The 72,089-nt window shown below is 44.8% G+C and overlaps 1 long non-coding RNA gene across 1 annotated transcript; it reads right to left on the bottom strand.

The window, feature by feature from the left end:
* Positions 1-22,085: 22,085 nt before the first annotated feature.
* On the bottom strand, positions 22,086-57,795 carry LOC308594672. Its single transcript, XR_014011547.1, has 3 exons — positions 57,671-57,795; positions 55,610-55,645; positions 22,086-22,261 (listed from the first exon to the last, which is right to left on the bottom strand). It is a non-coding gene; the product is annotated as an uncharacterized lncRNA (long non-coding RNA).
* Between the last annotated feature and the right edge of the window lie 14,294 nt (positions 57,796-72,089).

The raw sequence follows: 72,089 nt of genomic DNA, 5'->3' as shown, positions 1-72,089 counted from the left end.
GCGCCATGTCCCACTGCTGTCCCTTATTGATAATGTCCCTTAAATTTCCCGGGTTTCAAAGGAAGCAGCTCCTCTCCCTCCCTCCCTGCCGACCAGGGAGGAGGGAGGCTCCAACGGTGTTGCTTGACTGTGTTGCTCATCCAATAAGGAGTCTAAGAACGACTGGGGGGTGGAGCTTGCCAGCCTTGTGCCGATCAAATGGGCCGCGTTGCCTGGGGACTCGCCTTTGCTCTGCGCTTCCCGGCAGAGAGGTGACAGTGGTTTTCCTTGCTGCATCCCCTTTGCCAGGTTGCTGCACTGTGGGAACCACCACTTGAGGCTTCGTTTGGCTGCTGGTTGACTAAAATCCCTTATTTTGGTTGCTGATCCCTTATTTTCGAGGCTGCTGGTCCCTTATTTTCAAATCTGTAAGTTGACAGCTATGTATCCTGGGTTTAAAATAATCTAACACAGAGAGGTGACCCTATTTTCCTTGGTGGCATGTTGGATACAAATGATGTCAACATGCTACCTTGCTCTCAATAGCCAAATAGGGTGCCATTTTAGCAGGTGAAACTTCAGTTATGCAGATTTATTCAGTGAGTGGTCTTTAAAATACATTTTTTGAGGGATATGAGAAATTCAAATCTACTATGATTATTGCGATTGGCCAACATCTTGCTTGGGGTGTCTATGTTTGATGAAGAAGCGCATAAACTGCTTTTGGAAAAGCAAAGAATTTAATTTTTTTTCCTTCAGAAAATGTCCGGTAATGCTAAATAATAACAACAATAGATATTAATATCAATATATAACATAACAGCAAGTACTTTGCAATCATTTTTAATTATTTATGTGCCATTTTACACACATTTTACTTACCAAGCAAAACTAAATTATATTAACTTAACCAAAATACCTTTTGAATCCCCAAGTCATGTTACAACTTTAGAGCACCCCACATTTTGCGAATTTGAAAGTTGGAAAATTTTAACATGCTCTAATATCCAAATGCTTAGAACAAGTGTAGATGTTGCCTCAACCACAGTCTACTTAGATGAAGATCATGCAAAACTTCTTACACATTCAGATGCCCTCATGGGGAACATTAACTTTAACAGCTTCTGAACATGTGTGCATCACTTCCAATGCGCACATTGGTTGCAAACCAGCACCAGTGCTGTCACGAACACATAATATTGCACGCATATTTGCTTCAAAGTTGGGAAGGGCTGAGCAAGTGGGTGGGGCCCCAAGGTGCTATTAAACATTGCATATAATCTCAGCATGAGTAAAGGAATGGTGGGAGCCTTGACTAAAGTGGGACAGGATGGGTCCTAGTTTGTCTGTTTTCTTGAAAGGAGAAGCAGACACGAAAGCCAGCTCCTAGTTTCTTTCCTAATTAACGGGGCAGATTCTTTGGTAAGGTAAAGGTAAAGGTAAAGGGACCCCTGACCATTAGGTCCAGTCGTGGCCGACTCTGGGGTTGCGGCACTCATCTCGCTTTATTGGCCGAGGGAGCCGGCATACAGCTTCCGGGTCATGTGGCCAGCATGACTAAGCCGCTTCTGGTGAACCAGAGCAGCGCACAGAAACACCGTTTACCTTCCCGCCGGAGCGGTACCTATTTGTCTACTTGCACTTTGACGTGCTTTTGAACTGCTAGGTTGGCAGGAGCAGGGACCGAGCAACGGAAGCTCACCCCATTGCAGGGATTCGAACCGCCAACCTTCTGATCAGCAAGTCCTAGGCTCTGTGGTTTAACCCACAGCACCCCCGGGGCCCTAGATTCTTTGGTACTGCTAGTTTAAAAGGGGACAGATATGCTTATATTGACCTTTCGGCTGCAGGGAGTGGCTAGTAGAAAGCTGGCTACTCATTTCAAAACTGGAAGCAATGCACAAGTCAGGTCCTTGCACCTGAATGGAGAATCATGTGCAATTTTGCCTTGTTTTGGCAGCTTTTTAATACTGGATTGCCTGATGAAAACTCGCATTTGGCTATCGTCCTGTAGATGTCATTTCCAATCCCCCATCATAAAACAGACATCTTGGCTCATTCTGTTCATTCCGTTCACGCTGTTGACATTGCAAGGATTTACTCCAGCTTATAGATTTATTCCATTTATTTATTTATTTATTTATTTATTTATTTATTTATTTAGGACATTTATCTAGCCTCACTCACCATTACGTCTGGGCATATGTACTTTAAATGATAAGCAAAACAAGTAAAGGACAGATGCCAAAAACTCCTCAGACCATTAAGGAGGGAGAAGCTTTTGCTTATAGGTTGAGTATTATTATAATTATGTAGCTAAACCCTAAATAGAATGGATTTTACAATGATGAGGTTTCTATTTGGAAAAATCAATGTTGTTTATTAGCCTTCAACAGTTTTCCTCTCACTAAAGTGTATTATTTTTCGGAACTGTAACCTGAATGCATGTGTAGTATGCAACTGGGGTTGCTGTGTTGCGTTAACATCTGGCAAGAAGAACTGATACAGCTGTGAGGGTGGAAACATTCAAAGCAGGGGTGCTCAATTTGTCTCGTACCCATTTGCACCTACCTGCCACCTCCCCAAACCACCTTCCCATTGCTGAGGGAGGAAAAACTTACCCTGGGGAAGGAAAAGGAGGTAGAAGCACCATAATTTCTGGTGAGCTCTGATGCTCTGATCTTCAGTTCCAGTAAACCCTGATTCACTTCCAGCTTTTCATTGGTTGGAACTGAATCTCAGAATATCAAAGTTCCCAATAAGGAATGTGTGTGTTGTACACTGGCTTCATCATGCCCTGTGGGAAAAGGAGCAGCAGTTCCCACTGGAGGAGAGGCCCTCTGCCACCACAAAAGAGCTCTTCTACATTCTACACATTTCCCCTACACTTTTCTTGGGGAGGATGGTGGGCATTGTAGTTTGACTTGGAGGTTCAAAGAACTCCTCCAGGTTCCTGCATTTACTGAAGAAGTCTCCACTGTTTTTGTGCCAGTTTGGTAGTGTTTAGCTTCAGCTTTCCATTTCAGGCTGCATCTTCTGGGAACACAGGAAAATGCATCATGGTCCAGACCAGGCATAGGCAATCTCCGGCCCTCCAGATGTTTGGGACTACAGTTCCCATCATCCCTGACCACTGGTCCTGTTAGCTAGGGATGATGGGAATTGTAGTTCCAAACATCTGGAGGGCCGGAGTTTGCCTATGCCTGGTCCAGACCATTGCTCCATCTAGCCCAGCATTTTCTACCACCACCACCAGAGGCTCTCCAGTGTCTTGGGCAAGCGCATCTCCCACCAGTGCTGCCTGACATCCTTTCAGCTGGAAACTCCCTGCACATAAAACCAAGCATGTCAAGGAGAGAGCGAGACTAGAATCCTTCTCCCAAAATGATATTTTTGTATGCACAGTTATTTGGGAAGCATGCAATCCCCCACCTGCAGTTTGAAGTGGTACAGCCCAGCAAGAGATAATATCATGTGAGGCTGCTGATTACATTGTAAAAACAGCATTGTAAGAGCAGCAAAACACTCTGAGACACTTCTGTGATAAGCCAATGAGAACTGGATGTTGCAATTAAAACCCTGCTCAGGCATTTTCTTCCATATGTTCTCTGAAGCCCTACCCACGGCCCCCTTGAATGGTACATTTCCAAGCACAACTCAGAGTGTTGGTTCTGACCTTTAAAGCCCTAAATGGCCTCGGCCCAGTATACCTGAAGGAGCGTCTCCATCCCCATCATTCAACCCAGACACTGAGGTCCTCCTCTGAGGGCCTTCTGGCGGTTCCCTCACCGTGAGAAGTGAAGTTACAGGGAACCAAGCAGAGGGCCTTCTCAGCAGTGGCACCCACCCTGTGGAACGCCCTCCCATATAAATAATAAATTATTATTAATAATAATAACTGGGAAACTCTGAAGGAATTGTCACATCTTTGGTTGAATATGATTAGAAGCTTCCACCATACAGTGGTACCTCAGGTTACATATGCTTCAGGTTACAGACATTTCAGGTTACAGACGCTTCAGGTTGCAGACTCCGCTAACCCAGAAATAGAACCTCGGGTTAAGAACTTTGCTTCAGGATGAGAACAGAAATCGTGCTCCAGTGGTGCGGCAGCAGCAGGAGGCCCCATTAGCTAAAGTGGTGCTTCAGGTGAAGAACAGTTTCAGGTTAAGTACAGACCTCCGGAACGAAGGGAAGAGACACAGTGCCTCCTGGCATAAGCTCGCTGCCCTCACTCGCCTCCGCCATGCTGCACCGAAGCAGCACCGCACCTGGAGCCTCTGCCTGCCATGGCCACTGTGGCACAAGCGCCAGGGAAGAGGCAGAGGCTGGGTGCAGTGCCTCCCAGCATCAGCTCACCACCCTCACCCGCCTCGCTGAAGCAGCACTGCGCTGGAGCTGTCACCTCTTCCCCGCCAGAGGAGCCGCCCTCCAGCAGCTGTGCGCCCCTTCCAGCCCCGCAAAGCTGCCAGAAGCGCCGTTAAAAGGTCGAAAACTCTGGGAAACGGGGGAGGGGGGCACCAGAGGGATCTTTGCACCATGGCACTGGATATACTTTAAGACGGCCCTGCAAATAACATTTCTGGTGGTTGCCTGCAACTGTGATAACTTGTAGATCCAGTCAGAGAGCAGGATGATATTTTTTTTCTCAGTACAGTTCCTAAAGATATTGAGTCTCCATCATGTTTCCCCTTAGTTGTTTTTGGTGGTTAAACTGAAACAATGTAAATCCTTTTCAGAAGGGACTGTTTTCATCGTAGCAATATGACCTCAGGGCATGTGAATGCAGGGACATGCGTTCTCTAAAGCGAGCTTTCGGTAGCTGCTGGCATTTGGGGGTTGTGTAGGGCATTTGTTTAATACCTCTCCTTGTAACAGTAACAGATTAAACGAGCTCCTACGAAAGAGGCATGTTTCAGCACTTAAGTTAATTGAAGTGTTACAAACTAAATATGATTCTCAATTGCTTCTGTATTCCAGATCACTTCATGCATGCAGATAAAAACGACAAAAATTACCAAATGGCTTTGGAAATGTGCAAATCGGGCGTACAATAGTGACATTTAGATCTGTGACCTGATTGCCATCTTTGCAAGAGTACTTTGAAAAACTTTGGGCTTCCTTAAAGCTGTCATGCCAAACCTTTGAACTGTAGATTAATGCAGGTCAAGACAGGAAAGTCAAGCTCCATTCAAATGGTAGAAGCTATTTGAATGCATCAAGAGTCTCACACCAAAATTATTTCCCCCCTGATTATTTTCATGGAGAGCATAAGAAGGTACTTGCTTTTATTTATACAGTGGTACCTTGCTTTAAGAACAGCTTAGTTTATGAACAACTTGGATTAAGAACGCTGCAAACCTGGAAGTGGGTGTTTTGGTTTGTGAACTTTGCCTTTGAATAAGAACATGTTTCGCTTCCTGTTGAGTGTGTTCCATTTGTAAATTGAGTCCCCTGCTGCTATGGGAAAGCACACCTTGATTTAAGTACACTTTGGTTTAAGAACGGACTTCTGGAACAGATTAAGTTCGTAAACCAAGTTACCACTCTACTTGCTATTGAATAGGTTTTAAAGTTTCATAACCCGCTTCACAATACTAATAGAATTTCAGTAATAATTAAACAAAATTCCCTCCTCTTGGATGTTATGCAGCCATCTTCCCAGTTGTGTTCTTGGCACCCAAGGAAGACCTTCTTCTTTAAAATAGACTTTTAAGATGAGATCTTGCACTGTCTGCATTTCTAATTAATTAATAATAGTGTGGTGGGAAAAGGAAAGTGTTATGTACTGAGTTGAATAGGATCCAAAATGCAACAGTCTGATTGGTCCTAGAACAATAGGATTCAGAATGCAGCAGTATGATTGGTCTGCAGGAGCCACCCAATCCGGCTCCAGATGGAAGTGAATCCACAACCTGATTGGCCTACAGGAGAATTCCAAAATTAGCCAATCACGTGCAGCCCATTGTGTAAATAATGAATATAAAGCAGATACTTTGAGGGGACGTTCATTCCTCCTCACCACTATGAGCTGAATAAAGAGCATGAAATCCACTCTTGACGGAGTATATTTCAGAAAGGATGCTGGGAGTTAATAGGCAAGGAAACCGGGGTGGGGATGGGGCTTTGGCACCCAGTTCCTGCTCACCATCAAGAGGTAGGCATTTTTCTAGCTCTGTTTTCACCCGTCATAACAAAGGGTACAAAAATATTTTCACTTTTGTTGACATGTCTTTGGCTATTTCCAGTCCTAAGTATTCAGTCATTATTTGTCATCTCGAATAAAAGGCCTGTGAGGAATTAGTCCCTATAAGAATCAATTCTGATTTATTTTTTCCCCAATTTGCAGAATATCCAGAAAACTGTCAAAATTATTTGATCAAAGCAGGTAGCGATTGATCAGGTTAATCAAAGAATAGGAGGGTATCACCTGCATACATACCCATTGTATGCAACACAAGGCTTCCTTTGCGGATGGCAGGGAATTAGTTTGAGTTCATTATTGGCCTAACTAAAATGAGCAGTTCATTTCTCAGTGAATAGCAGCCTGTGTTGTTCAACCATCTTGTACAATTACATAGAATTGGCTGCCTCTCTGTAAAAGAAGTAGAAGTCCAATTTAGCATGGGCGCTAATCACTTCTCTCAGCTATAAAGAAAGATAGCCCTTCTTGGGGCTGGATGACAAATAATAAACATAGTTTATTTTCAGCAAGTCCCTGGGACAAGGTAAATAAGAAATGGCAAAATGCATATTCTCTCATAACATAAAAGCCAGATGGCACCTCTAGCTTGCAATTATTTCTTTTGATTAAGAAGCTACCAAGAACCATAACAGGCAGACAGTATTTCTCTGTAGAAATTACAAAAAATGGAAACTGTGGGGCACTGGCAGAACAAATCTCATTTTTTCAGAACAAGCCAGTTGCATATCCCTGGTTTACAACCTTTCTAACGCCCAGCAAGTTTCACTCTCACCGCCATTCTCTGTTTGTCTCTCAGCATGGATGTACTGACATTTGAGGAGCACTGGCCGCAGCAGACAGTGAATTAAAAAGAGCAATAATGTTAATGGACCCCATAACTGAGGGATGGGTAAGCTGGAGGTGGTGAGACATGAAAAGCCAAAGGTGACTTCTTTCAGGCAAAAAGAGGGGATGGATTTGAGAGGCATCGCCAAACCAGTGCAGAACTCTGTTGCTAGGCCTGGTCATACAATATTTATAAATGACTTAGTGTATGGAGCAAGAAAATGGACATTTGACCCATGAACTGTTTGCCGTGGGGAATAGGTCATACATTCCCCTGAAGTGGTCCTTATTGCAGATACTAATATTATGCAGCTTGAAGCAACTGGGTGCATAAAGCTGACTCTTCTTCTAATAAAAATTCTCCAGAACCATCAATATGATCCAAAGCTTTACTAACCAGAGCTTCTTCAAAAGAGGTACAAAAATAAATCAATGATACATCCAAATAGTTCCATAAGACATGTGCTTGCCAAAGCAGAGACACAGCATCTTCTTAGAAATACTATAATTCTAAACAGAACAAGAATCAAAGGTCTCTCTCTCTCCCTACGCAAACTCCATTAGCCTGCATTCCAACCTGAGGCAGTCAATAGCACACCCGTCTCTGAATGTGCCTGGGAACAAAAGACCAAAAGGCAACTCCCTTCAAAATGACCGTTTGCAACTGAATACCCTAATGACATGATGTAAGGTTAAACACTCATGTGGAAGAGCAGAGAACATCAACACTTAATTATTAACCCAGCTAGAAGTTCAGGAAGTTCTCTTCTAGTTTTCGTATACCACATTTTCCAATGTTAAGCCTTTCAGCAATACACATGCCGGCATTCTCAATTCCAGAGTACAATTAAACAATTATAGTTACCGGTAACAGTCTCTTTACAGGCATGGTGGGAAAGTGTCAACACTCAAGTCCTCCTGCCACACTTACAACATAATGTGTAATGTAGCTATACCCACTGACAATTATCCACCGCCCCCTCCAAAAAGGTTGGGATATTATGTGAATCTGCACCTACAGCCCTTGCAGACATTATTTATATTGTAGGCATGCTTGCAACGTGTTTAGGGTGACAGCTTCTTCCTGCGTCTTCATCTTGGGAAGAGTAGAGGGCTCTAGCGCTCCCTGGAAGAGGATTTTTGAGGTAGGAAGGAAAAGGAATGGAATCTGAACTGCAGTGGATCGCTAAAAGGTAAAGGTAAAGGAACCCTGACAGTTACATCCAATCGCAGACAACTATGGGGTTGCGGTGCTCATCTTGCTTTACAGGTGGAGGAAGCCGGCATTTGTCTGCAGACAGGTTTTCCGGGTCATGTGGCCAGCATGACTAAGCTGCTTCTGGCGAACCAGAGCAGTGCACAGAAACACCATTTACCTTCCCGCCGGAGCGGTACCTATTTATCTACTTGCACTTTTGGGCATGCTTTCGAACCGCTAGGTTGGCAGGAGCTGGGACCGAGCAACAGGAGTTCACCCCATCGTGGGGATTCGAACCGCCGACCTTCTGATCAGCAAGCCCAAGAGGCTCAGTGGTTTAGACCACAGCGCCATCGCTAGGAGTGGTTGAAAGTGAAAACCTATTTTCAGTGCTTGAAAAGATCCTGAGGAAAGAAGAGACAGTAAGTCTACAGATGCAATTGTCTGCATGCTCGCTCAGGTATAAGTCCTCTTTATTTAAACTTGGCTTACGCCCAAATCAACATGCGTCAATATTCAGTGTGCCAGATGCAAGGAACCTATATCAGTGAAATGAAGCAAGTATGAGATTGCAGGGACATTGTTGCCATTTGACTCAGGGTAGTCCAGGATAGGATGTTCCTCATTGAGAAAATGTCCCTCAAGATGCACCTTCCAGGGGTACGTTTGATTCACAGTTTCTTCCAGTGAATCAAAGAGATCAATAGCAGACTGTAACTTCCCAGAGCCTTGCTCAATATACAGTGGTATCTCGGGTTACAGGTGCTTCAGGTTACAAACTCCGCTAACCCAGAAATAGTGCTTCAGGATAAGAACTTTGCTTCAAGATGAGAACAGAAATCGTGCTCTGGTGGCAGTGGGAGGCCCCATTAGCTAAAGTGGTGCTTCAGGTTAAGAACAGTTTCAGGTTAAGAACGGACCTCCAGAACAAATTAAGTTCTTAACCCGAGGTGCCACTGTATCAGTATTTGGACTCAGTTCAGATGGAGGCAAAGCCCTTATATCCCGGGGTCAGCTTCTCCCTTTTGTGACCCCAGCCAGGGATAGGATAGAATAATAATATAATAATAATTTATTATTTATTTCCGGCTGGGTTTCCCCAGCCATTCTGGGCGGCTCCCAAAAGATTAAAAACAGAATAAAACATCAAACATTAAAAACTTCCCTAAACAGGGCAGCCTTCAGATGTCTTCTAAAAGTCAGATAGTTGTTTATTTCCTTGACATCTGATGGAAGGGCATTCCATAGGGCGGGCGCCACCACTGAGAAGGCACATAGTGTGCTAACCAAAACACAGCTTTCCTTTGAACTCTTCCCTTCTCCAAATTTTGTGATACAGTTCTCCAACTAAAATAAAAACGGCCTACCAAAGCATGTATGTTAGGGGGAAAGTCAAAGTAATATATTTGGATTTTTTATACAAAGGAAAATAGTTTGTGTGTGTGTCTTTGTGTCTGTGATTGTTTGGTCCTGAGAGCTATTTTGCCATTCAAATTTACCTGTCCACCCACAAACTCCTTTCACACCCGTGGTGAAAAGAGAGACCGTAATTCAGGGGTCACCAGCCTATGGCCTGGGGGCCGGATAAGGCTCGAGGGACTCGTTTATCCAGCCTGTGGTGACCCCCACTGCTGCCCATTCTTACTGGTGCGGTGCGGTGCAGGGACCCACTTCCGGGTCGGAGGAGCACAGGAAATAGCTTGTGTGCATGCGCATGGGCCTCCTCTGACCCTGAAGTGTGCCGGAAATAACATGTTCACACGCATATGGTCACACGCTCCCCCACCCTCCAGCCCACGGTGCAATCATCGCTTGAGACACCAGCCTAAGGCAAGGAAAGCTTGGAGACCCCTGCCCTAATTCCATGCAGTGGCGTAGCGTGGGTTGTCAGCACCCGGGGCAAGGCAAGTAATTTGCACCCCCTAACCCGTGGATTTTAGTAGGGGCAGAGAGCTGCGAGTGCGAGCGCGCCCCCCCCAGATGTTGCGCCCGGTGCGGCCGGCCCCCCTGCACCCCCACGCTACGCCACTGATTCCATGTACATTCCATGTACATTTCCCCACGTGGGGGAAAAAGAATATTTAGAAGACTGTTTTTTAGCAGGCAAGTGACACTTTCCCCTGAACCTTCTGTGACACTGATTTTTATTTTATTTAAAAACACCCACTACATCTGGAGACACTTCACATGATTCCTGCACCATGTCTTGTTTGCACCTGAAAATATCCTAAGTGTTCAGTTCCACATTAACATCCTGAAGGGGACTAAAAAAATTAAATTAAACAAACCGGAGAGGAATATTCTCTTTTTTTAATGGTCAACCACACTTCCCTTTTTTCTTTTTTGCAGTCACTCCAGAAAATGTCAAATGTGTGGCAGGGGAGGCACAGAAATAAAAAAAGAGAGGTGAAATTAGATTTAAATTACTCATTTAGAATTGCTAGTTTCAATCAATGACAATTTTAAGACATTAAATACATTCCAGAGCAACTTGTCAAAAAAAGGAGGGAAAAAAATATTGCAGTAGCTGGCATTCCTTGAGGTTTTTTAATAAGATCAGGGTCAGCGATGGGAAATAAGCAGGAAGATGAATAGGATGTCAGAATTAAATTGAGTTCCAGAAGAGTTATCTCAAGTTCCGTAACAAAAAGATCTCACAGAACTTTGCCTCAGACGGGATGGTTAGCACATGATTCAGCGTTGCAGGCAGCTGGAAGGCTGGCAATCCTCCCCAGAAGAATTTGCCAGCTGATTTTTATTTTTTTTATCAGCTTGAAAAACACCTTGTTCCTTTGAATTCTGAGGAAAGGGAAGGTGCTTCTCGTTTGCAGTCTTAATGATTTCTGACGCACCAAGTGCTTTCCTTTTTTTTTAATACAAGGAACCAGATTAATTGTCTGAGCCATCTGACTAACCATTACTATCTTGCTCAAGTTTTAGAATTGTGGTGGAAAACAAAGTTTTAACAAACCATATGTCTCTTTGTTTCCCTTTTTTGTTCTAAAATATTCAAATGTGTTTATCTCCTACAGTAAGAACTGAAATGTATTAAACACACTGTTCTTTCTATGACTAATGACCACAATCCAAAACTTCATGGGATCTAGGGCTATGTGTGAACAGCGTTACTGACATTTTGCTAGTCTTTGCCATTTTGGCTCTACCTAAGATGTTACCTCCACATTTGCTTCAGGAAAAACCTTGGTGTGTCCCTACCTGTTCCAAGAAATTTTGTTCTTATCTACCATCTGTGGTGATCACACAGGGTCCCCGGACGTTTCACTGTCTTGATCCCTGTGCCACCACTTGATTTCTCGCTGCCGCCACCCAGGCCCTACCTGGTACAATACTGAGTCCAGTCAGGTTTAAACTGGAACATAAACCTCTGTTTATTTATTGCAGTTTAACAAGCGTGTGGTTTCATAAACGGTATCGGTCAATTACAATCATAGGGTGCCTATCCAGACCTATAACTTCCGCTACCTGCTCTCACTGGGAGCCAGTGTGGTGTAGTAGTTAAGAGCGGTGGAGTCATAATCTGGTGAACCAGGTTCGCGTCTCTGCTCCTCCACATGCAGCTGCTGGGTGACCTTGGGCTAGTCACACTTCTCTGAAGTCTCTCAGCCCCACTCACCTCACAGAGTGTTTGTTGTGGGGGAGGAAGGGAAAGGAGAATGTTAGCCGCTTTGAAACTCCTTCGGGTAGTGATAAAGCGGGATATCAAATCCAAACTACTACTACTACTACTACTACTACTACTACTACTACTACTCCTACTCTTCTTCTTCTTCTTCTTCTTCTTCTTCTTCTTCTTCTTCTTCTTCTTCTTCTTCTTCTTCTTCTTCACCACTCACTAAACCACCTCTCAGATATTTACTTGTCTTCCTAGCTCCTAACCAGTGGCGTAGCGTGGGGGGATGCAGGGGGGGGGCCCAGCCGCACCGGGCGCAACATCTGGGGGTTAGGGTTAGGGGGCGCAAACATCTGGGGGTTAGGGTTAGGGGGTGCAAATCCATGGGTTAGGGGGCGCAAATCCACGGGTTAGGGGGCACAAATTACTTGCCTTGCCCCGGGTGCTGACAACCCACGCTACGCCACTGCTCCTAACTGTTCCTGACTCAACTTATTTCACTACACTAACTCAACCTACCCCCAGACTCTATCCCAATTCACTCCCACTCCAACCAACAACCCAACTCCCAATGAACTCGCCTCCCCCCCCCCCGAGCTGGTTTTATAGTCCCTCTGACTCCACCCCCCTGGGTTCTGATTGGGTAACTTGTTTAACTAATTCACCTCCAGCACTCTCACCATCTTCCAGCCAAATTCAATTCAACTTGACTTTAGGCCAAATTTTGACAGCAACTCCTACAAATGCTCCAATGCGAGTAGGAAGTTTTGTGCAGGCAGAGGGTGCTGCACCGAGTTCAGAGCTGGGGCTGGATGATGTTCCCCAACAGTGAAAAATTGAGTCTGCATACTGGACAATTTACACATGGCTCAGTCGCCTGGGCCATGAGACCAATAATTTTTTCATTGCTATGAAAAATGGCTCAAGAAAAGGCCACAATGAATGACTTCCAAATAGCTGGGGTTGCCTCTGGCTTCTGCCCCAGATGCCCAGGCATCCACACAGGCACTTGGGCTGGTATAATTACTGGTGCAACAAAGCACCATGCCAGACGCTGCAAAGGACCCTGGGTGTACCTCTCGGGTACCTCCTGGATGCAATCAGAATTTGTAAAAAAGCAATTCTGGAAGCCATGAAAGATTCAAAGATCTTACAGGGATGAAAATGCACTTCTGACCAGAAAACAGGAAAAGAAGCATGAATCACATTTTGTGGTTCTTCAAAATATTCCCTTCCCTTTCTTTTCTTTTGAGACTGGCACTTGAAGGTGGGAAATAGTTGCCTGATTAATGACTTTTGATGGCAGGTGGATATTCCAATCCACTATAATTTGCATCGTGCTCGACCTGCAAGAATGGGAGCTTTAGGAACAGCTTTTGTGTTCTTAAATTTGGACAGAGGGAGGGAACGAATTTGAGATTTGGAGCTGGCTGCGAAAGGGTCTGAGGCTGCAGTCCTAAGGGATGCTTGTGTGTTTGTGTGTGGTCCTTTCTGATATATCCTGTGGTCTCTGGGAAGGCGTCCCAGGGACTACTGAATAGCCCCTGAGAGCTCTTAGAATACGATAGCGCTGGACATGTTGCCTGCAGACTAGTACTACATGTATGTGCTATGAATTGCTAACTAGTCAACCTCTCAGTGTTGTTGTTGTTGTTTAGTCATTTTGTCATGTCCAACTCTTGGTGGCCCCATGGACCAGAGCACGCCAGGCACTTCCATCTTCCACTGCCTCCCGCAGTTTGGTCAAACTCATGTTAGTAGCTTCGAGAACACTGTCCAACCATCTCTTCCTCTGCTGTCCCCTTCTCCTTGTGCCCTCCATCTTTCCCAACATCAGGGTCTTTTCCAGGGAGTCTTCTCTTCTCATGAGGTGGCCAAAGTATTGGAGCCTCAGCTTCACGATCTGTCCTTCCAGTGAGCACTCAGGGCTGATTTCCTTCAGAATGGAGAGGTTTGATCTTCTTGCAGTCCATGGGACTCTCAAGAGTTTCCTCCAGCACCATAATTCCAAAACATCAATTCTTCGATGATCAGCCTTCTTTATGGTCCAACCTCTCAATAAATAGCTTATTTTAGGGTTACCAGACATCCCTGTTTCCCAGGGACAGTCCCCGGATTTGCGAATAAGTCACCGGACAAATTCCATCCCTGGAATGTCCCCAGATTTCATCTAATGTCCCCGGGAAATGCAACAGCGGCAGTCTCAGCAGCCCGGAGTAGTTGGCTCTGGCTGGCTTCAGGAGCTGTTTGGAAGTCCCCGTATGATGGTGGTGCAGGGGCTCCAAGATGCAGCTTCCGGGCTGCCTCCACCTTCCCCGACCCCAGCAACTAAGCTGTGAAGGGAGGCTTCATGCTGCCTGTCAGAGCAGCCTCCCAACTCCTACTTGCGTGCAAGCAGGAGCGGGGTGGGGATCTCTCAGTTAGGCAATGGGGTGCCTCCCTTCCCAGCTGAGGGATCCCTGTCCCCTCCTGCTTGCACACAGGTAGGAATGGGATTGGGGCTGCTCTGATGGGAAGGGAGGCATTGTGCTACCTGAGCCTCGCCACTGCTCTCGGCCCTCCTTCTCCACCTTCCATGCCTGACCCACTGCACACCACTTCTCCACCACTACCACCAAAGAACCAACAACTCAGGGGCTGCCCAGGCTCATGGAGAAAGGAGATAGAAGCCTTGGAGGAAGGGGAAACGTGGAGGTTGAGGTCAAGGCGGCGGCTGCCCTCTGCCACCGCCATCGCCATAGCTGTCAAGTGTCCCTTATTTGAAGGGACAGTCCCTTATTCCAGAGCCATGTCCCGCTGCTGTCCCTTATTGATGGATGTCCCTTAAATGATGTCCCTTAAATTTCAAATGAAGCAGCTCCTCTCCCTGCCTCCCTGCTGGCCAGGGAGGAGGGAGGCTCCAACTGTGTTGCTTGGCTGCATTGCTCACCCAATAAGGAGTCTAAGAACGACTGGGGGGTGGAGCTTGCATGCCTTTTGTGTGGCTAGTTAATGCAAGCTGAGGAGGTTTTTGAATGCAGGACGCCATTTTGTTGCATGTGCTGCTGGAAACTTTGCAGTGCAAAGCCAGGCTGGGGAGCCATCTTAAGTTGAGGCTTCATAGGTGGTTCATGTGATTCAGATTCTATTCAGTTGAACCTCTGGTTGCAAAGTTGGTTGGACAGTGTTCTCGAAGCTACCAGCATGAGTTTGACCAGACTGCAGGAGGACAGGAAGACTGGAGTGCCTGGAACAGGTGAGGCTGCAGGTCCCTTATTTTGGCTGCTGGTCCCTTATTTTCAAGGCTGCTGGTCCCTTATTTTCAAATCTGTAAGTTGACAGCTATGGCCATCGCTGCAGCATCAATGTCCCGAACATGTAGTATGTATGTATGTATGTATGTATGTATGTATTTAAAGTGTCCCCGGATTCATTGGGGGGAAAAAATCTGGTAACCTTATTTCAAAAGGCAGGCACCAGACGTTGCTGGCGCTGCCTACTTCACAAGGAAACTGACCTTGTTAGCATGGTCCTTGGAACCTCTTACCACTTCAGGAAGTATGGTGGCCCAACGGCCCGAACCTTGTATTGCAGATAGGCTTTTCCCAGATAATGGAATGACGGTGGCCGCTGCTTGGCTTACGTACGTTGCCCAAACCGCATGACCGTGACAGGACCAGGTATATCAGTTCAACCCACTGAACTGGAGACTGAACTATCGAGGGCAGTAATTAGTCCGGGCCTGTTGGAATCATGCATTGCTAACTGCTGATAAATGTTCCTGTGTTAACAAGATTTCAAGAAAAGTCAGATATTCTGCGTGGCTGCTCAGGAAGTTTGTTATTTACTCTGGTAATTTAAAATCTAATCACTCTCATGGGTAATCCTGTTTCCTTTGGAGCCGCTTTATCTCTTTTGATAATAATGTAAGCTGCACATGTGATAAGTAAACTTGGATCTAAGTGTGAAGGGCATATGGGTATATCTAGAAAATTGCTAGTAGGATCCTGTATGGCTGAGCTGAAGCCTGCATGATCAAAAAGACCTAAATCTGAGAGCATTTGCGTCTCCTATTTCAAAACCGCAAGATTACCGTTTCCAGAAATAAACAGGGTTTCTTTCTAGTCACCTCTAGCACTTCGGGACAGCAATTTCATGGGAGCAGAGGTGCTCCATTACACATGCCCAGTTCCCTCATCCTTAAAGGCTTCTGCCTTCACTTTAATGGAGGGATCACCTCAGTGACGCATAGAGATGTGTGCCTGGGAAACTGGTTCCTCCACTGAACTGACTGGAGATTCTTCCTCACATATTATCTTCCAGATTTGTGGAAGGTCTTGAAATACAAGGCTTCCTTTTCTTGAGGCTATAGGTAAAGAGGTGTGAAATACCTCTTAAGGTATTTCATGTATCAGTTCTTTTGCCTTTGCTTGGACTTCCTACAGATGTCTTCTCTTTCTAAATTTGCTTGAAATTTCACTTTTGATGAAATTTGGTGGCGAAAACCAGCTTTCCAAGTAATCTGCCTCCTTGATTCTATGACATACATAGGCAAACTCAGCCCTCCAGATGTTTTGGGACTACAACTTCCGTGATCCCAACTAACAGGACCAGTGGTCAGGGATGATGGGAGTTGTAGTCCCAAAACATCTGGAGGGCCGAGTTTGCCTATGCCTGTTCTATGATTACAGCTGGAAATCCTTTTTAACCCTCTGTCCATCATTTGTTGTGGCAGGGAGAGGGCTCATGGCTGACAACTCATGTGTCTGTTGAGTTTGGCTGAAATGCCTCTCTAGATATTATTTCCCATGTTCTGATGCTTGATTTATACAAAACACAAAAGGAATTGCATGCTCCAGTGTTCTGGAAGGCCCTCTCTATGGAACTACAAGAGGCCCTGTCATTATTAGCACTTCACTACCTGTTTGCTCAGGCAATCCATTGATTTCTCGACCCAAATCTCCTGTCTTTTAATTGCTTTTTTATGTTTACTGTGTTTTGTTTTTGTTTTTTGTTTGGGTATTTCAACTATAGATATCTATATTTTAAAAGCTTTGTGTATCTTGATTTCATTGATCTTCTATCTCATGAGAAATAGAATTGTAGAGTTGGAAGAGACCCTGAGGGTCATCTAGTCCAACCCCCTGCATTGCCGGAATATGCAGTTGTCTCATACAAGCATCAAACCTGAAACCTTGGCATTATAAGCACCATGCTCTAACCAACTGTTTAGAACTCAGAACTGCTTAGAAGCAAACTCTGGGATTAAGCAGTATCTATCAATGAAACAGGGATGCGGGTGGCGCTGTGGGTTAAACCACAGAGCCTAGGACTTGCCGATCAGAAGGTCGGCGGTTCGAATCCCCGTGACGGGGCGAGCTCCCGTTGTTCAGTCCCAGCTCCTGCCAACCTAGCAGTTCGAAAGCATGCCAGTGCAATTAGATAAATAGGTATCACTCCGGCGGGAAGGTAAACGGCGTTTCCATGCGCTGCTCTGGTTCACCAGAAGCGGCTTAGTCATGCAGGCCACATGACTCAGAAGCTGTACGCCGGCTCCCTCAGCCAATAAAGTGAGATGAGTGCTGCAACCCCAGAGTCAACAACGACTGGACCTAATGGTCTGGGGTCCCTTTACCTTTATTAATGAAACAAAATTTATATACTGCTTGATTATTATTATTATTTTAAAAAAACAAGCCTCTCTTTTAATCTCATGTCACCACTTTGGGACAACTCAGCAACCTGTGGCAGAGGCTGCTGTAATAGTAAGGCAGGCTATGGATCACCTCCCAGCTGCATGTAGTCAGTCAGCAATCAAACAGTCCCACTCACTGCAATCAGCATAAACATGCTCTTACCTGCAGGCTGATATCTCACAGGAGACACAAACCAATGCAGACAAAAAAACATGCATGCACTCTTGCTGCCTGGGGGAGCAAACCAGGCAGAGGCCAGGATGCTGCCAACCAGCCCTTCCCTGCTTAGTCCTCTCCCACTGGCAACAGAAAGGAATTTCTAGTTATTTTGGACACTCAGGTGTCTTCAAATGTAACTGAGAACCATCCACCGTCTTCTTGTGACCCAAATGTATGATGGTTCTTGACTGATTGTGAACGAACAATCGAGCAGAATCAACAATACCAGAATACAATACATCACTATTTCGCATCAGGTTAATATTCTCTCTCTCTCTCTCTCTCTCTCTCTCTCTCTCTCTCTCTCTCTCTCCGAAGTATGTATCACATGAGTGGAATTACAAACAGAGAAAGACAAATCGCAGCTGCAGTAAATACTGAAACTTCCAAATTTCTGTAGAAAGCTAAAGGGAGAGAAGTCTCATTTCCCCATCTGCTTAATAACTAACATGCAAATGAATAGAGTGCCATTTTTTCCCTTTGCATTCTCTATTGAATTAAATCTTCCTTCGTTCTAAAAGACTCATCTTATTCTGTCAGCCTTTTGAGTAGGCTATTCAGCAGCCGATCAACACAACTGTTTGCCTAGATGCTGCTTGTTCTTTCTTCATCTCGCTTCTCCCTCACCCTTTCCAATGCATCCCCTTATCTTTTTATAGCATTTCTGCCAGCATAGCTTTAGGCAGGTGCATGCTCTAAAACCTGTTTTATTGTTAACATATTTATAACCAGGCTTTTCTAATAGAGACAATTAGAAAGGAGCTAGAAATAATCTCTAAACTGATCCCTCCTTGCAACTATTTCCTAAAAACGTGTCTCAGTTCAGTAAGGGTCATGCAAAAGCATTGTGGTCCCAGTCATATCCCCCATATAATATTAATAATAATAATTTATTATTTATACCCCGCCCATCTGGCTGGGTTTCCCCAGCCACTCTGGGTGGCTTCCAACTGAATATTAAAAACAATACAGCATTAGACATTAAAAACTTCCCTAAAGAGGGCTGCCTACAGTTGTCTTTTAAAAGTAAAATCGTTGTTTATTGCCTTGACATCTGCTGGGAGGGCGTTCCACAGGGCAGGCGCCACTACCGAGAAGGCCCTCTGCCTGGTTCCCTGTAACCTTACTTCTCGCAATGAGGGAACCACCAGAAGGCCCTCGGCACTGGATCTCAGTGTCAGGGCTGAACGATGGGGGTGGAGATGCTCCTTCAGGTATACAGGACCGAGCCGTTTAGGGCTTTAAAGGTCAGCACCAACACTTTGAATTGTGCTCGGAAACGTACTGGGAGCCAATGCAGATCTCTCAGAACCGGTGTTATGTGGTCCCGGCGGCCACTCCCAGTCACCAGTCTAGCTGCCGTATTCTGGATTAATTGCAGTTTCCGGGTCACCTTCAAAGGTAGCCCCACGTAGAGCGCATTGCAGTAGTCCAAGCGGGAGATCACCAGAGCATGCACCACTCTGGCGAGACAGTTCGCGGGCAGGTAGGGTCTCAGCCTGTGCACCAGGTGGAGCTGGTAGACAGCTGCCCTGGACACAGTGACTCTAGCTAAGGTGTAGTGAACAAACTCAGACAGACAACGATCTGGGATAAAAAGGGCCACAACTTTATTGATTCCAGATCAGCGGTGCTGACTTTGCACGGTCCTGGGTGCCCCAGCACCCACCGTTTTAAAATGAAACTCCCCCCACCCGATTCCACTTGCACACACAGGCATCTGTAAGTGACATCAGCACACCCCGATGATGTGCAAGAATGATGTCAGCAGGCTGCTGGCACCCAATGGCTGATCAATCTATGGGCACAATCCATCCCAAATGAAGTAAAACATGCTCAACACATTTGCTTGGGGCAAAGCACCATTTTGTCATAGAAAAGGTTAATAATTCTTTTAAGTAACAAGGACCAAATGAGCTGGTTGGCTGCCCTCCTTTAAAGCATAAAGTAATAATATGATGATCGGAGGAAGAGAAGAAGAAGAAGAAGAAGAAGAAGAAGAAGAAGAAGAAGAAGAAGAAGAAGAAGAAGAAGAAGAAGAAGAATCATAGAGTTGGAAGAGACCACAAGGGCCATCGAGTCCAACCCCCTGCCAAGCAGGAAACACCATCAGAGCACTCCTGACATATGGTTGTCAAGCCTCTGCTTAAAGACCTCCAAAGGAGGAGACTCCACCACACTCCTTGGCAGCAAATTCCACTGTCAAACAGCTCTTACTGTCAGGAAGTTCTTCCTAATGTTTAGGTGGAATCTTCTTTCTTGTAGTTTGGATCCATTGCTCCGTGTCCGCTTCTCTGGAGCAGCAGAAAACAACCTTTCTCCCTCCTCTATGTGACATCCTTTTATATATTTGAACATGGCTATCATATCACCCCTTAACCTCCTCTTCTCCAGGCTAAACATGCCCAGCTCCCTTAGCCGTTCCTCATAAGGCATCGTTTCCAGGCCTTTGACCATTTGGGTTGCCCTCCTCTGGACACGTTCCAGTTTGTCAGTGTCCTTCTTGAACTGTGGTGCCCAGAACTGGACACAGTACTCCAGGTGAGGTCTGACCAGAGCAGAATACAGTGGCACTATTACTTCCACAGTCTTGTTCATAAGCAGTAAAAAGAAGAAGAAGAAGAAGAGGAAGAAGTTTGGCCTTGATATCCCGCCTTTCACTCCCCTAAAGAATTCTCAAAACGGGTAACAATCTCCTTTCCCTTCCTCCCCCACAACTAACACTCTGTGAGGTGAGTGAGGCTGAGAAACTTCAGAGAAGTGCGACTAGCCCAAGGTCACCCAGCAGCTGCATGTGGAGGAGCGGGGAAGCAAACCCAGCTCACCAGATTACGAGTCTACTGCTCTTAACCACTACACCACGCTGGCTGGAGGAGAAGGAGGAGGAAGAAGAAGAAGAATAGATGCTGTGGTGACCAGCATTAGCCTTCACTGACCTAAGTGGTGATGTAGACCCTGTTTGCCACTGGCTATCATCTGTCACTTTCCAGGTGGTCATTTGGATGGGGGGCTGGGCTGTGGGGCCCAGGACTTGGCCCAGAAGTCCAGGCTTAGCTGTACCACTTCTTCGATCAACACTGGTGTCTGTGTCTTCATCCTCCACACAGCAGCAGGTTAGCTGCCACACCTCATAATTTCATCAATAGGTGGCACTTCAGGACCCCGTTCAACCAGGGTCTGGTATAGTTATTCCCATTAGAATGATCTCAGTTGTAAGGATATTTGAGCAGATTTGAAGCTGATCAATCAAATTGGATCACTTGGACTATTAGTCTCTTTTTCTTCAGTTGGACTAATTGACTTAAACCTAAATACAGTGGCTTAATTGATTCATGGAGTGCAGCCTTTGATACTCAAGAATCCAATGCAGTGATTAAGTATCATCTCGGCAAGATTGCAGTTCTTATTTATTTTTACATATATCACTATTTCCATTTATGTCCCATACATCATTTTTAATATTCAGTGTATGGATAAATTCTGTATTTCAATGAGCTACATTTTCTGCTCCATGTTAATAGCCAACACTGTTTTACATTAGCTGTTCTTGTTTCTTACCACTTGGTAATGTTCATCAATCAAGATCTTTCTCCATTGTCTACCTTTTTTAGTTGGCACCAGTGAAAAATGGTATGAGGCTGGAGCTCACAATGTACTTTTATTTATTTATTTTCAACATCTTGAAATTTAACTCTGTGATAGAATACATTTGATTTTACATGGCAGATTGCGCAGCCAAATGGCGTAAGCCAGCCAATATTAGTAATTTCTAATTCTTGTTGAAAGCAGTGGGATGAAATTTACAATCTCACGGAGTAAACCAGTTTCTGGGCTTTACCACTTCAGACAGAGGGATAGAAACCTTTTTAAAATCTGAGAGGCTCAGGGGAAGAACGTTCAATTCAGTCACCTTATCACCTTCAGTATAGCATGCCATGTATGAACACTATTTATCCCCCACCCAAACAAACTAATTATACATATAATCATTTCAAAAAGCATCTATATCAGAAACAGAATCTTAAGGTTTTATGTCTCTAAAACTCAAAGATAAAAAAATAAAGATTTCATTTGCAATATTTCTCCTTCAGTCCTTCTGCATATGGATTTCATGTTTCATCAATTAATATAGAAAATAAACAAAGAAAATATTTACACCTAACACCGAGATACTTTCATATTAATGTAAAAGTTATGCAGTTATATAAGTTATATCTTATATCTACATTTCTTGGCAGCAAATTCAAAAATGAGATTATCAAAGACATTTCCCTCATTAGATCGTATTCTATAGAGAGAACAGATAATGATGATAGTCTTGACTGCCGCATTGTTGACCATAATTTATTTTTAATAAAAGATAATTTGGAGAATCCTCTTTCTCCTTCACAATTTGAAATGGGCAGAGTGAGATAAAGAAGGGAAGCTATGGTAACATTTGGAAAAAGCTTCTGCTGGGTCTTTACTGTAAATTATCTTCAAACCACGCTGTGCTGTAGTCTCAGATCCATCACATTCTTCTTCAGCATCTAGGAAATGAGTGAAATGTTTTAGCTCAGAGAGCAGAGAGATTAGAAGCCATTCCCAAAGCTTCTGCATCCCTTTCTGTGGGAAAGTTCAGGGTGGCAGGAGAGGGTAGGGTATATTGTTTATTAATATCCTTCCTAACTTGCACTAGCAAGTTCCTTTACATAGCAGAGTGCATTCCCCTTTACACAGCAGAAAACTAGTTGCAAACTCGTGTGAGTTTCTTAAGACAATACACAATCTGGCTTGTCCAGATTGAAATGTGTTCTAGTATTTCTCTGGTCAGACCCCTTGAATCCCTCCTAAAAGAATAAAGACACCACAGTCTTGTTCATAAGCAGTAAAAAGAAAGTTTACTCACGATCAGGCAGAGCACAGTGTGATCCCTGAAGGCAGGCTTTAGGCTTAAAGTTTCTTTCTTTTTTGAATATATTTTTATTGAACAATTTTAGCAAACAAATTATCAATCAACATAACCATTTCCCCCCCCCTTTTTCCTCCCCACCCCCAGGACTTCTCTCAGCTCCCCTCCCTGGCTTCTTTACACATATTATCCTCTGCATATTATAAAATTGTACATATCATTACCTTATCTATCATATATTCAACTAATAACTTTGTGGATGTTTATTCAAAACCTGCCAAGGAGTCCAAGTCATTTTGTTGTCTTTTTAGATAATTTGTAAAAAGGTCCCATTCTTCCTTGAAGTAGTGGGTAAGAGTGGTGGACTCGTAATCTGGGGAACCGGGTTCGATTCCCCGCTCCTCCACATGCAGCTGCTGGGTGACCTTGGGCCAGTCACACTTCTCTGAAGTCTCTCAGCCTCACTCACCTCTCAGAGTGTTTGTTGTGGAGGAGGAAGGGAAAGGAGAATGTTAGCCGCTTTGAGACTCCTTAGAGTAGTGATAAAGCGGGACATCAAATCCAAACTCGTCTTCTCTTCTTTGTATGTCAACTTAGCCAATTCTGCAGAGCTCATCAATTTTTCTTTTTTTTTAAATTTTTATTGGTTTTTCAAAAACGTCAATTTTTCTTGCCACTGTTCTTTTGTTGGGATTTCCTCATTCTTCCATCCTTGTGCTAACAAGACTCTTGCCGCTAGGCTTAAAGTTTCAAGCATATACAAACAGGTTTGCCCCATATGTGGGTTGACCTATTGACTGCAGTTAGCAGTCCGGGAAGTTCGCAGGACAAAAGGAAGATGGAAAAGAGAGAGAGTAGGAGCATGCCTTGGCCTTTTACCAGGTCTGGAAAGGTCACGCCCACCCACCAGTCACATGCAAGGAAGGATGCTCTAGGCCAGGGGGAACAGGAAGTTTCGACTGGCTGGACCAAACATTCCCTTGCATGTCCACTCTAGCAAAACAAGGAATGTTGTATTTCACTGCTCCCGGTGCACCATGATTTGCAGAAGAATGGTCCACACTTACCAGGAATCCAAATAAATCCATGACATCTGGGTAAATGCACGAGTACCTCTCTAGTTCCATATGTAGCTTATCTAAAATACTGTAGTATGTTTCCACCCTGAATTTGTCTCTGCCAGTTAGCTTGCAATAACTATTTTTTCCATTTGGGAAAACTAATTTGTGTATCCATGATGTTGGTCTTTCATCTGAGTACAGTGGTACCTCGGGTTAAGAACTTAATTCGTTCTGGAGGTCTGTTCTTAACCTGAAACTGTTCTTAACTTGAGATACCACTTTAGCTAATGGGGCCTCCTGCTGCCGCTGTGCCGCCACCTCGCGATTTCTGTTCTCATCCTGAAGCAACGTTCTTAACCCGAGGTACTATTTCTGGGTCAGGTCTGTAACCTGAAGTGTCTGTAACCTGAAGCGTCTGTAACCCGAGGTACCACTGTATGTGGCTTCCACTTGTTGCTTCTTTTCTTTGTATCTTCTTCAGTTCTTCAAAGTTGTCCCACACACGATCCGAAGAGAAACCAGAGTTGTCCCACATGTCATTGACAAAGGTGATGAGGGAATAATACAAATTTCCCCTGGACATAGCATTCTTGTTGGAATTTTACTTATAGAGACAAATCTGTGGGGGATCTTATGCCTTAATGCCCTCAAAAATATATATTTCAAATGATTTCAGAGTTTTATTTTATTTAACCAAAGAATGTGCTTCTAACTTAACCACCACTTCCTTTTTGGAATCAATGGCAATCTTTAAGAAGGTGTCCAAAATGCTGCAATAATTAAGAACAAGCGTTTGTGTGGCATTGTCTCAAAAGGCCTACCTTGATGGTGACATGTTTTTCAAGGTGTTCTTTGGCGTATTATTTGGGAGGGCCAGTGACCAGTATCAGTTTGAAACAATTTCAATCTGTGGGTAGGTCTGACTGTAGGAAACAGCCTGTAGGTCTGATTATGATTCAGTTTACAACAGGGGTCGCCAAATTTTTTAAGCTGTGGGCCGGTCCACTGTCTCTCAGACCTTGTGGTGGGCCAGAGAAATGGTAATGGGGGGAGGGAGCTGGAAGAAGAGGCAAGGGGGGCAAGTAGCCCCCCCAGCCGCTGCGCTTACCTTCCCAGGGGCTGCTACCAGCACCACCGCCCTCTGGCCCACAGGAGCACCAGGGCAGCAGCGATGGGAAGATGAGCGGTGGGAAAGGGCTAGCTCCAGAGAGGGGCTACTTAAAATGGTGCTCAGCCAGCTCCCTTCCTCCTCTAGGCAGGGCGGGGAGAAGCCAGGAGGAGGGAGGGAGAGAGGAGGCGCCGCCATGGTGTGTGTGAGGGAGAGGGGGGAAATGGAATGGTGCGGGGGGGGGGAAATGACGCAGCTTGAACAAACAGAATCCCCACATTGATCCACAGACAGTCCCTGGGCCGGATCCTGAAGGCAATTGGGCCTTATCCGACCCGCAGCCCTTAGTTTGCCGACCCCTGGTTTACAACCTCATAAAGAACTAGGCCCATGTTGCAACTAACTTTTGTGGATTGTGCCCTTTAAGGAGTTTTCCCTCTCATTTCCTTCACCCCTCTGATTTCATAGAAATAAAAGAAAAGGAGGTGAGTTGATTATCATACAATTATAGAAATGGAAATGAAACACCTAATCAAGGATGAATAGCTTGTGTAACTATTAACCAATGCATGGCAAACCTTTATGTTGCTCTGCATTGAATGATCCATCAGGCGTATCATGGCAGCTTCTGGGCTAATGTTTAAACCGTTCCACAGCAATTTCAACTTGAAGTTAATGGCAATCTTTTAGCTATACATTCACATTCAGGGGATTTCCCAAATGACAGGGCTATCTGCACAATAAGTACACCACTGCCCTCCTTTAATAGTAATAGCCAAAACAACAACCAACCATACCTCTCGAAATGAGGGATTATGCAAAATCTAAAGTGATAAAACTTTGAAGGACTCTGGTAAGTTTTACCCCACCCCACCCCAAAAAATCACATTCTCCACCTCCAAGAAACTGAAAGAAGAAAAGTGTTTCTGCAATCTCAGGATCTGGCAAATTCAGAAAAGAATGCAGAGGATCCTGGGCTGGCCAAAGATCTAGCGACTAGCAAAATTATTGCAGAGGGGTGGGCAGAACTTGTACTGAATATCATTTAAAACACCCTTTGAAGCATTCTGCTTGGGCAAAACTTGGGCAAAATTTTTGAGAGAAGCTCAAAGAATTTTGATAAGAGAAGAAACATGTTCCCATGCTTGGCTTAGGACACATGTCTTTAAACAAATTTGTAACGTATATAGAGATGTGTCTTGGGGATGTGTAGAGAGAGTGAGCCAATGGAGAGCAGAAGTGCTTTGTGGCTTTGAGGGGATATTTATGGAGGTGTTTCACAGGTGCCATAGGTTGTACTGGTGGGTGGCCATGGGCTCTGTGTTGGCAATCACTGAGATAACCTTTCCAGACAAAATGGAGACATGTGTGCCAAGATGCAGAGATGGAGCTAGCTGCTCAGGCTCCCGGAGCGGCGCACATACTGTGCACCCAGGTCCAGGGCTAGCTGCGAGCATCCTGGGGGGCGCTGCGGTGATGTCACCTGCCCCCGGGATGGCACCCAGGACAGACCACCTCCCCCTTACTCCACCACTGCCAAGATAGGGTGGGGACACAAAATGGATGCAAGATTGTGTTCTCTGGCAACAAACAGTTAGGGGGGGGGTTAAGGTGGAGAGCCTCAGCCTTACTCTTCCTGCCATTCCATCAGCAATGAATTACAGAATATTGCAGAAAAAGTATTTTACTTTTAGCAAAGCTGCTAGGCGTCACAGCTGTTGTTATCCTTCAAAGCCTTATCATTACGCATTCGTTGATGGCTTTAGCTGTTTGCCTATGTATTCGCTGCAATAGCAGATACATATTTACAAATGACAAGCAGAAATATTATTGAACTTATTAGGAACACTGCCATTGATTTTGATGAAGGCACAACCTTGCCTTATTCCACCCCCCCCCCGGGTAAACACAGAGGCTGTCATGGAAAATATGTACCAAACAATAGAAAGGATCCAACTTAAGTCTCCATTCTTTAAGAATGCTCAATATCAAAGGGATTTGCTAATTAGTTTTTTTATGGTAGATAGCAGGCTATTGTTTGTGCTAGTCAATTTCAATCCATGAACTATGTTTTCAGATCCTGAAAGAGACTTTCCATATTGTTTGCTTTAATACTATTATTTTCTACTTGCCTACACTGTTCCAATAATTGTGAAATTGGAAATACACTAGAAGGTGTAAGTGAACTGGATCTAATAGCTCTTATTAATGAACTCTTCTAGGAAATACATGAGGGTTATGACCTCTCTCAGAATGGGAATGATGTTTTTATGAAGAGCATATATTTGAACAATACTAGGCTGGCAATTTGATTGAATGAAGAGAGGTTACAGAAATGGAGCACTGAAAAAGTTGATGATGAAACCTTAGGAGGCTACTTCTTGGCATTCCTTCATTTTCTGAAATCATAAAACAGTATTGTAATGGGTTTTAAATTGTCGACTGCCCCCAAATTAAGAGGATTTGGGGGGTAAGAAAATAGGCATAGAAAAGTCAATTGCGTTTTCTACCCTTTTTTGATAACCTCTTGATGCCTAGATGGAATTATGCAAAGGCAAACAGTGTTTCTGCCTATAAGATGAATAAACTCATTATTTTATTTTATCAACTGCAAAGCTAGATGTGCATCAGTAATATGATTTTCTGTTCAGAGAGATGAACTTCTATTATTCAGTTCTATACCACACAAAGAATGCAGAAAATTAAGCAAAATCTTATTTAATAGTCACAGAGTGGGTAATCGTGGTGGCTCTTTAGTAAACAAAACATATATAGATTTTCTCCCTTCATAGGCATTGACTTGTTCTAATATAATTTTGTGTGTTTCTGTTATTTTTTTCTGGGCGATTTCAGAATTTCAAGGGTGGGGGAAGCAAACCAAAGGGGCGCCATGCTTCCTGTACAGTGTGTGGAATGGGGCGAGCAGAGGACTCTTAGAGTCCCTCTTCTGCTATTGCAACATCCATGTATCTTAGTTGGGATTCTGTACACTCCCAGCAGAGCATGAATTATTCTGTGCAACCTGAATCGGGTCACATGACACACAACCCTTTTTGGTCCTTGCTTGAGTGCCTCATTCCCTATTTCCCATATGTCAAATGATTGTGTGCTGGTCCCGGGGGGGGGGGTTACCGTGAGGCATGGTCAGAGTCCGGTCCTGGGTCAAGGGTCTGGAGACTGTCCACCAAGGGCGAAGCGGGGTCCAAAGCAAGAAGCCGGGCATGGTCGGGAAAAACAGGTCTGGGTGCTGGCAGAAACAGGTTTCCAATGACATTGCTCCCGCAACCTGGGACTGGGCTGACTGGCCTTTATCTCCTCTGGGGCATAGGGCGGCCCCAGTCCACAGGTGACTTGCCTCTCCTGGCCTTCAGACAAGCACTCCTCCTGAGAGAACTTAGTTCCCTCCGCCTCTCTGCCCTGAGCCTCTGCAGCTCAGGAGAGGCTGGAGGGTTACTGGACCCAGAGGCAACCTCACCTTCCCCTGACAGGGCTGGGAGAGGAGCACCTGTAGGCAATGGGTCCTCAATCGCCCCGGGAGCCAGAGCGGATTCAGCTGGTGTCTGCTCCTGAGGATCCGGCACAGGTGCGGGACCTTCAGATTCAAGGCCCTGTCCTGGCTCAGCCGGCCCTGGAGGCGGGGACTCCTGTGCAGGCTAGGATTCCTCCGGTTCAGCCTCTGAATCAGATTCCTAGGCCATCACAGATTGCCTTGTTCACCAGGGTAGAAATGACTGATCAACCATAATCACTGACAAGTTCCTCTGACTGGAGCGCAGGTGGCCAGAGGATGGAGAAGATGCAGACCCTGAGTTCTGGTAGGAGGGAAGTCCACTGAGCGGCCCACTCCCCCAGTCCCATACTAAGGATCCCCGTCCACCAAGGAATTGCAGCAGAAATGTGAAAGCTTCAACTAGGTGGCATCAAAGATGGAGAAGGCCCTGAAAGAATGTTTGGTGATAATGGCTGGAGTGGAGGGCTTGGCCTTCCCAAGAGAGATGGTGCTTCATGGCCACTGATATTCTTCATCCTACATGAAGAGCCAGTGTGGTGTAGTGGTTAGGAGCAGTAGTCTCGTAATCTGGGGAACCGGGTTCGCGTCCCTGCTCCTCCACATGCAGCTGCTGGGTGACCTTGGGCTAGTCACACTTCTTTGAAGTCTCTCAGCCCCACTCACCTCACAGAGTGTTTGTTGTGGGAGAGGAAGGGAAAGGAGAATGTTAGCCGCTTTGAGACTCCTTCGGGTAGTGATAAAGCGGGATATCAAATCCAAACTCTTCTTCTTCTTCTTCTTCTACATACTTACCCTGTGTCTCCTCTTTGAATCTGCAGACACTGCTATTAGATGTTGATGAATGGTTGGCTAGCCAACAGAGCAGCCTTTCCCCAACCCAACGCTTTAGATGTTTTGAATATGACATAAGAACGTAAGTAGATCCTGCTGGATCAAGCCAATGACCCATCTAGTCCAGCTTCCTGCTCTCACTCTGGCCAAGCCAGGTGCCTGAAGGAATCTGCAAGAGCACTGTCTCTTCCTTTGGTTCCCAGCAACAAGGTAATCAAAAGCATATTGCCTACAACAGTGGATGTAGATCATAGCCATCAGGATTAGTAGGCACTGATAGCCTTATCCTCCATGCATTTGTCGGATGATGAAGGCATCTATTTGTCTCAAGAGACAATGGAGTGCAACTCCCTGGGTGAAGTCAAACCACTGCATTAGCAGCACTGAAATGACCTTCCTTTTAAAGCCATCCAAGTTGGTGGCCATCCTACCTGGAACTGATGCTGACTTGGTCCAACGTCTGGAGGGCAATAGGCTGAAGATAGATGCAGCACAGTTTAGCCAAGGGCAATTTGACAATATTCAAGGACAGGAGGAAGGAGACATAGGAAATATTTTCTGGGGTATTGGAAAGTGCATATGTAAAATAAGGGAAAGAGCCAGTGTGGTGTAGTGGTTAAGAGCGGTAGTCTCATAATCTGGGGAACCGGGTTCGCATCTCCGCTCCTCCACATGCAGCTGCTGGGTGACCTTGGGCTAGTCACCCTTCTCTGAAGTCTCTCAGCCCCACTCACCTCACAGAGTGTTTGTTGTGGGGGAGGAAGGGAAAGGAGAATGTTAGTCGCTTTGAGACTCCTTAAAGGGAGTGAAAGGCGGGATATCAAATCCAAACTCCTCTTCTTCTTCTTCTTCAGAGTGTTTTTCAACACACACAAACACAAAGAGAGAGAGAGAAAGATAGACAGACAGACAGACAGACAGACAGAACTTCTGTACCATTATTCCTTCCTTATTTCACACACTTTCGTGCCCATGTTACATGCAGAGAGAGGGATTAACGCAATTCTAACAATAATATTGGCAGATGTATAATGAAGCTTAATTTCTCGGAATTAAAAAGCTCTTTCCCCAGTGGTGAACCAATACAATTTTCACTTAAAATGGCAGTTTGCAAATCAACAAACACATATGCATCGAACAGAAGCAACGTAATGTGACAGTTCTGTTTTTCACCTATCTCTCCAGTCTGCTTTGCCTAAATATGTACAAATGATTGCTCAAGCTCTTGCCTTTTCAGTTTTTTTTTTCCTTTTTAAAGTTCCACATCCAAGGCGACTCCTTGGTGTGTTTTATAGGAGAGATGTCTGCTCTGTGAACTGCAAGAAAAACACAAAATTTCGACTTCCAGATGGAAAGGTCTTTCCAACCATCCCAGAAGTTTCTACTAGTGCTGCAGTACTAATGAGACCTGCAGTGATACCTCAAACCTCTGCATCACAGAAAAAGAATGGGCTTAGCATTGCTGCCTGACCATAACCTTGCTAGGGTCAGGGGGAAAAAACTTTTTGTTACATGTTGAAGACAAAAGGCTTGGATAAGCATTTTAAAATGAATGGAAAATATAGGTTTGGGACAGGGTAATGGCTCTCTACCCTCTCATTTTCAGATTGGTGGATATAGGCAGGAGAAGGAGCTGTGAATATACTTTTATATATACTGAGATCCAGCGCCAAGGGCCTTCTGGCGGTTCCCTCATTGCGAGAAGTGAGGTTACAGGGAACCAGGCAGAGGGCCTTCTCGGTAGTGGCACCCGCCCTGTGGAACACCCTCCCTTCAGATGTGAAGGAAATAAGTAGCTATCCTATCTTTAAAAGACATCTGAAGGCTGTCAGGGAAGTTTTTAATATTTAACGCTGTATTGTTTTTAATACTTGATTGGGATCCGCCCAGAGTGGCTGGGGAAACTCAGCCAGATGGGCGGGGTATAAATTATTATTATTATTATTATTATTATTATTATTATTATTATTATTATTATTATTATTATTAGAATAGAGTACCCCAGAGTGAGGGTCCGAGCCTCAGGTCTAGGGTCCATATGTAAAAAAAGGTAAAGGTAAAGGACCCCTGGACAGTTAAGTCCAGTCAAAGGCGACTATGAGGTTGCGACGCTCATCTCGCTTTCAGTTTGAGGGAGCTGCTCAGAGAAGTCTAGGTAGCAGCCTTGGACCTGCCATTCAGTCATGAGCCGCATCTCAGCATGTACCATGAGGGAGCATTCATAGAGATAGGAAAAGGTTAAGAGTGATCCTTGCATGCACACTTCCTGTTTGCAAAAACACGGACATTTTGGCAAATTCAAAATACCATCCAGAGTCAAATTTTACCCCTGAAAAGAGGGCGGTTCCAGGAAAACCCAGGCATATGGCAACTCTAGGCTCACAAATTCATTGGGAAGTCTTCTCCCCTAAAGGCTCAAATATGTTTCCCTTCTAAAGAAGCAATTTAAGTGTGAATTCTCCTGGAGACAATTCATGGGCCTGATCCTCTGTTGGTTTACTCTGAATTAAGTCCTATTATATTCAGTAGTGCTTACTCCCTAGTAAGTGTGATTGGAGTTGCAGCCTTAGTGCCCTATGTAAACTAGAAAGATTGTCAAATTTAGGTATGTCTCACATGCAGGAACGGAGGATTGGCAGAAAAAGGAACAGGAAATTGAAAATCAGGATAGTTTTGACTGTGCAATTTGTTCAATAATAAGTGTTTTAAGCAAGTCAAATACTTCTAAGCAGTTGTTTTATACTGAGTCATCTAGGAAAGAAAAAGAAGAAAAATAAAAAACCACCAGGCACATTTCTAATCAGTATCCAACCAATTTCCCAGGTGTGACAATTTCCTCCAAAGACTCAGAGAACATCCTGAATCATTCTTCCTCCTGTGCCAGAAATATTAACTTCATCTACCCTTTGTTGCCCTAGATGAGTACACATTTTCTGCAAGGCTGACACTCAACAGTGTTTCCTGGTAGGACATACTTACAGCGGTGAGTTCACACATCTATGACTCATGATTAAGGTGTAATTCCAAAATGGCTGAATTACTTCCCTGCCATAGAGTGAGGAGGACTGTGGTAGATATAAAACAATTGACTTTTGGCCTCTGTGAGAACATAGGCTTGCCATATTTCAATCAGTGACAATCCAGACAGAAAAGCTGTTGAGTTTTTTTGGCAAAATTGCAAAAAAGAGAGACTTTTTAAAGCCATTTTTATGGAAAATTGGCAAAAACGACACTGCTGACATGTGTTGCCATATGTCTGGATTTTCCTGGACACTTTGCCGATTTCGGTCTGGACACTGCTGCCAACTACAATATTCTGGGAAATTCCTGACGCATTCTGACCCAATGAGAACCACATACAGTGGTATCTCAGTTGTTGAACATAATCCATTCCGGAAGACCGTTCGACTTCCAAAACGTTTGACAACTGAGGCACAAAGGGCGGTCAGCAAAGTCTATGGAGATAATTGGAAAAAACTCAACGGAAGCCGTTTGACTTCCAATGCGCGTTTGAAAATGGAAGCATTTACTTCCGGGTTTTCGGCTTTCAAAAACTGAAACGTTTGGCAATGGAGATGTCCGAAAACCGATGTACAACTGTATAGAATTTTAGAGCTGTAGGCCTGTATGTTGTTGTTTAGCCGTTTAGTCGTGTCTGACTCTTCGTGATCCCATGGACCACAGCACACCAGGCACTCCTATCTTCCACTGCCTCCCGCAGTTTGGTCAAACTCATGCTGGTAGCTTTGAGAACACTGTCCAACCATCTCGTCCTCTGTCGTCCCCTTCTCCTTGTGCCCACAATCTTTCCCAACATCAGGGTCTTTTCCAGGGAGTCTTTTTTTCTCATAAGGTGGCCAAAGTATTGGAGCCTCAGCTTCAGGATCTGTCCTTCCAGTGAGCACTCAGGGCTGATTTCCTTAAGAATGGATAGGTTTGATCTTCTTGCAGTCCATGGGACTCTCAAGAGTCTCCTCCAGCACCATAATTCAAAAGCATCAATTCAAATCAGCCTTCTTTATGGTCCAGCTCTCAGTTCCATACATCACTACTGGGAAAACCATAGCTTTTACTATTCGGACCTTTGTTGGCAAGGTGATGTCTCTACATCACAGTTTAGCCAAGGGCAATTTGACAAAACAGTGGTACCTCAAGTTACAAACACTTCAGGTTACAGACTCCGCTAACCCAGAAATAGTGCTTCAGGTCAAGAATTTTGCTTCAGGATAAGAACAGAAATTGGTCTCCTCCAACTGAGTCAAAAGTATCAGTTCTTCGGTAATCAGCCTTCTTTATGGTCCAGCTCTCACTTCCATACATCACTAGTAGGCCTGTATATGTTTCCTTTAAGCTCCAACTCCAATTTGTAATACAGTGGTACCTTGGGTTATGTAGCCCTCTGGATACATAATCTTCAGGTTGCGAACACAGCAAACCTGGAAGTGTATACTTCCATGTTTCACCACGTGCGCATGCACAGAAGCGATCTGTGTGCAGCACGCATGCGCAGAAGCGCTCAATCGCGCCACGTGTGTGCACAGAAGGGTGCCTCCATTTGAGGACTTTTTGAGATATGGCCAGGCCTCCGGAACAGATCCCATCCATAACCGGAGGTACCACTGTATACTAACCTGATTCCACCCCTACACAGTTTTCACAAAATATCTGCAGCGTGATTTACCTCCATACCTTTTCTTTCCTCTCTACTTCAGAAGACACTCCTGGCTCTTGCTTCACCAGCCTCTGGAGACAAAGTGATGGCCATAATGTCAGTGGGGTCAGTATGCCAAACCAGAGTTACCACAAACTAAGTAACTTAACAACTGTTAGCTATCCCCCTGTGTTTTAAAAGCCTGACTAACTCCAATTAGAAGATGGGCATTTAGCGTTGCTGCTTCCATGCCTTGAGAAATTCTTCCATCAGAGATTCAACAGCTACCCTCAATGCTAACCTTCAAAGCTTGTGCAAATACTTTTATCACAACAGTTAAACAGTTGTTTAACTTCTTTTAAGATGAGCCAGTCATTTTTACGATTATTCTGCAATGTTTTTACAGCATTCTACACTTTTTGTAAATTTTAGCTGTGCGCCACCCTGCTATTTTATATTGGGGCAGTCTATCGATATTTTTATACCTAAAAATTAAATAAATCCATTTCTGGTTCCAGTTTGTCTGTTGATCGCAAACCATGATTTGTCCATTCAGATATTGCACCAAACTTACCTAAGTTCCTTAATCATGAGTTTGCTACAATGACTGACCTGCTATATCAGACAGTTGCAGGTGTAAGAAATAAAAAGGGGGGAAAAATTAAATGAAACAATTAAACTCATTTAATTTCTGTAATTCTTAAGGGGAAATAAATGTGTGTGTGTGTGGTCTGGGAGAGAGAGGAAATCTGTATTCTGTGCTTTAGTCTGATGCAATTTTGCACAAGTTGTTAAACACTGAAAATCAGGGTTCATGAGGGAAATGCATACTAAGCTGATTGCAGTGCAACTGGTGCAGCTATAATGAGCTCCAGACACTCTTAGATTAGCAGATCTCCATGTATGTCTACAAAGGAGTAGACAAGAAAGACAAGCCAGATGGTGTACTTAGCTGCACTTAAAATCTGATTGCTAGTGTCAATAATGATCCATAAAAGCTAAAAACGCATAAACAAAACTTGAACATATCCAACCCTTACAGGGAAAAAAGGAGGGCTGGGTTGGTATCCTGGCCTTCAGTGATAATTTTACTGTAATCAATTTCTTTGTGGTTTCATCAGGGGCATGTGCAATATATAAACCACTCTAGCAGCGATGGCAAAGTTTGCATTTCTTTGCAATGCAGGTGGTTAAATTTCTCATCCACACAGCCTGAGATACTCCAAGCCAAGACTCCCAGGTGTTTAACATTCTGCCTCCCCACACTTTTTGAGGGACCCCCCAGGGGTTTGAAAATTGCCCAAATTTTCCTGCATGTCTGGGACTGAGTATGCAAGTCACCTTGCAAGTCACAGAGTATCCTTGCGCCTTATTAGGTGAAAGTTATGAAGACCTTTAGCTATACGGTTCCCATACAGGTCCACAGAGTTGTATGTAGGGGCTCAGACCATTCTCTCACAAAAACTCTTCTTTTCATATACCTGCCCCCTCAGGCATGTAAGTATAGGACCAAACAAGCAGTGACATTGTTCAAGGTGCTCCTACAGTTGTCAGTTCTAGAGTACACTGTACTACATCCTAGTACAGTACCTAGTACAGTGGTACCTCGGGTTAAGAACTTTATTCGTTCTGGAGGTCCGTTCTTAACCTGAAACTGTTCTTAACCTGAAGCACCACTTTAGCTAATAGGGCCTCCTGCTGCCGCCATGCCACCGGAGCACGATTTCTATTCTCATCCTGAAGCAAAGTTCTTAACCCGAGGTAATATTTCTGGGTTAGCGGAGTCTGTAACCTGAAGCATATGTAACCCGAGGTACCACTGTATGTGGAAATAGGGATGGATAGTTCTTGACTCTATTGACTCCAGCTAACTCAGCAACATTTTATTATCTACAAAGACAATAGCTGGGAAAATATGGGAGAAGACCAACATGCTGGCATTTGGGTTATATCTGGAAGTGAGTACCTTTTGAGACATCCTCCTTTGCTACTGTTTTAGCTCTCTGACACTTCTCTCTATCCCTGCCTGAGGAACAAAGCTTGGTGGATTCCAGGTCTGCATGGTTTTATTTATTTAGGCTTACTGGCCAAATCTTTCCCAGTTCCGCTTGCTCACCTGCCTCTTTGGTTTGGTCAAGTTATGTCCTGCAGTGAATCAGAAGCTGTGCACATGCCATACGTTTAAAGCACCCCCAAGAATTCTGAGAACTGTTTTGTTGAGTTTGGGGAATTGCAACTCTGAGAGAGGTAGCTCTGTGATTCTTGGGGATGGGGTGCTTTAACTGAAGAGAGTATCTGTCATGGACTGGCTGGGTGGTGGGAGGAACCAGCTGGAGAAGCACCAAGGGAAGAAGGCTCAGAGCCCAGAGAGTGATGGTGGGACAATGATGAGTGGTCACAGGAAGAAGAGGGAGAAGACTGGGAAGAGAGTGTTGGAAGGTTACAGGATATGACAGGGTTTAGTGAGCTGAGAGAGTCTGTGGAAGAGAGCAGTTCAGAATCAGAGGCATAAGCTGAAGCAGGAGAGTGAGACACTAAGAGGCAGAGAGAAGTCAGGCTGGTGAATAGCTATGGGTGTCTCCACCCCTGCTGCAATGCTCCCCTTCTCCCTCGTGTCCTAGAACCAGAAGAGGCATGAAGCCGGAGGAGCAAAGAGACATACACAGGCACAGTCTCTGATTGCTTGGGGAAGCCCTGAAGAAGAGGGGAGTTAGGCAGCTGTGAGGAGAGGGTCCTCAGCAACTGCTTCATGGGGGGCAAGACCAACCAAGACTGAGTTGCTGTGCTCATTAGGCCTGACAGTGCACCAGGTCCTTGCAGATGATGTTTTTGCTAATAAAGAGTTGACTCCAATGTGAGTGGTGTGATTTACTGCTGGCTTGCTTCTGAAAGTATCCGCCCAGTGAGCAGTTGTGCCGTTGCATTTCACACCGGCTTACGCTTCTGGACCAGCTTCAAGGGCAGCCCCACATGCAGCAGTGGGTGGGTGGAGAAGCTCCATGTGATTAACCAGAAGTATAGTCATTCTGTTGCCCTCTGCCTGATGTTTTGTTGCATTCCTACCCCTAGCACCCATGCCTTGAGTATGGATACCTAATGCAGGAAAGCCATGTATGTAGATGTCTATGCACATAGTCTTCCACCTGGGCTGGAACCCTCACCGCCCTGTGTTCTAGCTCACATGGAAGTCTGTGCCTGTAAAGTCTATGCACAGACGCTCTCCTGTTGCTTGCATCCACGTGTTCAATGTATGGATGCTGAGGTAAAGGTAAAGGGACCCCTGACCATTAGGTTCAGTCGTGACCGACTCTGGGGTTGCGGCGCTCATCTCACTTTATTGGCTGAGGGAGCCAGCGTACAGCTTCCAGGTCATGTGGCCAGCATGACTAAGCAGCTTCTGGCGAACCAGAGCAGCGCACGGAAACACCGTTTACCTTCCCGCAGGAGCGGTACCTATTTATCTACTTGCACTTTGACATGCTTTTGAACTGCTAGGTTGGCAGGAGCTCACCCCGTCACGGGGATTCGAACCGCCGACCTTCCTATCGGCAAGCCCTAGGCTCTGTGGTTCAACCCACAGCGCCACCTGCGTCCCCTGGATGTTGAGGTAGGAGCTAGGAAAACTCAGTGACACTGTGGCTGGGGCCAGAGGCAAGGCCCCATTTCCTTCCATTTGTGTGAAGCTGCCTTCACTTGATTAATGTATAGCGGAGACAGGGGACACTCACTATAGCCCATTTGTCACATGGGTATAATTAACATATAAAAATGCCATATGCACACCAATAAAGTAGCCTGAAAGCCAAAGAGCTTAAACAAAAGTGCATTAAGGATACAGATCAGTCTTCCAATTTATCAAAACAGCCACGGCCCTTTCACGAGGAAGGGGCCCGTGTTGCAGGTTTGTGCTTGGAGCAGATGATGCCCAGGCACTTGGTTAAAGAAACACGTATATCTCACATACAAGAACGCCATGGGAACAAACAAGAAGAACTCCAAAGATGAGAGTAAGCTCCAAAGAGAAAGTCCCCATCGATCAGCAGCCATAAGTAAATTGGATCTGGCACCTTAAGTGCTTTAAATACTAGAAGTTAAACCTTAAATGGTATCCTGATTCTTAAAGGAAGCTAGTAAATTGCTTGCCGAACAAATAGGTGACATAATCAACATGAGCAATGCTGCTGACTCTTGAACAGAGGGCAGAAGTGTAAGAAGAGGAGGTGGGAAGCATTTCTCAGCATTAAGTTGCTCAACATGGAGGGATAATTCACACATACATGATGGTTGTCACAAGGAAGAGCCCTGATGGAGTAGGACATTTAAAAGCATGTGGCTTCCTGCAAGGAATCTGGGAACTGTAGCTCTGTGAGGGGTTAACTACAGGAGCCAGGATCCTTCGCGGGAAGCCGTATGCTTTAAATGTATGCCGTGGATGTGAAGCTTTCTGAAAACTATTTGAAAACTTTCTCAGGGTCTGGAAAGCAAGCCATGAGGAACAGTTGAGCCTGGAAAAGAGGAGACTGAGAGGAGATATGATAGCCATCTTCAAATATCTCAAGGGCTGTCACATGGAAGAGGGAACAAGCTTGCTTTCTCCTGCTCTGGAGGGTAGGACTCGATCCAATGGCTTCAAGTTACAAGAAAGGAGATTCTGACTAACCATCTGGAAGAACTTTCTGACAGTTAAGAGCTGGTCAACAGTGGAATGGTCACCCTTGGAAGGTTGTGGACTTCCCTTCCTTGGAAGTTTCTAAGCAGAGGTTGGATGGCCATCTGTCATGGATGCTTTAGTTAAGATTCCTGCATTTCACGGGGGTTGGACTAGATGACCTTCGGTGTACCTTCCAGCTCTACAGTTTTATGATTCTATGATCTATAGGTCTGCAACCTTGCTTTCAAGAGAACAATTTTCAAGTGCGAGGAGCAAATTACACCACACTCACATGTGACAGGGACGTGGGTGGCACTGTGGGTTAAACCACAGAGCCTAGGACTTGCTGATCAGAAGGTCGGCGGTTTGAATCTCCGCAACGGGGTGAGCTCCCATTGCTCAGTCCCTGCTCCTGCCAACCTAGCAGTTCGAAAGCACGTCAAAGTGCAAGTAGATAAATAGGTACCGCTCCGATGGGAAGGTAAATGGCGTTTCCATGCGCTGCTCTGTATCGCCAGAAGTGGCTTAGTCATGCTGGCCACATGACCCAGAAGCTCTACGCCGGCTCCTTCGGCCAATAAAGTGAGATGAGCGCCACAACCCCAGAGTTGGCCATGACTGGACCTAATGGTCAGGGGTACCTTTAACTTTACCTTTACACATATGACAGTGACATACAGTGGTGTCTCGCAAGACGAATGCCTCGCAAGACGGAAAACTCGCTAGACGAAAGAGTTTTCCGTTTTGGAGGTGCTTCGCAAAACGAATCTCCTATGGGCTTGCTTCGCAAGACGACAATGTCTTGCGAGTTCCTGCTGGTTTTTCCCCCTCCCCCCTTTTTCTAAGCCGCTAAGCCGCTTATCAGCTGATCCGATCAGCATATAAGCTGCTAAAAGCCGTTAAAAGCCGCTAATAGCGCTAATCCACTAATCCGTCAATGGGCTTGCTTTGCAAGACGAAAAAACCGCTAGACGGATTCTTTTCGTCTTGCTAGGCACCACTGTATCGCAAAATTCACTGGCTAGTCCAGGCCAGGCTTCCTCAACCTCAGCCCTCCAGATGTTTTGAGACTACAATCCCCATCATCCCTGACCACTGGTCCTGCTAGCTAGGGATAATGGGAATTGTAGGCCAAAAACATATTGAGGGCCGAGGCTGAGGAAGCCTAGTCTAGGCACCCTTGCTGGCTTTCTACCTGCACACCTGCTATTGCTGTTTGAGTTAATTAATTTGGAACTAGGAGTTTGCTAGGTTCAAAAGTTGGGTTAGTGGCCTAACCTCCTTTCCCTGATGCTGAACTCACGCAGCTGCCTAACTTGCTTGCTGCATTGCTGCTTTGTCACTGGAGCCAAAATGATACACCCGCGAAGGCTCCCTTCCTAGGTTGCCCTACATTTATTGCGGCGACCGGATTTCTACAGGTGCTGTGTAAGCCAATTAGATCAGAAGGGCCTTGTTTGAAAAGTACAAAGGGGTGAGTAGAAATTTGAAACAGGGATGGATCTAGGTCAGTTTATCCCCCTGTGAATTGAGGTTTTTGTCAGGGGAGTGGAAAACGGGTGGTAATTAAGTGGGGATTTAAGGTGAGGATGTGGGAAGTTAAAGCCCCTCAAGGGATGCGTGAGTCTGACTCCTAGCGGAAGGTTGCAAACTGGACTAGTTTTTAAATGATTTTGAAACTAAATAAAGCACTGAGATTTAACTTGGACTGTGACAAACTGAAATTTAGCCTCAGCCTTCTATTTATATGCTGCACTTAATTAATCTTAAACCCATCTTTAAGCAAGGTTTGTTAAAATGCAAGTTACCTTCTAGTTTTAAAAACTCAACCAGATGTAGCCATGAACTGAAAGTTGAAACTTTTAAATTGGACTGAGGTTTATCCTAACACATAGCCTATGTGCTGTCCTTTTACAATCTAAGCTGAATATTACACTGAACTTGAGCTAAAAGCTAAGTCTGCACTTCATTTTAAGTTGGCTTTTCCACTAGCTAGGTCAGCGGTATGTCAAACTATATTTTAGGGTTGTGGGTTACTTTTAACCTCCTCTCCAAAAATTGGATATTGTCTAGGTTTCTGGTTGCAGTTTATTGTCTTTTTTTTATATAAAATTTTTATTGGTTTTACAAAATTTTTTAAAGACAAACAAACACCTAAAAAGACATACAAACACGTATAATTTCATAACATTTTTTCATAAACCTCTTTTCCGGGACTCCCCCATACCCCCCCTTTCTGCATTCCAATGTCCATAATTTTTTAGCAACTTCTAAGTATTCCTTTCCAAGCTCTGTCAGCTCTGGTTGCAGTTTATTGTCGCGTCTCAAGAGTGCCTAGCCAGGGCAGAGCTGAAAACTAAGTTTCCATAGGCTTATCTGCTAAGCGATCAGTTTTTAAAGGATTTGCCCCACTGAGATTTTGTTCCTGGACAGATCCTTTTTTTTTTTATAAAATTTTTATTGGTTTTACAAACTTTTTTAGAGACAAACAAACACTTAAAAAGACAAACATACACGTATAATATCATAACATATTTTCCTAAACCTCTTTTCTAGGACTTCCCCATACCTCCCCCTTTCTGCATCCCAATGTCCAAAATTTTTAGCAACTCCCAATTGTTACTTTCAATCTCTGTCATCCTAATCCTCTCTATGTTCTAATCTTATATCGCTGTATCCCTTTGTTTCTAGGAACCACAACACTTTAACATTCATTAAGTTTATGATAGTCCTTAAGATAGCTTTTAAATTTTCGCCATTCTTCTTCCACCGTCTCTGGACGTTCCTGGACAGATCCTGAAGCTGAGGCTCCAATACTTTGTCCACCTCATGAGAAGAGAAGACTCCCTGGAAAATACCCTGATGTTGGGAAAGATTTAGGGCACAAGGAGAAGGGGACAATGGAGGACGAGATGGTTGGACAGTGTTCTCGAAGCGACCAACATGAGTTTGACCAAACTGTGGGAGGCAGTGGAAGACAGGAGTGCCTGGCGTGCTCTGGTCCAGGGGGTCACGAAGAGTCGAACACGACTAAACAACAACAACAACACGGTGCTTTGAGTGTCCTTTATCTTTACCTTGCTTTTGGTGCCCATTGTTAAAGTTTTAGCTGATGCTTAAATAAAACAAATAAAGTCCCTTACAGAGCTGCCTAACTTGCTTGTTACCTTGACATTTTGTCACTGGGGCAGAAATGCTATGTCAACTGGAGTTGCCCTCTTGCCTGACAATACAATCATGTTGCAGCTCTTGCTTGGTTGCTCCACAACATACAGTGCCAGACTTACATATAAGCTAAACAAGCTATAGCTTAGGGCTCCACTCTCTTGGGGGCCCCCAAAAAAAATTAAAGGGGAAAAAAGACTGGATGTACATTTCCAAAATACAAGATAAAAAACAAATAAAATAAAACCTACATACAGCAACAGTATTTTGTGTTGTGTAGGCTCCTATATGTCAGTAATGGGCCCCGCCTGCTAGTCTGCTCCCTAAAATATCACTGGTTTGCCCATTTCTATATATAGGGTGCCTACACTATTAATCTACTTCTTATTTGCATTTGAGTTCAACAATTACTTTGATAAAATCCACATTTATGGATACCTATTGGGTCCATAAATTACCATATAGCATGTAAAAAGGTAAAGGTAAAGGGACCCCTGACCATTAGGTCCGGTCATGGCCGACTCTGGGGTTGCGGCGCTCATCTCACTTTATTGGCCGAGGGAGCCGACATACAGCTTCCGGGTCATGTGGCCAGCATGACTAAGCCGCTTCTGGCGAACCAGAGCAGTGCACGGAAATGCCGTTTACCTTCCCGCTGGAGCGGTACCTATTTATCTACTTGCACTTTGACTTGCTTTCACACTGCTAGGTTGGCAGGAGCAGGGACCGAGCAACAGGAGCTCACCCTGTCATGGGGATTCGAACCGCTGACCTTCTGATCGGCAAGTCCAAGTCCACAGCTCCATCCATGTCCCTATATAGCATATATTCAACACAAAAAAACAGTGGCAATTTGTTGTTGACAAAGGACAGCTGGACATATAAAGGGCTCCATTACCTTCAGTAGCTTAGGGCCTCATCAAACATAAATCTGGCCCTGATAACATACTTAATTTGTGAGGTAGCATGTTTAAATGCTCCTGAACACATTTGTGGGTGTGTGGGTGTGTGTGGAACATATTGTGCATCACACAAGCATGACAGAGAGAAGTATGTCTGTCCCTCATCCCCTGGAACTTCTGGAACTTTTCTTTTACTCATAAGAGTATAAGAACTGTTTTACTGTATACGACCAGAGGATCATCCTGAATTCTGTCCCAACAGAGATCAGTCAAATACGTTTGGCATTTGATTCCCCTTCTCCCTGATAAGCAAATGCACATAATTTCCTTCTTCTCCCCAGACTCTGGTCCTCTTTCTTCTCCTACATTTTCACTTCTTGGTAGGTACAGCATTTAAGAATTAATACATTTCATTATTGATCTATGCAGCTATATCTGGCATACGCAATGGTGAAGTGAAAGGTGTTCTCCATATTTTGTTATTGCCCTCCCCTGCTTTGCATCTAAACTCTCCTCTTACACGTATTTTTAGACACTAGTATGATGTGAAATATTATTGCTTTGGAAATGACAGGCAAGTCTATTTTGCTCGTTCGAGTGATGCACCAAGACAGAGAACCTGCTCTGTCATCCAACTTTGGCAGAGTACAAATACTGGATGGCAGAGCATGTATTTTAAGGTTTAAACAAAAGTGCTGAGAGCTGACTTTGCTAATTTATCAAAAGTGTCTCCTGCCCCCTCTTGGGATTTTTGTGGCTGGCAGTGATCGGGCTGCCTTTTCTGATACAAGCAGAAGTTTTGGAACCCAGACCATTTTATCATTTTGAAGTCTGCATTCGAGATGGTTCCAACTCTGCTGGCAGAGGCACCACTCTAGGTTTCAGCAGTGGGGAGGAGGGAATTGGTTCCAGTGTGGGATGGACAAAACTCACAGCAAGATTCTAAGGGGTGCGGTGCTTTTGGATAATTAAAATTAGTCTCCTCCCACCCCCTGCAGGTTATTTTAGCTGTATATAATTATTTTAATGTTACAATAACCAACAACGATTCTCTACGAACACATGTAGTCTAAAACACTGAATAGATAGCAAGATGTATACAGTACCTCCCACACAATTCTCTGACAGGTGTTGATTCTGACAACATACAATGTGAAAAAGAATGATGGGCCTTGGATGATATGGTCATTATCAGGCCTTGAATGCCAAGTGCTTTTGCAGAGTTGGCCAAGGATTACAGGGCATCTGGACCAACATACTGTTTTATGCCACAATCCTTTTAATTTATTTCATAAAACTTAAAGGTAAAGGTAAAGGGACCCCTGACCATTAGGTCCAGTCGTGACCGACTCTGGGGTTGCAGCGCTCATCTTGCTTTATTGGCCGAGGGAGCTGGCATACAGCTTCCGGGTCATGTGGCCAGCATGACTAAGCCGCTTCTGGTGAACCAGAGCAGCACACAGAAACACCGTTTACCTTCCCACTGGAGTGGTACCTATTTATCTACTTGCACTTTGACGTGCTTTCGAACTGCTAGGTTGGCAGGAGCAGGGACCGAGCAACGGGAGCTCACCCCAGCGCGGGGATTCGAACCGCCAACCTTTCGATCGGCAAGTCCTAGGCTCTGTGGTTTAACCCACAGCGCCACCCATCGACCCTCATAAAACTTACATGCTGCTTGATTGCAAAACAAACAAAAGCCCTTAAAGTGGTTGTGTTGGCCCCCTGATACCTGCATTCTAAACCCAATACTGTCCAGGGCACTGCAAGGCCATACTGTGTTTTAGATAGTCCAAGGGCAGTGGTACAAAACTTAGATATCAGTTGGCCATGGGGAGTGAAAAGAGAAAAGGATCAGAAAGTAAGGAGGTGTCAAATTTCAGGGGACATCAGAATGGCGTGGAGCAGATGGTTACTGACAGCTGGCCAAGCCCAACTTGAGTGGAGGCCTGAATCCAGGTTCTTGAGAAAATGACTAAAATGGGTTAAGTCAGCCTGGGTAGCTCTGCTGGTTACAGTGTGGGGCTGATAATGCCAAGCTTTCAGGTTTGATCCCTAACAACAACAACAACAACAACAACAATTTATTATTTATACCCTGCCCATCTGGCTGGGCTTCCCCAGCCACTCTGGGCGGCTTCCAACAAAGTATTAAAATACAGTAGTCTGTTAAACATTAAAAGCTTCCCTAAACAGGGCTGCCTTCAGATGTCTTCTAAAAGTCTGGTAGTTGTTCTTCTCTTTGACATCTGATGGGAGGGCATTCCACAGGGCGGGTGCCACTACTGAGAAGGCTCTCTGCCTGGTTTCCTGTAGCTTTGCTTCCCACAGTGAGGGAACCGCCAGAAGGCACTCGACGCTGGACCTCAGCGTCTGGGCAGAACGATGGGGGTGGAGATGCTCCTTCAGGTATACTGGGCTGAAGCTGTTTAGGGCTTTATAGGTCGACACCAACACTTTGAATTGTGCTCGGAAACGTACCGGGAGCCAATGTAGGTCTTTCAAGACGGGTGTTATGTTGTCTTGGCGGCCGCCCCCAGTCACCAGTCTAGCTGCCGCATTCTGGAATAGTTGTAGTTTCCGGGTCATATCAAAGGTAGCCCCACACAGAGCGCACTGCAGTAGTCCAAGCAGGAGATAACCAGAGAATGCACCACTCTGGTGAGACAGTCTGTGGGCAGGTAGGGTCTCAGCCTGCATACCAGAGGGAGCTGGTAGACGACCTCAAATAAATTTATCCCCCACACCTATCTCTAACGTACCGTATATTGTATTTTTGTGTGTGGAGAGAAACTTTGTTTATGCATGGAGGAACAGCTTCATTAGCACTGCATTAGGGCACAGGGGCCAAAATGGTGTGGGAACCACTTCCCTAAGAGTCCACTTCCTTAGCCTCTTCTGAAGCAGTGTACAGAACCACCATGCAATAAACCCAATCCTTCTAAAAAAAACCTGTACAGCAGCAGCTCTGAACTAGCATGTGGTCATTGCTTGGCAAATGCCTCCGTGCTAAGTTTAGCTTCATATTGATTGCAATTTGCCTTGGGATGTTTTGCATGGAGAAAGAGCCTGGAAATGGAAGATTATAATGTATTATTGCATTTACAGCATTGGTAATATTGAAAATCATTTCCTAATTTCCACAGGAATATTTTGGACACATTTTCTGAGCTAAATGGAGATATTAAGACGGGCACATTGGTTCCATTACAAGGGGGGAAACGAAGGATGTTGGTGTATCGGTATTGCAAAATAGTCAATTTGCTTCTTAAATTGGAAACTGTCAAGGCTCTGTAGAAATTAAACTTGTTTTTAGCTAGATTTTAAGATTAGATTAGTCCTCACTGCCTGCATACTTGAAATAAAATCATAAATGAATGCTGGATATAAACTGAAGATGATATATAAGAGCACCCACTTCAAGTTGTTTGCTAAAGTGTTTAACTTTTTATTAAATGAAGAACAAAGTTTCCAAGGTGCAGCAAAAGAGAGAGAGAGAGTAAAACAACTGGTTAAGTACTTCCAAAGAGCTCTCCATCAAGAAGACTGTGAGACAGCTCTCTCTTTGCACAGAGGAAAGAGCAGCACTGCTCAGACAGTGCAGCGTGACCTATATAAAGTCTAGGGTGGCAATCTAGCTCTCTCAGAATTAACTGGGATTTTGCCACGGTAGGTAGAAAATGGGTGGTGTGGAAAACAAATCAGCCTGGAACAAAACAGAAGGTCTGATCCCACTTCATCCTAAACACATTTGGGCACAATCCAATGTAAAATAAGCACTAGGGTCAGTGAAAACTCCCACCTGAAGCCCTGAACAGCCACTGACAGCCAGAGAAGACAATACAGTGGTACCTCAGGTTAAGTACTTGATTCGTTCCGGAGGTCCGTTCTTAACCTGAAACTGTTCTTAACCTGAAGCACCACTTTAGCTAATGGGGCCTCCTGCTGCCGCCGGAGCATGATTTCTGTTCTCATCCTGAAGCAAAGTTCTTAACCTGAAGCACTATTTCTGGCTGTAACCTGAAGCGTATGTAACCTGAAGCATATGTAACCCGAGGTACCACTGTACTGAGCTGGACAGGCCAATTGTCTGACACGGCATGAGTCATGGGAGTAGCCAGGATATATGTTAGTGGGGCAGGACTTGGGGAGGGGGGCAAAACTGAGCTATCTGCCACATGCTTGGTCAGTTAGTTAAGTATTTTTTTATTGATTAACTTGATTGGGGGGCAGCTGCCCCCCTGCCCCCCGGCTATGCTATAAATCTCAGGAACAGAGGAAGCTGCCTCAATACTGGTTCAAACCTTGGTGCATCTAGTTCTATGCTGACTTTCAGAGGGTGTCCAAGATTCTCTCCATTAGGGTTCTCTCTCAGGTCTGAGGGGTTTGGCGTTTCCCCTCAGGTGCCCCGTGGAAAACAAACTTTTTTACCGCTGAATCGCAGCAAATGGGGACCTGCGGAAAATCTGGTGGCTCTTTTGTCTGATTCAGCCCTAAGCGAAAGGTTGATACCAAACCATGCCTTTAAAAACAACAACACAAGGAGGCAGGGGTAATTATTTTGCATTGGAAAGCAATCTGGAGAAGAACGTTGCAGTCTGATAGGTCCCACCCTTGAGCTCCCAGGTTTTGCTGCCACTATCACCACCTGAGCGTTAGGAGAAAGTGGCAACACTATATTATGGATAGGAATGAACAAAGGGGATCTGTGGTGCAATGGGTCAGTGTGCCTGGCTGCCAACCAGGAAGAAGAGGAGTTTGGATTTGATATCCCGCTTTATCACTACCCGAAGGAGTCTCAAAGAGGCTAACATCCTCCTTTCCCTTCCTCCCCCACAACAAACACTCTGTGAGGTGAGTGGGGCTGAGAGACTTCAGAGAAGTGTGACTAGCCCAAGGTCACCCAGCAGCTGCATATGGAGGAGCGGGGAAGCGAACCCGGTTCACCAGATTATGAGTCTACCGCTCTTAACCACTACACCACACTGGCCCTGGCATGGTTCAAGGCCACCCAGGGACGGCTGTGGGCTGGATTCCTGCATCCACAGAGGTTTAGAGTAGATGACCCTGGAGGTCCCTTCCAACTCTACAATTCTCTGATTCTCTGATCCCACCAGCATTAACTCGGATGAAATCTGGACAAATGCTGTCTTTGCCTACAGCATATGGCGTGGCTTGATGCTTAAACTGCTGATTGTAAAGATCTGAGCTGTCAGGTGTCAAGGCTAGCAGTCTCGGAGTGCATCCGCATCAATGTCAGGAATCACTGAATGGAAGCAAGTCTGGGGGAGGTGAAGCAAAGCAGGCACTGGGCAGGTAGACAGGTATGTCCAGAAGCAGGCATAAGGAACTGCAGGTCAGGTTTGGACCAAGAGCCAGGCTGCTCAGCCCAGGGAAGCAAGCACTGGTCTAAGGCTTTAATGATGTAGCTTGTATCTAATGTTGCATACATGGAGACCCACTCGTGCAATGCGACTTGCCCTTCCCCTCCCTCAGCCCTCTCTGTGCCAACCCCCTGAAACGGATATTGAGGGTGTGCAGGAAGTTTCAGAGTTGAGGAAATGCATTTTCCATTTTGGAAGTCTGCTTTGCTGGATACAGCCCTACGTGTCTATACAAGACTCTCCCAACTGGGTTTCATGACCGCAAAGCTGGTGTGGTACCCGCTTTGATATGGAGACTTGAGATTATGAGGTTCCAGTCTTTCCTTCTGTATCTGGAGAGCGGGTTTGCCCCCCACCCTCACCGAGAACAGTTGACCCTGGTTTACAGCAGTGGGTTTCAGATTTTTCCCGAGGAAACTTGAGACTTCCTCGGAGCTTATTTCATACCATCCAACATTTCTCTCATGAATATAGGGGTGTCCTCTTCCATACCCTGCAATGTTTCTCCAATGAAAATAGGGACATCCTTAGGAAACGCGAGGGACACAGGTGGCACTGTGGTCTAAACCACAGAGCCTAGGGCTTGCCAATTAGAAGGTTGGCTGTTTGAATCCCCGCAACGGAGTGAGCTCCTGTTGTTTGGTCCCTGCTCTTGCCAACCTAGCAGTTCGAAAGCACGTCAAAGTGAAAGCAGATAAATAGGTACCACTCCGGCAGGAAGGTAAACAGCATTTCCGTGCGCTGCTCTGGTTCACCAGAAGCGGCTTAGCCACATGACCCGGAAATTGTCTGTGGACAAAGGCTGGCTCCCTCGGCCTATAGAGCGAGATGAGCGCCGCAACCCCAGAGTCGTCCGCAACTGGACTTAACAGTCAGGGGTACTGTTACCTTTAAAGGAAAAGCGGGACATTCCAGGATCAAATCAGAAACTGGGACAGCTTCTGTAAATCTGGGACTGTCCCTGGAAAGTAGGGACACTTGGAAGGCCTGTCACTGGGGTGCTTTAGTGTGAGGGTTTGTAATGCTGGACCAACTTTCCTGAAATATAGCTCACTCATTACAACCAGTGAAATCAGAAGTTACAGAGGAGCATTGAATGTATTCCTGATGGAGTTCTCCCTTCACATTGGTTGACGCTGAGGCTTCTCAGTGCCCCGTGTGACATGAAAGTGTGATAGGAATTTTATGGTCTTAGATATATGGTAATGTTCATAAGTGTACCAACCAAGCACATACATAGATCAGCACAGGAAGGCCAACCTGGAACCATTTTGATTCCTAAACTGAGCAAATGTTTTCTCTGCAAGGTCAAAGTGGAAAAGCCTCCCCATTGTCTTTTCCTTCACAAATCCTGTCTTAAGGGTATGCCTGTGTTTGAATAAGGTGTGAGCCTGTGACCTGGCCCAGGAACTAAGTATTTATCACTACAAAAGAATGGCCAGGCTCCCCAGGCAATCCAATCAAGTAACCTGCCAGACAGGAGATAAACAACAGCAGGAGAAAAACAATATTCAAATTTCTATTTTAGAACACCTTTTCTGTGATGTAGGTGTGATGTATCTGAGGGGTGGTCTTAGGTTACACCCCTCCTGTGATGTATGTATGATGTTTCTGGGGGTGGTCTAGATCTACAGGGTGGCAATTTCGAAAGTCTTTATAAGGCCTTGCACACCATTTTTCGGGGTCCCTCCTCTCTCCTGCGGGTGAGGGGAGCACCCTGTTGCAACAGATCAATAAAGGCCAAGCCTACAGGCTGCTGTTTTGGTCCCAGCTCCTGCCCACCTAGCAGTTCGAAAGCACCCCTAAGTGCAAGTAGATAAATAGGGACCGCTATATAGCGGGAAGGTAAACGGCGTTTCCGTGTGCTGCGCTGGTGCTGGCTCGCCAGAGCAGCTTCGTCACGCTGGCCACGTGACCTGGAAGTGTCTCCGGACAGCGCTGGCCCACGGCCTCTAGAGTGAGATGAGCACGCAACCCTAGAGTCGGACATGACTGGCCCATACGGGCAGGGGTACCTTGACCTTTTTATCCTGGTTGGTGTCTTTGTTTTTTGTCCAAGGGAGCCCTCGGATTTTTCCGTTAACAAAAGTGCCCCCAGAATCATCTGCAGTGCATCAGGCAAAGATGTCAATGGAGAAATGGGGTTCCTTCAAAATTTTAAGAGGATTCTGTAGATGTTTTTGGTTCACAGGCAGGTAACATGTCCTTAGGGTGGACGAAGCAGCCAAGAGTCCCTCATATTGCCTGAGATTGCAGATCTCTCATTTCCACCCTCTGTAAATCACTCCTTGAATATGGAAACAAAGACGCTGAATGAGTGAATCAAGGAGCTGTTATCCCAACATACTTGATTGTGTAAATTGTCCAAAATAACACACAGTTCTGCTCATTGCAAACAAAGCAGGAAGTAATCGCCAGGCATCAAAATCAAATCACGTGTAATAAGATCGTAATCCTATGCCCATTTACCTGGGGGTAAACGGCATTGAACCCAGTGGGATTTACTTCTGAGTAGAAGTGTATAGGGCTGTGCTATTAAGACATCTCATTGTCTAAGGAAAATTATAATTATTTAAAGAAAGAAAAACCCTAAAGACAGGTTTCTGCTGCCTCCTCGCAGTATCTGACAGCACAAAAAAGAGAAGAAAACACAAATCCGGCCACAATAATGTAAATGCTTAAGGTACAATTCTCTCATCTTTTAGAAGATTATTAGCTTATATGAAAGGGGCCATAGCAATATACATACAGAGCGATATTGAAAAGACAATGATGTGATTTGAGAGAGAGAGAGAGAGAGAGAGAGAGAGAGAGAGAGAGAGAGAGAGGGGAGAGGGAGGGGGAAGCCCAACCCTCTGATCTCAAAAGCAGCAGATGAGACAGATAAAGTGCAGACCTTGATGGCAAACCTAGCAGGGAACTTTTATGCATATATAAAAGCAATTATAAAGGTGTTTGATATATTTTGGGGGCATTAAAGCAAGCCAATTAGTCTAGTTTCTTTTCTTTTCTTTGCAAAAATCCTATACGTAACACTGAGCAAACGACCTAAAATGAAGTTCAGGGAAAACAAACAAACAAGCAAACAAACAAAAAAAAACAGGGCAAAGTGGGAGGGCGAGCATGTGTATCTCCTTTAAAATGTGCTGGAGCAGGACAGCTGAGATGGCAAAACCCAAGCTTCCCTCTCGATTCTTTTACAACTTGTGACAGCTTTCGAATGCAATTGACACAGAGACACCCAGTGCTGGAAAATTCCTTGAGGGCCTAGGATAGAAGCTGAGCTTGTATCTTATTGCAAGGCCAAGGTACAGCCTCGTTGGGCTGCTGGTAAGGGATGTGGTGTCAGTCCTGGATGCATCCCCGTGCTTTTGGGTTACACCTGAGGAATGCTGTTTGTTTGGACTAGACATTTGTTTCTGTCCGAAACCAGGAGAGTTCAAGGGAACACAAATATACCAGAGGATGTTAGACTCCCTTTCGTTTGCACTGTTGCTGTCATGCACACATTACACACAACAGGCTCCCCAGCCCATAACTGCCTTTGCTGTCGTCATCACCCCTTAAACCTTGCCTCAGAGGGCAGTTTGCACTCTTGGTTCCATTCAGAACATCCATTCACTCTGGATGTTTTCCTGCCACTGTTTAAATCAGGAACCCCCTTTAAAAATACGGGCTGATTTCCATGCATGTTTATCTGATCTTTGTGCCCTGGCTTGTTCTCAACTCCCTTCTGAAGCATATGAGGTAAAGGAAGAGGAAAGCATATTTTTTTTCAGGAGGTGAAATGTGAATTTCACCACTGAGTAACTCATTAAAACAATTGACCTCAGGGGTTTCCCCTCACACTTAAGCCACAATGACCCTACCCAAACAAGGGCTCTTCCCAAGTCATGGAATCTTTTTCGGGATTCTCTAGTGATGCACATGCCTTACTCCTATTCCCTGCATTGAACTGTAATTTGTTTAATTTCAAAAGGGGAATGCTGGTGATTGTCTGAAAAACATGGCTAGCAGCCCTGGTGAGGCTTGAATTCCAGATCTCTAAAGCCCAAGTGTCTCTGGCTGTTAACCAGAAGGTTGGTGGTTCGAGCCAAGGACGGCTGTGGGCAGGATCCGTGCACTGCATGGGGTTGGACCCTACAATTCTATTATTCTGTGTTTGATGAGGATTTCAAATGCCAGAATATGAGCTGGCTTATTCAGATTGAAGGAATCTAATATATAAAAAAGGTAAAGGACCCCGGACGGTTAAGTCCAGTCAAAGGCGACTATGGGGTTGCGGCACTCATCTCGCTTTCAGGTTGAGGGAGCTGGCGTTTGTCCACATGACTAAACCACTTCTGGCGCAACGGGACACAGTGATGGAAGCCAGAGTGCATGGAAACGTTATCTACCTTCCCGCTGGAGCGGTACCTTTTTATCGACTTGCACTGGCGTGCTTTCAAACTGTTGGTTGGCAGGAGCTGGGACAGAGCAACAGGAGCTCACCCCATTGTGGGGATTCGAACCATCGACCTTCTGATTGGCAATTCCTAGAGGCTCAGTGGTTTAGACCACAGTGCCACCCGTGTCCCTTTTATTATATATATATGAACTGAATGGTGTTACAGGCTATATTTATAGAGGACTACTGAGCCTAGGGCTTGCCAATCAGAAGGTCGGCGGTTCGAATCCCCGCGACGGGGTGAGCTCCTGTTGCTCGGTCCCAGCTCCTGCTAACTTAGCAGTTCGAAAGCATGTCAAAGTGCAACTAGATAAATAGGTACCACTCCAGCGGGAAGGTAAACGGCGTTTCCGTGCACTGCTCTGGCTTCACCAGAAGCGGCTTAATCATGCTGGCCACATGACCTGGAAAAACTGTCTGCAGACAAACGCCAGCTCCCTCAGCCTATAAAGTGAGATGAGCACCGCAACCCCTGAGTTGTTTGTGACTGGACTTAACTGTCAGGGGTCCATTACCTTTACCTTTATAGTGACTCTTGCAAATCAGGGATTAGGAGGATAGGCTTCCAGATCACAGGGTGGGCAGTTCAGATTCAGCCCTTTTTTCTTTTTAGAAATTTGGGACTCAGTTCAACCCCACTGTCCATGGTTTGCTGCCCATGCTGCCTTGAACATCAGCAGGTTCAACAGTGCAGAGGGGCAGCAACACACCATGTAGGGACAGAAGACAATGCAGGAAGTTTGTAGAGCTGGCATTGCATTTGGAGGAGCAACTTGTGAATCCAAGAAGGGGCATGGGCAGAAGAGAAACAATGTGAGACTAAGGTGTGGGTGACACTGGCATCCGTCCCTGCCCAGCTTATGTTAAATAACTATTTTGCAACATTAAGGTATAGCTGCATGACAGACCTGTATATGAACCTTGCGAATTATAGTTCCGGAGATTGATGAGATCTCTTGCCTAACCAATTCTTATGCTAGTTACAGGAATACCATCTCCAGGGCTTATGAGGGACAGGAAACAACTACTAACTCAGCTTGTCTCTTGGTGCAATATGTCCTTGAAGTTCCAGTAAATACAAATTATGGGCAAAATTCAGACAGACCTAATTGCTTTTCTGTCCCATTGATTTCAGCTGGAGGGCGGGAGGCAAGGCAGGGGAGAAGGAGAGTTCTTTCCCTCTCACCCGTGCCCCCTTATTGCGTATAATTTGCCCCCGTGTCTCACTTTTAGCCAAATAAATAAACATTGCTGTGCCTCCATCTCAGCTTGCTCATTCCTGAGCAACTTGGAGGAAGGGTGGGGTGTGTATGGAGGACATTATTATTATTTTCCTTGAAAAATACTTCAAATGTGCACACTGGCACTTTCCTCATTTGAAGTTGCCTTTGAAATACTCATTTAGGGGTCTAATAATTTCTACAGCTCATTTGCTGGAAACATGAACAGCGGCTAAGGCACCATCAGATGCTCACACTCAGTGCAGTGCTAATCTTAACTGGCCAAGGGGAAGTATTTTATAGAGTAGCTAATCATCTCCTTCCAGAAAAAGTGGTAGTTCAGGGAGAGCTGGTCCTTCTTTCTCTCTCTCTTTCTTTTTTACTCTATAAATTGATCCCTGTTCCTTTCATCCCTCAGTACGTTGAACTTGTAGAGAGCAGTGAGGCCCCACTGGACTAATATGTAATGAAACACTCAACAGGGTTTGCCTTGCCACAGTTCCTCTGTTAGGTATGCTCCCATAATCTACGTGGTGGAAATCTTGCTCAGTAAACGCTGCAGTACAAACAAGCGGCCTGTTTGCTGATTCAGAATGTGCTGTCCCAACCGTTGTCTCTGTGATGCCTCCCCCCCCCCTCCCCGCCGCCGCCAATGCTTACAAGCCCACATGGAGTCGTGTCCTGATCTTTGGACTTCTGACTGATCGCTGGCCAAACAGTGTTGTGATGAGGTGAACCCTGGCATACTTTCTAAAGGATTCCAAACAAATCCATCCGAGTTTCCTAATAGGAAATCAAAACGGGCTTTTGTCGTAGGAAACTGAACCAAGCTCCAAATGGGGGAAGATTTAAGAAAGGATAACAAAAAGAGCATTGCGTCATTTTAATTATTTATTAATGTGTGTGCAACAGATAGGGGTGTGTGGGGTGTTAGGGGTGGGGTATTACCTCTGGTGGGGGACATGTTGTGCCAGTTCTGGGGTAGTTTGGTCCCCAGCCTGCACTCAACTGTCACCTGAAGCTCCTAGTTGTTGTCATGAGCAGGGGCTGCTTACCTTCCTTATATATGTATGTATGTATGTATGTTGCAATGCGCTCAATGTGCAGTGGCGGAGCTTCATGCGTGTCCTGGGGACATGGAACACCACCCACAGGAGCGTGGCGCGTGTCCTGGGGGTGTGGCACACCACCTGCGGGGGCGTGGTGCCCCGTGCAGGGGGGGCAGCCTCAATGGCACCCCACCGGGATTGCGCTGCCGGGGGCAGTGCGCTCCCCCGCCCTCCTCGTCCTCCACCAGTGCCTACGTGGGGCTACCTTTGAAGGTGACCCGGAAACTACAACTACTTCAGAATGCGGCAGCTAGACGGGTGACTGGGAGTGACCGCTGAGACCATATAACACTGGTCCTGAAAGACCTACATTGGCTCTCAATACGTTTCCGAGCACAATTCAAACCGTTAAAGCCCTAAATGGCCCTAAATGGCCTCGGCCCAGTATACCTGAAAGAGTGTCTCCACCCCCGTCATTCAGCCTGGACACTGAGATCCAGCGCCGAGGGCCTTCTGGTGGTTCCCTCACTGTGAGAAGTGAAGTTGCAGGGAACCAGGCAGAGGGCCTTCTCGGTAGTGGTGCCCGCCCTGTGGAATGCTCTCCCACCAGATATCAAGGAAATAAACAACTATGTGACTTTTAGAAGACATCTGACGGCAGCCCTGTTTAGGGAAGCTTTTAATATTTGATGAATTATTGTATTTTAATATTTTACTGAAAGCCACCTGAGTGGCTGGGGAAACCCAGCCAGATGGGCAGGGTATAAATCATCATCATCATCATCATTTGGAACATCCCATTTTGGGGCTCCATATTCTCACACAAGTCATGTGACGCGCCTGAGAGCATGGCATGGCAAACGTGGCTTGGTTTTGGGCCATGACATTTTGGAGGGTACGATATAGTCACTACCACACTTCCACCACGCTTGTATTGAACATCATGGTATTTGTGACAAGAAACAGAAATTTTCAGTGTACCACAGAATAAAGTTGGATCTCTTACTTGAGTTTGTGTCGCTTTAAGATCTTGGCTGTCTTCCTAAAAAGAAAAGTGGGGGTGGGGGGGAGGGAGAGGATTTGCAAAGCTACATAACATCAACGGACAAACTTCCGTGAACATTATCTCATATGGAAATAATGGTACACCCCATTAATTACCCTCTCCGAGGAAAAGAAGGGGGGAATTTGTTATAAAATCAGTCCATAAGACAGAAAGTCCCAGGCATCTATTATAGAATTTACTCCTGACATAGCACATTAAAATCTGAGGAGGAAAACCCAATTTTACTGTAAAGTCAGCAAAATGCCACAGAACTAAAAACTCATGCCTGCATCCTACTAAACAGGGTGACAGTGAGTAACGCCCCTAACAATCACATTGGCCTTAAAGCTATCAGAGTTTTTATAGCCAGGCATTCTTCTTATTCCAGCCTCTCATATATGCACTGCAGCACTGTTGTTGTTTTTAAGGCTTTGGTGAAATACTGGAGTTTTCATTTAAACCTTCAGGTCCTTTACACTTGGTGAATGGATGCAACAAAGGCAGAGCATAAAAGAAATCCACTCTTCAGGTGGGCCATTACAAAGCAGAGAAAAGACTTGACTTGACGTGCCAAACAATTCATTCACCTCCAGGTAAATTAGCAGAGCTGGGAGTATGAGATGGCGCCCATGGCACCCATTTTTTCAGAAGCTACAAGCCTGGGAAGCCACTCCTGGAAGAATAGGAGCCAACAACCTAGAATTGTCTTGCAAGTTGTGCAGAATAAGCCTGGGACAAACCCCCTCAATGTCCTTAGAAAGAGTGTTCTCCTTAATAGAGAACGCGGGTTGCGGTGGCATCTGCTAGGCCACCCCTCTGTTGCTGGGCAGAATTGGAAGGTTGGCCTGTGGCAATGATTGGATGGTCGAGTTGCTGGGGCAATTTGTGTGTTGCAATTTGGTGGGAGGGATTTAAGGCTTTATATCCTGTGCACGAAGGGACGCGGGTGGCGCTGTGGGTTAAACCACAGAGCCTAGGGCTTGCCGATCAGAAGGTCAGCGGTTCGAATCCCTGCAAAGGGGTGAGCTCCCGTTGCTCAGTCCCTGCTCCTGTCCACTTAGCAGTTTGAAAACACGTCAAAGTGCAAGTAGATAAATAGGTACCGCTCTGGCGGGAAGCTAAATGGCATTTCCGTGTGCTGCTCTGGTTTGCTAGAAGCGGCTTAGTCATGCTGGCCACATGACCTGGAAGCTGTACGCCGGCTCCCTCGGCCAATAAAGAGAGATGAGCGCCGCAACCCCAGAGTCAGTCACGACTGGACCTAATGGTCAGGGGTCCCTTTACTTTTACCTTTATCTTGTGCACACAGCTTTGGAACTTGCTCTTTTCCTGAGTGCATTGGAACACCTGCCCACCCGCCCTGTAATTAGGGGTTTTTGCATTGACCTTACTATGCCTGTCATGGGGTCGTCTGCAGTTGGGGCAGGGGCATGGTAGGAATTTTGTCCATCTGACTGATTGGCTAGGCCATTTGGTTTTTGCCTACTGCGTAGCAAATCTTCACAACTTGTAGGTTGCGGTTAGGCATTGGTTAAAAATTGGTTGGAGAAGGGGTAAGGATTGGCTGGGCCTGCCCCTCTGATGCTGCTTCGGAAAGGGAATTCCGTTAAAGGAATCCAGGGGTTTGCCATGCTTTCGTCCGAATCCCTGGAAAGGGGCTAGGGCCGGCAAACCCTGGGGAGCATGCGGGGAGAAGTGAGGGCCTGTGCCTCAGCTCCATTTCTCCCCAGTATTGTTTTCCCTTGCTGGCTTTCGGTGGTGCCCAGAGGTCAGTTCTGTCCCCAGGCGGGAGGGACAGATAGCCTTAACCAATGCCTAAGCAACCACTAACAATCATGTATGTTAATAAAGTTGTGGCCAAAATTATGCCAAAAACCTTAAACAAAAATTATGAGTTATTTGAGGGGTGGCTTGGGGACCTCAACATGCAACAGTCTAACAGTCTAATAGGGACCGCTCTTCTGCTTTCAGGAGCGAGGGAAGAAATTTCTCTGAAATTTTGGGCAAGCGAATGCTTCTTACCTGGTCCTGGGCCTTCTCAGGAATTCCAGTCAGCAGGAAGATGTGTAGAGAGATTTGCACAGCATCCTGTTGGTCATGCATCCCTGAATTCTTGGAAATGGTGCCATGTGACGTGGCATTGCTCCTAAGGCAATAAAAGAAACGTACTGGGAGCCAATGTAGGTCTTTCAGGACTGGTGTTATGTATTCTCATCAGGGCAGTTAAGGGGTACGCTCTGCAGGAAATAGTGAGATAACCTGCATTTTCACAATTGAACAGGTGTTTGCAGCCACAGCAACATTGATAACTATGGTGTGTGTGTGTGTGTGTGTGTGTGTGTGTGAGAGAGAGAGAGAGAGAGAGAGAGAGAGAGAGAGAGAGAGAAAGAGAGCATGTGCGATGGGGGATGCAAAATAAGAGAAAGGAGAAGGCATGGAAATGGGTCGAGTTCGTGTGCGGGGGCAGTTGAGCAAATGAAAGAAGGAGGAAGAGAAAGAGGAAAATAGGTGAAGGTGGAAATGAGGGGTTGTTGCAAGCACAGGGAGAGTATGAGGCATAGGAATGGGGTGAAGATGTAAGCAAGGGCATGAAAGGGTCTGGAGAACAGAAAGGAATTGTTTCTTTATAATTTAGTGGAAGGTGAAAGGGGTGTTTAGTAGAAGTTTGTGGGAGAAGATGCAGGAGGTGGCCTGTGTGCAAGGGGGATTGCACAAAAGTGGGGAGGCATGGGGTGAAGGTAGAAACAGGAGTGCAACGTGGGGTTGCAGAATAGAAGAGAGAAGTGGTTTCAGAAAGGGTTCTGGGAAAGGTGAAAAGGGAGCTAAGTAGTTGCGTGGATTGTGAAGCTCTGGAGGTTAGCGTGGGGACAGTGATGGGGTGTCTGGCAAGTGGGACAAGAGGGGTACAGCTCCTAGTACAGTCAATACAAACACAAGATTAATAATATTCAGAATAGTCACCAGTTATGAATACACATTTCTTAATATTTCAACTTATGCATTAGTAAAAGGTAAAGGACCCCTGACAGTTAAGCCGAGTCATGAACGACTCTGGGGTTGTGGTGCTCATCTCGCTTTACTGGCCGAGGGAGCCGGCGTACAGCTTCCGGCCAGCATGTGGCCAGCATGACTAAGCCGCTTCTGGCGAACCAGAGCAGTGCAGGGAAATGCCATCTACCTTCCCGCCGGAGTGGTACCTATTTATCTACTTGCACTTTGATGTGCTTTCGAACTGCTAGGTTGGCAGGAGCTGGGACCGAGTAATGGGAGCTCACCCCATTGCGGGGATTTAAACCGCCGACCTTCTGATTGGCAAGCCCTAGGCTATGTGGTTTAGACCACAGCGACACCTGCGTCTGTGTAGAATCACTCCTGATCCTTTACTCATCTAGATAGGCTAAAATGCTTGAGATGACAATAGCAGATTGTACAAGCTTTCCGGCCTTGGAAAGACCTTCTGAGACCCCTGAAAGCAAAGTGTAAGACTTGTTGACATCACAGAGCTACAAGGGCTTATAATAACGTAATGTTGTCCATTTCAAAGATCCCTCGTGTATCAGAACCTTCACAGTGCTCATAAAACGTCATCTGCAGGAGTCAAACCGTCTTCGCTTCTCAATTACTGTAGTTTTCCATGGCTTCCGAGGACGGCCTATTAAGTATTCAGTGTCAAGGCACACCATGCTGTTTCTTGTACCGACTTCTGACACACTCATTAGCTTAGACTCTTGGAGTTTCTGATTATGTCCCTGATAGTCAGAAAAGCCACTAATAGGAGGTAATGAAAAGGAATAAAAACAGCGAGTCAGGGTGTAGGAATTCCATTTCGGAAGACACTCTGCATTCACCTATGATGGCCTGTGGTCATTTTAGTTTGGACACGGCATACCACTGGGCTGCCAGGTTCAATATACATGGAGTCCAGCTGCAAGTGGCTGAAATGAGGCCTCCATGATTTGATCATTTAGACAAGAAAGGAAATTGTCACTTTCATTTCAGAATAATGGCTTTTGAATAACAGAACTGCCTATTATTTCCTACCCACACCCCAATCCAATCTATACACTCTTAACCAAGTAGGAGAAGTGTGAGGGAAGAGAATCAACAAATCTGAATGGTCTATATGGACTGTTCGGTGAAGGCTGGTCCAAAGTCCTCCCAAGGAGAATTTTGAGCATTTTAATGCACACAAAAATAATCTCAAAGCCACATACTCTTTCCCATTTCTCACACACTTTACAGTTCAATTTGAACTCAGAGAAGACCTGCAAATGTTTCCATTAATCTGCTGTTCTCTGGCCAATCAGGTCTTTTGGATTAGGATTGGCTAATCCAAAAGGTAGCTATGACAAAGTGCCCCTTTCCATATATCTCTGGGCAGAAAAAAATATGTGAAATTTGAGAAGTAGTAGGACTGCCAGGTCTTTGGCCCTGGTTGTACTGTTTTCCCATCCCTTTTGTTGTTATAAGGCAAGTCCAGTCTTTCTGTTGGATGAGGAAGACTGATTTAAGAGCAGTCCTGAGCAAGGTATGGCGAGAAAATGAGAACAATTTAGCCACACCTCTTTAACTCCTTTGGTCACATGATCTCCTAGCAGCCCCACCAGGGCTAAGAGGGCACCAGCCACCATTGGGACCGCTTGCAGCATGATATTGTTATCAATCATCCAATAGAAAGCAGCTAAGATTAAACTGATGAGTTGGTGCATACACACACACACACATACACACACAGAGAGTGGTACCTTGGGTTAAGTATTTAATTCGTTCCGGAGGTCTGGTCTTAACCTGAAACTGTTCTTAACCTGAAGCACCACTTTAGCTAATGGGGCCTCCCACTGCCGCCATGCTGCCGGAGCACGATTTCTGTTCTCATCCTGAAGCAAAGTTCTTAACCTGAAGCACTATTTCTAGGTTAGCAGAGTCTGTAACCTGAAGCCTCTGTAACCTGAAGCGTATGTAACCCGAGGTACCACTGTATATATATACCAAAACTAACATTGAGCAAAGTTGTGCCAAAGTTAAGCATGTTTGATTTCTTGGAACAAATAGAAAAAGGTGTTTAGTTTTGCCTAGATCCCATCCATTTAAAAAAACAACTTTTTATACCTTTTCCATTTAGAAAAGGGAGCAAAAGCACTGACCTGTTGGATCAAAGCAATCCAAGTCCAGTTTTCGTTTTCAACAGCAGACACCTATATGCTCCTTAATAATAGCAAGTATTATTAATATTAAAGGGATGATGAGTGCAGTTCCAACAGGAAGAGTAAATGACGGACTGCACAGAGATGCATGCACATTAAATTCAAACTAGGATGGAGAGCAGGCAAGTGTGTCCTGAAATATGTGGCAGGTGATTGGCTAAATTCTGAGCATCTTCATCTGCTTCATACAAGGCCTCAGAAAGCAGAGATGGTTCCAAGGCTGCCCATTATACAGTCTACACCTGTAAAAGCAAATAACTTGATTGTGCTTCTGTTTCTGAAAGGTTTATCATTAACTATGAGGGACCATGGGATTGCTGCTGAAAAGCGCTCCCCCCTCCCGGATATATTACTAAGCCACCAATAATGGCCAATTCGCTGGAGTGTAAACCACTCACTGCTTTGCCTTGGGCTGTCTGGTTTGTTCAAGTTAACCATGGAACAAAAATAACTGCTATTTTGGCAAGCATCAGCTCTGCTTTACTGTGGGGAACTCATCGCTCTTGAGCGCTCAGCGTTTTCAAAGGCAAACAGCCCTCCAAATTAGGGGTGTCCTGCTTCTTATAACCACTGCTAAGCAACCAACTGCACATGCTCCTATTCAGAAGCCGGACCGCTACTCATCCCATATGTGACTCCTCTGGTGTTTTATTCGTCAATCTGTCTCAGCTTTGCGAGGGAGCTAGCAAATTATGTATTGCTCGTTTTGTCAAAGTCATCACTGATGACAATTCTGGCGTCAAGAGGCTCATTTTATCCTGCAGATGTTGGGTTTCTCTAAAAGATGTTGGGTTTCTCTAAGAGAGCCAGTGTGGTGTAGTGGTTAAGAGCAGTCGACTTGTAATCTGGGGAACTGGGTTCGCGTCTCCGCTCCTCCACATGCAGCTGCTGGGTGACCTTGGGCTAGTCACACTTCTTGAAGTCTCTCAGCCCCACTCCCCTCACAGAGTGTTTGTTGTGGGGGAGGAAGGGAGAGGAGATTGTGAGCCACTTTGAGACTCCTTCAGGCAGTGATAAATCCAAACTCTTCGTCTTCTTCTTCTAACAACCCCCACCCCCCGGAGATAAATACATCACACACACGTACACACAAAAACACACATGAGATCCCAGATGCACATGCACCAATTGTACAATGGGAAATAAAGAAATAAGTGTATCTTTTCGAAAACTCAAGAAGCTCCCCACTTCAACTCTGCAGAGCACACCAGTAGGTGCTATATTTAGTGTTCGAAGAGGGTGGGATGAATTGCGGGGAAACGCTGAGCTTTTTATAGTAAGCGAATGGTCTTCTCTCAGTCGCTCTTGGGTAAAGCGTGTTCTCCAATAAATGAGAGCACGTGTTGCGGTTTGGGCCACCAGGCCAGGCCTCTTGTTGCCAGGCAGGTTAATAGTTGTTGCCTGGCATCATGATTGGGTAACCGGGTTGCTGGGGCAAATTGTATGTTGCAAATTGGGTGGGTAGGACCATAGTCTTAAAATATTGGTGCACTCTGGTTTCTCTTTCTCTTTGCAGAGTGCATCGGATCACCCGCCCGCCCGCCCTCTTTCCGGTTGACCTTGCTTTGCCTGTCATGGGGTCGTCTGCTTTGGAGCAGGGGCCTAGTAGGAATTTTGCCATTTGGTGATTGGCTGTGCCATTTGGTTTTTGCCTACTACTCAGCAATTTGTCACAACTTGTAAGATTGCGGTTAGGCATTGGTTATAATATGCTGGTGGTGGAGGGGTCAGGCTGGGCCTGCCCCTCCTATTGCGCTGAAGAGAATTCCGTTAAAGGAATCCTGGGGCTTGCCATGATTTCGTCCAATCCCTGTTATGGGACCAGGGCCACCCAATCCCTGTTATGGGAATCCTTGTCAGGACCGGGCAGGCAAGCTTTCGGGGAGCTGCTGGGGTGAGCGGCGTGGCTCCGACGCTTAGCTCAAATGACCCCCAAGTTTGACATTCTCTTCTACTGGCTACCGATCGGACCTCGGGATGTCAGTTCTGTCCCAGGCGGGGGGACAGATAGTCATAACCAATGTCTAAACAACCACTCACTGATTTTGTATTTTAATAAAGTTGTGGCCAAAATAGTGCCCAAAAACCAAAACTAAAATTATGTGTTATGTGTGAAGTTATTTGAGGGGTGGCCTGGGGACCTACACGCGCAACAGCCCAAATTTCAACAGACCACAATGTGACTTGTTTGTGACTTGTTTTTGTGACTGTGTGGAACCCAATTCAGCTACTGATTGATTGATTGTGTGACTGCAGAAATGGATAAAAGCCCCCCATCCAAAAAATGACTATCATCAGTGCACGTTAAAAAAAAAAATAATTTTTTTTTATCAGCTACAATACTGTCTTATTTCTTTTATAGCACAGTACATTGGTTATTGCTTTCATTTTATGGATCAATGGTCTCATTAGATAGTAAAATTCATGTTAAATTGCTGTTTTAGGGGTTGCTTTTAAAAGTCTGGAACGGATTAATCCATTTTGCATTACTTTCTATGGGAAAGCACACCTTAGTTTTAGAACGCTTTTGTTTTTGGAACAGACTTCCGGAACGGATTAAGTTTGGGAACCAAGGTACCACTGCACTTGTTCCTTGCACATTCCCATGCAGTTGCTGACCAGACCTGGAACTGCTTAGCTTTAGGTGCCTTCAGACATGTTCAAGTACCTGTGTAGTATATATATTCTTCCCCTCCAGCAGGCTAGTGGCCATTTAGGTTGGGGAAAAATTGAAATGAAAAAGAGTTAAATGCCCCTTTCCCCCTCCTCCTCATTGCACTGATCAAAATCCAAACTCCCCACTGTGATTTTTTTTCCTTTTCTTTTTTTTTAAAGTGGGGAAATCCAGTCACAGATTTTGCCTCATCCCATCTGTTTTGTACCTCGCAATAAAGCTTTGTTGTGTTAAATACCAGCACATCTCAGTTGACGCAGGCAGGAGTTTCTTATTTTGGTAATCAGCAATGGGAAGCCAGCTAAACCCATTAAGTCTCTCAGGACGAAGGGATTAAGTGGCTTTGGGAATTGCCACTGGGCATTGAGCTCAATAGTTTTTGGGAAACAGAAAACCCTGAAATGGCTGGGCAGTATTTTGCAAATATTAAAGAGCTTATTCTAGTCCGAATTCTACACTGTCAAAGTTATGGGAAAGAATCAAATTGTTTTTACACTCAAGTATGGTTTTAAAAAGCAGAGACATCACCTTGCCGACTTTGTCGCATAACTATGCGACAAAGGTCCGCATAGTTAAAGCTATGGTTTTCCCAGTAGTGATGTATGGAAGTGAGAGCTGGACCATAAAGAAGGCTGATCGCTGAAGAATCCATGCTTTGGAATTATGGTGCTGGAGGAGACTCTTGAGAGTCCCATGGACTTCAAGAAGATCAAACCTATCCATTCTGAAGGAAATCAGCCCTGAGTGCTCACTGGAAGGACAAATCCTGAAGCTGAGGCGCCAATACTTTGGCCACCTTATGAGAAGAGAAGACTCCCTGGAAAAGACCCTGATGTTGGGAAAGATAGAGGGCACAAGGAGAAGGGGATGACAGAGGACGAGATGGTTGGACAGTGTTCTCGAAGCAACTAACATGAGTTTGACCAAACTGTGGGAGGCAGTGGAAGACAGGAGTGCCTGGTGTCCTCTGGTCCGTGGGGTCACGAAGAGTCAGACACGACTAAACAATAAACAACCAAACATGGTTCTGTATGGCATCTTATGTCACATAGGAAATACTAGAACAGCCAACAACACAGGGTAAGAGCCAGCAAGTAATTTTCTGTTGGCTGTCACACATTTACTTGAATGGATTGTTTTCGGAGGGAGCATCATGTGACTTGCAAGAATGCATAATTCACTGAAACATTTGATGGGTAGGATGACATTAACATCTTATTAAAATAGGAACATTTTAATAAATAGAAAATATGAAACACATATAATAAGTTTTTCTCCTTAAAAAGGGTTCTAATTCTATGCATGGGAAAAGTTTTTACTCTGTAAAATATTTCAGCTGCAATCCTTGTGGGAAAATTTTTTATTATAATATAATATAATATAATATAATATAATATAATATAATATAAAAAAATACTATTGATTGTAATGGTATGTATTGTTGGTTTTATTATGGTGTGCTGTTGTATTCAATGCTTGCCTTCTTTGATTTCCCAATGTACTGCATGGTGGTATTGACCACGGCCCACCACAGGGGTTACAAGGGGAATTTATGTTGCAAAATATAAACGCTTAGGTAATGAGATATACGATTCCGATTAAGGGTCCCTCTTATAATATAAACAAGAAAAGAGGGCATGTGGGAAAATGGTTGTTTGTACATAAGAGCATGAACAGCGCATGGACAGCTCGTGCAATCCTAATGATTGGCCCACGTAGCATAGCCTGATTTACTACGTGGTCTGGTGTGATGACCTGATGCCCAAATATAGCAACTTCTTTGTCTGCGGGCAGAGGCAAGCTTGCATTCTTCTGGTTGTTACTTTTGGAGTACGGAACACAACAAACGTTGGGCTGGAGGCAGAGAGTATGTTCTTTTTACTGTACACAATAAATGTTGGCTACTAAGCTCTTTGAATCCAACTTGGTGTGAGGCTGATTACTGATGGCGAGCGGGTTCTCGTCAATCCTAACCCAAACCTCATTGGATTCAGTAGGACTTAGTTCTGAGTATTGGTTCTGAGTATTATTTATTAAATTTCTATGCTAGCCTTTCTCCCAAAGGAGCCTAGGGTGGCAAACACCGCAGTGATCTAACAGTACTATTTGAAAAATAAAAATAAAGCAATTTTAAATATTTTAAACAATTTTTAAAGTTAAGAACCTCTAAAAATATCTAAGTAGACATGGTTAGGATTACATTATTCAGCTGTTCAATGATGTGAAAACTGGAAACATTTAGATGGGCCTCCTAAATGTAAAACTAACCGATAGACCAAACTAGATGTTTGACTAATGTGGAGAAACATCTACGTCGCCTTTCCAGTCCTTGAGATGGCTTATATCAGGAAAAAATTAAATAATTACAGCATAAAAAATGAAATGACTGAACAAATGGAAAAGTGACAGATAAGCAATTAGTGGACTAGTTCGGTGATTTTAGATTCTGTGGTTAACAGCCTTATTGGGGCTCCCCTCTACCTCCGAGCAACAGTCCGATTTGTCTCTATAGACAGTGCAAGCTGGACCCGGCAAGCATTTGGCCCTTGGCCCTGAACAATGTGACAGTTCCCAGGCAAATCTTTACCATTATTGATTGTTAAAGTCATTATTGACTTCTAGAGCACACTCGTTGTACTAAACCACTATGCCATTGTTGGCAACGGAACCACTGCTTCAATACACAGCCGTCTGGATCATAGCCAGTGTCTGGCCCACAGTTCCAAAACTTTTCTTAACCAATCTCCTTTCTGTTAGAAATTTTCAGATCTTACCTACTGGATACTTCATGCCTACTATTTAAAGAGGTGCTTCCAGCCATCTCCCACATCAAAACTAAATGAAAACAAACCAATCAAAACTGATTTTTAACACTGGGACATCACTGTTGTTGTTGTTGTTTTAAATGTGAATTTCCTCTATTTACCTTGGCTTCCATGTGATTTACCATTGAATGTTCAGGGGTGAACAAAAATGCAGTAACACAAAAGAAGTTTTAACAAGCTTCCGTGAGGCTGACAATAAGAGATGGGGACTCAGAAACATGGAAATAATAAGCAATGAGAATGCCAGCAAGCACTAGCCTCAAACAGGCACAAAATATAAAAATACACACACACATGCATTCTGCAGTCTGGTTTTGCTTTAACTATTTAGAGTGTTTCAGATTTATTTGCACCAGAAATCTTCAGGTTCCAATAATGTGAATGCTGATTCTCCCCTTCTTTGAAAATTACTCTATGAAATGTCCTGTTTTGGCACCTTTGGACTAATGTGTGGGTCTGAACTTAGCTATGCAACAGATTTCACGCTTATTGAAATATTAATTTAAATACCGTTTTGGTACAATTAAAAAAAAAATCTTTTAACAGATTAAAGCAGAAATGGAATGGAGCTGTGGGGGATAAACAAACAAATGGAAAACAAACCAGAGGTAGACAGATTCACCCACATCTAGTGAAAGTTCCTGTGTGATTTTCGCAGGTATTTCTGTCTTTCCAAAATGTGACATCACATGTCCAGGACATTGGTTCATAAAAACAATATGTGCAAATGTTGCTGGGGAGGGCATTCCAAATACTGTATTTTTCAGTGTATAAGACTATATATGTTCCCTATTTTTTCAAGTTTAAAACTGGGGGGTCGTCTTATATGCTGATAGTGCCTATGGGGGATATCTTTATTTGGAGTCCCCAAAAATAGGAGTCGTGTTATACATGGAAAAATACGGTAGTTGGCTCACGGTCCAGACCTGGTTACAGGTAGGTAGCCCTGTTGCCGTAGTCGAAACAAAATAAAAAATATCCTTCCAGTAGCACCTTAGAGACCAACCAAGTTTGTTATTGGTATGCACACGAAAGCTCACACCAATAACAAACTTAGTTGGTCTAGACCTGGGGGATCCAATGTGGTCCCCTCTGAATATTGCTGACTCCAACTCCTTTCACCCTCAGCCAGCATGGCAAATGGCCCAGGATGATGGGAGTTGGAGTCTAACACCATCTGAAGGGCACCACATTGACTATTCTTGCTTCACCACCCTCTCCTCACTCAGAGTGCTAAGTTGTTTCCTCATGCACCTGGACCAGGCCTTTGCACAGTGTTATTCACCACTCAAAGTGCTGACCAGCTTGGCATTATATCTTACAGCTCTCCATCAAAGTGCTGACCACTTTGCTCTTGTACATGGGGCGCAGAAAACTGATTCTTCTTCCTTGCTCTGTGTGATTATCGTAACGGTGTATCATTTTTCATAACAAATCACCACTCTTTTGTGGATCCAGGGGGAAATGTCTGAATACCTGTTTTTCTTTGTCTAGGACAGGCATACTTTGCTGTGAATATGCGATTTCTCCCCCAATACCAAACAACAGAAATCATGAAAAAAGATATCAGTGGATGTCAACTACAGATATCACATATCCTGGACAAATATTGGACAAATATTTGAGTGTTCAGAGAACATCCAGTGATAGCATGCTGCCACAGAGCAAATTTTGTGGTGGTATAGGGGGGGGGGAATTCATGGTGAACCAAGCATTGTCTGAAATGATTTAAAGCTGCCTCCATATGGATGTCTTAATGTATGGGCTTCTCCACATTTCCACATGCCCCATGCCTAGAAAGCGATGGTCTGAGTGGTTTTCCCCTTGCCAGAAGGCTTTCTAAGGACAGGTCCAAGCTGGTTTCCCATTTCCCTGCTCCTTTTCCAGGGAAAACCTGCTCTTTAGTGCTAAATCAGAACAACCAGCTATCCGTGGGAAACCAGGTTGCTGTTTGTTCCAATTTAGCACTAAAGAGTGGTTTTCCCTGGGGGAAAGCCGTGGGACAAGAGGAAGTGAAGATAAACCCTATGCCTCAGTTCTAAGGTTTGACAGGATATGTGAAGCTCAGAAACAGGTAGCAAAGTGCATTCATTTTTAATTTGAATGAAAAATGAAATGATTGTTCATCCCCCCCCCCCCCGGTTTTGTATCTAATTTACATATGTGAGTAAGGAATGAAAATATAAAAATGAAGGGGAGAAAGTATGAAAATCTTTTCATTTCATTTCTCCCATTTGTTTCTCGTCACAGGAGGGTTTTCTGAAATTGACAAAAGGGGTTGTATTGTTTTGCTTAGCAAATTGATGCAAACTGATATATTCAGGGAACGTTCCATAGAGTGAGGTGATCTTGGGATGCTCAGAGTGTGACAAGATGTGAAAACTGTCCATTTGGAAGCATAAAGCAATAGGAAACTTTAGAGGATGATATCCAGTGCCGGATTTAGGTTTGATGAGGCCCTAAGCTACTGAAGGTAACAGGGCCCTTTGTATGTCCAAATTGTTGCTGTTTTTTGTGTTGAATATATGCTATACGGTAATTTATGGACCTAATAGGATGCAGAATGTAGGCATATAGAAATGAGCAAACCAGTGATATTTTAGGGAGCAGGCTACCAGGTGGGGCCCATTACTTACATCATAGGAACCTACACAACACAAAACACTGTTGCTGTATGTAGGTTTTATTTTATTTGTTTTTTATCTTATATCTTGGAAATGTACATCAGGTTTTTTCTCTTTAATTTTTTTTGGGGCCAATATTAAAAATTAGAAGTTACCTGAAAGTACCAAACAGGCCTAAGTATTAAATTAGGAGTTAGTTAAATAAATGAGATTTAGAACGTTAAGAAATGTTAAGAAATCTGTTTATAACTGGAATATTGTGTTTTAATAGTGATATTGGAAAACTGTTACATTCAGATACAAGGAGACTCAGATGGGAGGGACTAGAGGAAGTCAAATAATATGTTCATGAGGTTGGAAGTTTAAATAATTGATTAATTTGTGTTGTTTATGTGTTTGTTGTTATAGTTGTTGTTTTTATTTGCTTTCTTTTTTCTCTTTCTTTTTTGTGTTTTTGGTGGTGCAACACTTGTTGCAGTATGTGTTATATTTGTATGAAACTTAATAAAAAATATTATAATAAATAAATAAATAAACAAATAAATTTTGGGGGGCCCCAATAGAGGGGCGGATTTATACATAAATCTGGCACTGATGATATCCCTTTATGAAATTCCTATAAAATGGCAAGTTTTTGTCCCATGTGGGTGATGAAACATGCCTGGCCTGATGTCTTAGGTGAATTGTGTAGCACTTCAGAATAACATGCTATTCACATGGAAAACACCTGTGTTATGCATGTAAGAAAACAGGCGGGATGTCCACTGTAATCAATATAGAACTGAAATGATTGGGGTTGGGGGAAGAGTGGCACAGAAATGAAAGAGACATGAAACAAACGATACAATAACAAATGGAAGCTGAAACTAATGGACCTGCCATAAATGAAACCAATAATGAAGATAACCAAACGAGCACCTCTAAAATTAGGCCTGTTCAAATAGGTCAGGCTATGGCCATTGTTTAACTCAGTCTTCAAATACAACAGTCCTGTGTTTGAGGAATGGTAACTTCCTAGATACATTTGTCTATTAATCATTGTGTGAGGTTAATGGACACTTGCAGGAGGTGTGTGACCCTTGTCCCTAGCCCTGAAGCTACCTGGAACATAACTGGGGGAAGCAAGTTATCAACCAGTTGCCAGGGCAACCAGAACACACACTAGACCAATGGTGGTTTTTGTATGGTTGGATGTGCCAGAAGAAATCTAGTATACTCAAGCTGAAATCTTGAATTTTTGAACAATTGGCTTGAAATTAAGGAGCAGGGGCAAACATGAGGAACAAAATTGTGTGTGTGGTTGTTTTTCATGGAGTTTTTCATGGAGTAGCATGATTGCGGGCAAAATTGAGAGGATTGTCTGCAATATATATATATATAGAAAGGAGAATTTCTAGATGCCCAGATCCAAGTTTGGGGCAAGAACCCCAACAGAGATTTAAAATCACAACATATGCTGCAAAGGAAAGTGTGGAAAGACAGGCTATAAAATGTGCCCTTCCAAGTGAATTCCAAAATTTTCCCCTTCCTCCGGAATAGGAAAAGACCACATATTTAGTAATTTAAAAATTGGCTTCCTTACCCTTCAAAAGTCTGGTTCATGTGTTTTTCCATGCATCAGTCAGAAAAGTTGCACAGGCAACTTAGCTTCGTGAAAGTTCCTAAATTATTTGTATAGGAATTCAAGAGTTGGTAGGGAGAGCCTTGCGGCTGAGCTGAGCAACAAACCTCTTCACAGGCTGAGTATCTCAGGTGGGGGCCAATCGGCTTACCTATTTCCTTCTAAGGTAGAGGAAGAGACATAGCTAAGCCTGACAGGACAGCTTACTCTGTGGTATTAACCCCTTCAGGCATTAATTAGACCTAAGCATGTTGGTTATGGGACGTGGGTGGCGCTGTGGGTAAAACCTCAGCGCCTAGGACTTGCCAATCGCATGGTCGGCGGTTCGAATCCCCGCAGCGGGGTGCGCTCCCGTCGTTTGGTCCCAGCGCCTGCCAACCTAGCAGTTCGAAAGCACCCCCGGGTGCAAGTAGATAAATAGGGACCGCTTACCAGCGGGAAGGTAAACGGCATTCCGTGTGCTGCGCTGGCTCGCCAGATGCAGCTTGTCACGCTGGCCACGTGACCCAGAAGTGTCTGCAGACAGCGCTGGCTCCCGGCCTATAGAGTGAGATGAGCGCACAACCCTAGAGTCTGTCAAGACTGGCCCGTATGGGCAGGGGTACCTTTACCTTTTTATGTTGGTTATATGAGGCTTGTTATCCAACATTTATCAGTGGCTTGTGGCAGCAGTTGTGTTTTTCTTCTTTCTCTTTTGCTGCCACTCCATGTTGTCCTGTTGTAGGTGATACTGAAAAGGTGGAGAAATGGTGGTTGGCATGAATAGTAATAGGGGTGGCCATTTCCCCCATAATGTTATGCTGTGGTGTATTCTGGGCAACTGGAAGAGCAGGACATCAAGAGGCAGTACTAACTGGAATCTGTTCTCATTGCTAGGAAAATGTCTGATTGGAGCTCCTTGAGAAAATACCCCCCTTTCTTGCAAATACTCTGGGGACTGGAGCATAAAGGCATATGTATCTGATTAGGCCAGGCTTGGCCAAACTTGGACCTCCAGATGTTTTGGAACTACAATACCCAGCATCCCTGACCACTGGTCCTGTTAGCTAGAGATGATGGGAGTTGTAGCCCCAAAACATCTGGAGGGCCAAGTTTGGCCTTGCCTGGATTAGGCAGTACAGTGGTACCTCGGGTTAAGTACTTAATTCGTTCTGGAGGTCAGTTCTTAGCCTGAAACTATTCTTAACCTGAAGCACCACTTTAGCTAATGGGGCCTCCTGCTGCCGCCGCGCTGGCAGAGCATGATTTCTGTTCACATCTTGAAGCAAAGTTCTTAACCCGAGGTACTATTTCTGGGTTAGCGGAGTCTGTAACCTGAAGCGTATGTAACCTGAAGCATATGTAACCTGAGGTACCACTGTATCAGCCTCCATACTTCTGAGAAGAAAGGCTACCATGACAGTAGAAATATAATTGAGGCAGGACTAAGCCCCGATTTTTTTCCATTGGAGAAAGGAAGTATTGCCTTGGTAAGTTTCATTGTAATGTTTACC

This window comes from Podarcis bocagei (genome assembly GCF_964188305.1).
Source record: "Podarcis bocagei genome assembly, chromosome: 9".
Classification (NCBI taxonomy): domain Eukaryota; kingdom Metazoa; phylum Chordata; class Lepidosauria; order Squamata; family Lacertidae; genus Podarcis; species Podarcis bocagei.
This window is presented reverse-complemented; position numbering and strand designations above follow the sequence as displayed.